This window comes from Cervus canadensis, chromosome 11, assembly GCF_019320065.1.
Source record: "Cervus canadensis isolate Bull #8, Minnesota chromosome 11, ASM1932006v1, whole genome shotgun sequence".
Classification (NCBI taxonomy): Eukaryota; Metazoa; Chordata; class Mammalia; order Artiodactyla; family Cervidae; genus Cervus; species Cervus canadensis.
The window spans coordinates 77,755,864-77,816,319 of record NC_057396.1 but is presented as its reverse complement, the minus strand read 5'-3'; the positions used below and the strand labels follow the sequence as shown (position 1 = coordinate 77,816,319).

Sequence of the window (60,456 nt, the reverse complement as noted above, 5' to 3'; positions counted from 1 at the left end):
ACGGTCAGCATGCTCCACGGTCAGCACAGGGCCCACGGTCAGCACACCCCACGGTCAGCACAGGGCCCACGGTCAGCAGTAACAGAGCGGCATGCCACCAAGAAGGGGCAGATGACGCGACAGGTGTTTCCTGGACACCTGCTGCCCTGGTCACTGCCCCCACGGCCGGGGCCTTTCGGTTCTGTCCTCCACTGCTGGGTGACATCCCCCCGCCACCTGCTGCCCAGGGGCACACGCAGTGCCCGCGGAGACGCAGCCGGGGTCCCAGCTGGCTCTGGAGGCCGGGCCCCACTCAGCACTGCCTCCTGCTGCCACACAACTCCCAGGCCCGGGGAAGCTTGACTCTGGCCAGTTCCAGCCCAGACTCTAAACCACAGAAAAACTGGGAAAGAGGGAAAGCTGTGAGGAGGAGGCTCCAGGGAGACGTCAGGAGTGAGGACCCGGGAGCCTGCCCGCGGGCACGCCACCCCCGAGCCCAAGTCCTCACCAGGGGGCATCACGCCCGGGTCCACCCCCGAGCCCAAGTCCTCACCAGGGGGCATCACGCCCGGGTCCATGCCTGACCCCGAGTCCTCACCAGGGGACATCACGCCCAGGTCCACGCCTGACCCTGAGTCCTCACCAGGGGACATCACGCCCAGGTCCACCCCTGACCCCGAGTCCTCACCAGGGGGCATCACGCCCGGGTCCACGCCTGACCCCGAGTCCTCACCAGGGGACATCACGCCCAGGTCCACGCCTGACCCCGAGTCCTCACCAGGGGACATCACGCCCAGGTCCACGTCTGACCCTGAGTCCTCACCAGGGGACATCACACCCGGGTCCACGCCTGACCCGAGTCCCACCCAGGGACATCACGCCCGGGTCCACGCCTGACCCCGAGTTCCTCACCAGGGGGCATCACGCCCGGTGCACGCCACCCCCGAGCCCAGGTCCTCACCAGGGGGCATTCACGCCCGCGGGCACGCCACCCCCGAGCCCAGGTCCTCACCAAGGGGCATCACAGCCCGCGGCACGCCACCCCGAGCCCAGGTCCTCACCAGGGGGCATCACGCCCGCGGGCACGCCACCCCCGAGCCCAGGTCCTCACCAGGGGGCATCACGCCCGCGGGCACGCCACCCCCGAGCCCAGGTCCTCACCAGGGTGACATCACGCCCGGGTCCAGCCCTGAGCCCACGTCTGACCCCGAGTCCTCACCAGGGGACATCACACCCGGGTCCACCCCTGACCCCAAGTCCTCACCAGGGGACATCACGCTCAAGTCCACGTCTGACCCTGAGTCCTCACCAGGGGACATCACGCCCGGGTCCACCCCTGACCCCGAGTCCTCTCCAGGGGACATCACACCCGGGTCCACGCCTGACCCCGAGTCCTCACCAGGGGACATCACACCCGGGCCCACGCCTGACCCCAAGTCCTCACCAGGGGGACATTCACGCCAGGTCCACCCTGACCCCGAAGTCTCCACAAGGGGGGCAAACATCATGCCCGGTCCACCCCCTGACCCCGAGTCCCTCACCAGGGAAACTCTACCCCGCCAGCCCTGACCCAATTCCTCACCAGGGGACATCATGCCTGAGTCCACGTCTGACCCCGAGTCCTCTCCCAGCGGGACATCACGCCCTGGGGGTTCCACCCCTGACCGAGTCCCTCACCAGGACATCACAACCCCAGGTCCACCTGAACGCCGAGTCCTCTCCAGGGGACATTTCACGGCCGATTCCCAGCCCCTTTGACCCCGAGTCCTCACCAGGGGACATCACCCAGGTCCACCCCTGACCCCGAGTCCTCACAAGGGCAACATCATGCCCGGGTCCACCCCTGACCCCGAGTCCTCACCAGGGCAACATCATACCCGGGTCCGAGTCCTCTCCAGGGGACATCACGCCCGATTCCAGCCCTGAAGTCCTCACCACATCAGGGTCCAGCCCTGACCCCAGTCCTCACCAGGGGACATCACGCCTGAGTCCACGTCTGACCCCGAGTCCTCACCAGGGGACATCACGCCCGTCCACCCTTGTCCTCTCCAGCGGACATCACGCCTGGGTCCACCCCTGACCCCGAGTCCTCACCAGGGGACATCACACCCGGGTCCACCTCTGACGCCGAGTCCTCTCCAGGGGACATCACGCCGATTCCAGCCCTGACCCCGAGTCCTCACCAGGGGACATCACGTCTGGGTCCACCCCTGACCCCGAGTCCTCACCAGGGGACATCACGCCTGAGTCCACGTCTGACCCCGAGTCCTCTCCAGGGGACATCACGCCCGATTCCAGCCCTGACCCCGAGTCCTCACCAGGGGACATCACGCCCGATTCCAGCCCTGACCCCAAGTCCTCACCAGGGCAACATCATGCCCGGGTCCAGCCCTGACCCCAAGTCCTCACCAGGGGACATCATGCCTGAGTCCACGTCTGACCCCGAGTCCTAAGGGGAACATCACGCCTGAGTCCCCGTCTGACCCCGAGTCCTCACCAGGGGACATCACGCCTGGGTTCATGTCTGACCCCGAGTCCTCACCAGGGGACATCATGCCGGGTCCAGCCCTGACCCCGACTCCTCACCAGGGAACATCACGCCTGAGTTCACGTCTGACCCCGAGTCCTCTCCAGGGGACATCACGCCCAGGTCCAGGCCTGACACCGAGTCCTCACCAGGGGACATCATGCCTGAGTCCACGTTTGACCCCGAGTCCTCTCCAGGGGACATCACGCCTGGATCCAGCCCTGACCCCGAGTCCTCACCAGATGACATCATGCCCGGGTCCAGCCCTGACACCGAGTCCTCACCAGGGCGACATCACACCCGGGTCCACCCCTGAAACCAAGTCCTCACCAGATGACATCATGCCCGGGTCCAGCCCTGACCCCAAGTCCTCACCAGGGCGACATCACGCCTGAGTCCACGTCTGACCCCGAGTCCTCACCAGGGGACATCACGCCCGAGTCCAGTCCTGACCCCAAGTCCTCACCAGGGGACATCACGCCTGAGTCCACGTCTGACCCCGAGTCCTCACCAGGGGACATCACGCCCGAGTCCAGTCCTGACCCCGAGTCCTCACCAGGGGACATCACGCCCGGGTCCACCCCTGACCCCGAGTCCTCACCAGGGCGACATCACCCGCGGCCCGACGTCCGGGCCCTTGGGGTCAGGTGTGGTGTGCGCTTGGCCCTGCTGAGGCTCCTTCAGGAGTCAGAGGTCTTGCCACAGCCTCCCCTCTCCCCTAAAACAAGTCTGAGTTCCTACCCCCCTTTGTGTGTCCTCTTGTCACTTCCTCTGTGCTGTCTGCGGTCAGGAGCAGCCCTCCAATGCCCCTCTGCAGCAGAGCCTGTGGAGAGAGTTGGACAGGATGAAATCACCCCCTTGTTTTCCTTGAAAGAGGGAAATACAAGGAAAGCAGGAGACAAATATGCCAGGGCTCAGACAGCAGCATGGGTGCTAGACAGGATGGCCCGCGTCAACATTCTGCCCAGGACCGCTCCGCAGCTGGGGCCTGGGTGCTCCGGCCAGCCTGCGGTCTTCCCAGGGGTGGGCACATGGAGGGGGTGAGCCCGGCTACCCTGTAGCTGTGGCTCAAATGAAGAGGTCAGAGCTGAGTCCACCAGGGAATAGGGGTTCCTACATCCAGGGAGAATCAGAGAGATGTGGAGAGACAGATACATGGATGAGAGATACATAGATGGACTGATAGATAATAGATAAATGATAGATGTATAGACAGATGATATACAGGTAGATAGATAAGAGGTAAATGATAGATTTATAGATAGCTGACATACAGGTAGAAAGACAACAGACACACAGACAGATGATGGACAGGTGGCTGACAGCGGGAGGGGCAGACAGGAAGTGAGCGATCACTAGACGTGCAGACCCAGGTAGACTGACAGAGGGACAGGGGAGCCTTGGGAAGGGCAGGGCTGTGGGGCCCGAGAGAGGTGAGCGTCGCAAACCCGGGTCCTGTCTGGACTGAGGGACACCCACCCTCCCGGGGAGGTGGGGCGGGGGGTCCCATCTGGAAGCCACACGGGAACACGGAGCAGACAGACGCCCCGGCCTAGGACCCCGTCTGTGCGTCCTGGGCTCACCGAGCCAGCCTGGGACCCACAGCGAGTCGACGGGCACAGTCTACAGATCCAGGAATCAGAATCTCACTGAATGAGAAGGAAGTGGGGGGCCGGGGGGCAACATTGGCTGCAGGGGCTCCCCCACTGCGCCAGCCTGAGGTGGGCAAGACACGTGGGACCCCGCCTTCCACTCACGGCCAGGTTGCTTCCTACAGGCTGGGGGCCCGGAGCCTCACCCCGGGGAAGAGCACCAGGACCACGGGTGACCCCCGACCTGAGATGCCCCCCGACCTGAGATACCCCCCAGACGGCAAAGACTGCGCAAGAGAGGGTGACCCCCATCGCACCCCCACCCCCGGCTCCGACGGGAACCGTGAGCCAGAGACGGCGGGCAAGGAGCCGCACATTCACCCCACGCCAGTGCCGCCCCGGCCTCCCTGGGCGCCCTGACCGCGTGCGGTCACACACGTGCAGATTCACACGGACGCTGGACCGCAGCCCCGGGGCCCGGACAGTGGGCACCCGGACCGGAGGACGGCAGTCGGCTCACCTGCAGCAGGTAGGGCATGTAGGCCTTGTCCTTGTAGAAGGAGCCGTACTCGTTCTCCACCTGCACCGCGATGATGGGGCCTCCCCTGCGGTACTGGGACGGGACGGCAGGCCGGCTGGTGAGGCCCCCGAGCCCGGTCCGGGAGCCGCTCAGTCACCGGCCCCAAACCGCAGCCCGCAGGCGTCCTCTGTCTCCTGTCTCAGGGGCGCCTCCGCGGTCCACCTGCTCGGGAGGCGGGGCTCCGCGCTGGCCCCTCCCCTCCTGCGCCCCATCCTCCCCAGCCAGACCCGCTGACTCCCATCACCATGGAAACCACCATGGCTCCACCCGCAAGCCCCCCTCCCCCCGGCCAGGATCGGCCAGGCCGCACTCTCAGCGTCTGTTTCTCCCTTGCACCCACTCCTCAGAGCTCCCCGTCGGCTGCTGAGCCATCGACGGCCCCGGACGTGCCAGCACACCGCCTTCAAGGTTGAAGGTGATCTCACCGCCGTCCACTCTGAGCCTCTGCTCCCTGAAGCCCAGCCCACCGCGGGCAGAGTGGCGGCCGCCCCGCTCCAGCCCTTGCAGCTCTGCCGGGCGACCCCCAGCCGCCCCATTGAGGGGCACAGCTCAACTCCTGAGCTGGAGCCGGGACACTGGCTCGCCCCGCCTCCTCCCCTGCCTAGAAGCCCTAGAAAAGGCGCCGCGGGGCGGGGGTCTGGAGTTCCTGCCCTCGTAGGCAGTTCTGCGAACACAAGGCGGGACTCTGGCACGCCACCCCCACACCCCGGAAACCCTAGAAAGGGCACCGCCGGGCGGGAGTCTGGAGTTCCCGCTGCGGGCTGTCAGCTCCCTTCTCCGCGGACACTAGCCGGGACGGCCGCGGTCCTGCAGCAGAGGATCACGGGACGCAGCCATCTGTCTTCACCTGGAGCGGAGCCACCCTGGGGATCAGATGGTCGAAGTACTTGTTCACGGCGTTCACAAAGCTGCGGTTGGTGGTCCTCAGCTGCGACGTGGGGTCCTGCAGTAACCAGCTGGGGTGTGGGGGGGCAGGCTCAGCAGGCAGGAGGGGGTCCCAGGTCCACCCTCACGTCCAGGGCCCCAGGAGCTTTCCGGCCCGTTCAGGAGGGGCCGCACGCCTGTGTCCTAAGGACAGGCATTGTGAGCATCTGTGAACACTCTGCTGCCTTCTTTGTCAATTTATGAAAAGCCTGTGCTGTCAGCAGAGCACAGGCTTAGGGACAGAGCTAGCTCTCCTCTGAGGCCTAGGAGCTCGACAGAGAGGAGCCAACCGCAGGAAGGAAGCAGCCCCAGGACACCTGCAGGGTGTGGGTCCAGCTCCTGAGCCAGACTGCAGACACGCCTGTCCCAGAGGGCAAAGCCTCCACTGACCAGGAGGCAGACTGTCCACCGGGGGAAGCGTGGACCCACGAGGATCCCGCCAGCTCCAGGGATAACAAAAGAGCATCACCACCTGCGTTGCTGTGACGACAATGAGACCCAAAACAGGCGCCATTGTCCTCGGACTGGACCAAAGGGTCAGCAGAGCTCCACCAAGGCCACAGCTCCAGGCCGGCCCCGCTCACCTGGGCAGGCCCCCGAGGTCCATCTCGCTGCAGATGTAGGGGCCTGGACGCAGGATCACCCACAGCCCCACCTCCTCCGCCAGCAGGATGAAGGCCCTGGGGGTCGGGGTCACCAACTCTCAGGGCTTGGAGCTCAGCGCCCCCTCCTCTCGCCGGCCCGGCCCTCCCCGGGGGGAGCTGGGGATGCTGAGGGCAGGACACCCACCCTCCCGGGATCACCGCCGAGCCCCCAGCCTGAGACATCGGCGCGGCCGCTCTGGGGCACGAGGAGAAGAAAGAGCCTCGCCCGGGGCACAGAGTCCTGACCGAGGGCCTGACCCGAGGCCCCCAGCCCAGCGGGGACCACCCTGCAGAGCTGGGCACCTGGGGAGAGGCCTCGGGCTGGGCTCAGGGGGCAGGCCCTGCCCAGGGGTGGTGGGGTCATGACAGAGGGCGTGGGGCCCGGCACAGGCTCCCCCCGCGGCCCCCTCTGCCCGGGATGCCCCGTGGATCCCCGCCCCTCAGGCCCCCGGCCCCGCCCAGCCGGGTCACAGAACCTACTCCAGGTCCAGGTTCCCAGAGAAGTCGAATGTGCCTCTCTGCGGCTCGTGGAGGTTCCACGGGACGTAGCTGTGGCAGGGAAGAGGGAAGTACAAAGAGCATGCTTTTATTTCTTTCCTCCAAACTGCCAGGTCAGTCCCAAGCCCTGAGGGAGCTCTATTGTGGAAAAAGCTGAAGTTCCCACTGGTACGTAAACCTTGTCACACACACACACAGTGGTTATTTTCAGTAGGTCCTTTCTCTGTTATCCACTTGTGTTCTAAGCTGCCAAAATCCTATGATTCTAAACTCCTTGAATTTATCCATAAATTATCCCACTCACCACCCTATCGTTTGTCATATCCATTAGAAAATTCAAAGAAAAGGTAAAAACCATAAGTGTCTATATATACCTACCAAATATTGCTAAACATTAATCAAAATAACAACAGAGGCGGGTTTCTATGAGGCTAACAGAGATAAAAGAAGGCACCACGTTTAGCCTTTGCAGGAAGCACCCTGTCAGGGCCTTCCCCTGGGGCTGAGGCTGAAGGGCCGAGACACACGTAGCATGTTTGTCACACGCTGTGTGCCCTGGGGGAGGTGCTTCCTGTGTGTCAGCAGCACAGCTTCTAGCTCTGTGCCCTCAGCTGAAGTCTCTCCTCAGCCCGACGGCTCCCGCTCCCCGGGTCTGCAGAGTGCAGGCTTTCAGGAGTGCATGTGTTGCTTTAGGGCTTCCCGAGTGGCTCAGTGGTAAAGAGTGGCCCTCAAGTACAGGAAATGCAGGCTCAGTCTCCGGGTCAGGAAGATCCCCTGGGGAAGGGAATGGCAGCCCACTCCAGTGTTCTTGCCTGGAGAAGCCCATGGACAGAGGAGCCTGGCGGGCCTCAGTCCATACGGAGAGATGGACACAGGAATCGGACACAACCAGCGACTAAAACAACAGCACCGCTGTGTTACGGCCATTCATGCTGTTCCCGGGGTTCTCAAGGCAAGAACGCTGGAGTGGGCGCCTTTCCCTTCTCCAGTGCTTTCTCAGAACTCGCCATCTTCCTTCCCCAAGACGGCGGAGCAGAAGGACGTGCGCTCATCGTCTCCTGCGAGAACTCCAAAATTACAGCTCGCTGCCAAACAGCTGTCAACAGGAGAAGGTTGGATCCCACCAAAAAAAGATACCCCACTTCCAAGGGCAAAGGAGAAGCCCCAGCAAGACGGTAGGAGGGGCAAATGTGCATTTAGAATCAAACCCCATCCCGCCAGAGACGCTCGGAAGGCTCAAACCTTCTGCGCAACAGGACCCAGAGACCCCGCAGAGACCGAGCCAGAACTGTGTTTGAGGGTCTCCTGCAGAGTTCCGGGTCAGCAGTGGCCTGCCGCAGGGGCAGGGGCTCTGGGTGCAGTAGACCTGGGTGTGCCATGGGCCCTCATGGAGGAGGTCACCATTAACCCCACCACAGAGCCGCCAGAAGCCAGAGGACTGGGAAACAGGCTCCTGGAGGCACACACAGAACCGTGTGCACCAGGACGCAGGAGAAAGGGGCAGTGAGCCCACAAGAGACTGACCCAGACTTGCCCGGGAGTGTCCAGGAGTCTCCCTCAGAGGCGTGGGTCGGCGGTGGCCTGCTGCAGGGTTGGGGATGCTCAGTATAGCAGTGCATGCGTGGAACCTTTTGAAGGAGGTCCTCATTATCCTCATTACCTCCACCATATTTGGCCTCAGGTAAAGAGCAGGGAGGGAAACAGCCCCAGCCATCAACAGAAAATTGGATTTAAGATTTGCTGAGCATGGCCCTGCCCATCAGAACAAGACCCAGTTTCCCCCTCAGTCAGTCTCCCCCATCAGGAAGCTTCCATGACCCTCTTATCCTCCTCCATCAGAGGGCAGACAGAATGAAAACCACAATCACAGAAAACTAACCAAACTGATCACATGGACCACAGCCTTGTCCAAGTCAATGAAACTGTGAGCCATGCCATGTAGGGCCACCCAAGAAAGATGGGCCATGGTGGAGAGTCCTGACAAAACATGGTCCACTGGAGAAGGGAATGGCAAACCACTTCCGTATTCTTGCCTTGAGAACGCCATGAACTGTATGAAAAGGCAAAAAGATATGACACTGAAAGATGAACTCCCCAAGTCTGGAGGTGCCCAATATGCTACTGGAGATCAGTGGAGAAATAGCTCCATGAGGAATGAAGAGATGGAGCCAAAGCAAAAACAACACCCAGTTGTGGATATGACTGGTGATGGAAGTAAAGTCCAATGCTGTAAAGAGCAATATTGCATAGGAACCTGGAATGTTAGGTCCATGATCAAAGCAAATTGAAAGTGATCAAACATAAGATGGTAAGAGTGAACATCGACATTTTAGGAATCAATGAACTAAGATGGACTGGAATGGATAAGTTTAACTCAGATAACCATTATATCTACTAGAGTGGGCAAGAATCCTTCAGAAGAAATGGAGTAGCCATCATAGTCAACAAAGAGTCTGAAATGCAGTACTTGGATGCAATCTCAAAAATGACAAAATGATCTCTGTTCATTTCCAAGGCAAGCCATTCAATATCACGGTAATCCAAGTCTATGCCCCAACCAGTAATGCTGAAGAAGCCGAAGTTGAATGGTTCTATGAAGACCTACAAGACCTTCTAGAACTAACACCCAAAAAAGATATCCTTCTCATTATAGGGGACTGGAATGCAAAGTGGGAAGTCAAGAAACACCTGGAGTAACAGGCAAATTTGGCCTTGGAGTACAAAACGAAGGTCAAAAACTAACAGTTTTGCCAAGAGAACACACTTGTCATAGCAAACACCCTCTTCCAACAACACAGAAGACTCTACACATGAACATCACCAGATGGTCAATACCAAAATCAGATTGATTATATTCTTTGCAGCCAAAGATGGAGAAGCTCTATACAGTCAGCAAATACAAGACTGGGAGCTGACTATGGCTCAGATCACGAACTCTTTTTGCCAAATTCAGACTTAAATTGAAGAAGGTAGGGAAAACCACTAGACCATTCAGGTATGACCTAAATCAAATCCTTTACGATTATAGAGTGGAAATGACAAATAGATTCAAGGGATTAGATCTAATAGACAGAGTCCCTGAAGAACTACGGATGGAGGTTCGTGACATTGTACAGGAGGCAGTGATCAAGACCATTCCCAAGAAAAAGAAATGCAAAAAGGAAAAATGGTTCTCTGAGGAGGCCTTACAAGTAGCTGTGAAAATAAGAGAAGCAAAAGGCAAAGGAGAAAAGGAAGGTTATACCCATTTGAATGCAGAGTTTGAAAGAATAGCAAGGAGAGATAAGAGAGCCTTCCTCAGTGATCAATGCAAAGAAAGAGAGGAAAACAACAAAATGGGAAAGACTAGAGATCTCTTCAAGAAAATTAGAGATACCAAGGGAATATTTCACTCAACGATGGGCACAATAAAGGACAAAAATGGTATGGACCTAACAGAAGCAGAAGATATTAAGAAGAGGTGGCAAGAATACACAGAAGAACTATACAAAGAAGATCTTCATGACACAGATAACCACGATGGTGTGATCACTCATCTAGAGCCAGGCATCCTGGAGTGCAAAGTCAAATGAGCCTTAGGAATCATCTCTATGAACAAAGCTAGTGGAGGTGATGGGATTCCAGCTGAGTTTTTTCAAATCCTAAAAGATGATGCTGTGAAAGTGCTGCACTCAATATGCCAACAAATTTGGAAAGCTCAGCAGAGGCCACGGGATTGGAGAAGGTCAGTTTTCATTCCAATCCCAAAGAAAGGCAATGCCAAAGAATCTCAAACTACCACACAATTGCATTCATCTCACACACAAGCAAAGTAATGCTCAAAATTCTCCAAGCGGGGCTTCAATATTAGGTGAACTGTGAACTTCCAGATGTTCAAGCTGGATTAAGAAAAGGCAGAGGAACCAGAGATCAAATTGCCAACATGCGTTGGATCATTGAAAAAGCAAGAGAGTTCCAGAAAAACATCTACTTCTGCTTTATTGATTATGCCAAAGTCTTTGATTGTGTGGATCACAACAAATTGTGGAAAATCCTTAGAGAGATGGAAATACCAGACCACCTGACCTGCCTCCTGAGAAATCTGTATGCAGGTCAGGAAGCAAGTTAGAACTGGACATGGAACAACAGACTGGTTCCAAATAGGAAAAGGAGTATGTCAAGGCTGTATATTGTCACCCTGCTTATTTAACTTACATGCAGAGTACATCATGAGAAATGCTGGGCTGGATAAAGCACAAGCTGGAATCAATATTGCTTGGAGAAATATCAATAACCTAAGATATGCAGATGATATCACCCTTATGGCTGAAAATGAGGAACTAACAAGCCTCTTGATGAAAGTGAAAGAGGAGAGTGAAAAAGTTGTCTTAAAATTCAACATTCAGAAAACTAAGATCATGGCATCTGGTCCCACCACCTCCTGGCAAATAGATGGTGAAACAATGGAAACACTGACAGACTTTATTTTGGGGAGCTCCAAAATCAGTGCAGATGGTGATTGCAGGCATGAAATTAAAAGACTCTTGCTCCTGGGAAGAAAAGTTGTGACCAACCTAGACAGCATATTAAAAAGCAGAGACATTATTTTGCCAACAAAGGTCCATCTAGTCAAAGCTATGGTTTTTCCAGTAGTCATGTGTGGATATGAGAGTTGGACTATAAAGAAAGCTGAGCGCCAAAGAATTGATGCTTTTGAACTGTGGTGTTGGAGAAGACTCTTGAGAGTCCCTTGGACTGCAAGGAGATCCAACCAGTTCATCCTAAAGGAAATCAGTCCTGAATATTCATTGGAAGGACTGATGCTGAAGCTGAAACTCTAATACTCTGGCCATCTGATGAGAAGAGCTGACTCATTGGAAAAGACTCTGATGCTGGGAAAGATTGAAGGTGGGAGGAGAAGGGGACGACAGAGGATGAGATGGTTGGATGGCATCACTGACTCGATGGACATGGGTTTGTGTAAACTCCGGGAGTTGGTGATGGACAGGGAGGCCTGGTGTGCTGCAGAGCCTGGGGTCACAAAGAGTCGGACATGACTGAGTGACTGAACTGAGCTCCATCATTACCCGGCTGACTTGGGTGCCCCTACATGGCATGGCTCATAGTTTCATTGAGTTAGACAAGGCTGTGGTCCATGTGATCAGTTTGGTTAGTCTTCTGTGATTGTGGTTTTCTTTCTGTTTGCCCTCTGATGGGTAAGAATAAGAAGCTTCTGGAAGCTTCCTGATGGGAGAGACTGACTGAGGGGGAAACTGGGTCTTGTTTTGATGGGCGGGGCCATGCTCAGTAAATTTTTAGTCCAATCTTCTGTTGATGGGCGAGGCTGTGTTCCTTCCCTGTTGTTTGGCCTGAGGCCGGAGCCTCATGGACACTCATGGGCAAGTCTGGCTCCATCTCCTGTGGGGTCACTGCTCCTTTCTCCTGGGTCCTGGTGGGCACAAGGCTTTGTTCGTGCCCTCTGAGAGTCTGTTTGCCTGTCCTGTGGAAATTCTGTAATCAAATCCCACTGGCCTCCAAAGTCAAATTCCCTGGGGAGTCTCAGTCCCTTCGCCAGATTCCCCAGGTTGGGAAGTCTGCTGTGGGCCCTAGAACTTTCTTAACAGTGTGAGAATTTCTTTGGTATAATTGGGCTTCCCTGGTGGCTCAGCTGGTGAAGAATCCGCCTACAATGTGGGAGACCTGGGTTCCATCCCTGGATTGGGAAGGTGCCCTGGAGAAGGGAACGGCTACCCACTCCAGTATTCTGGCCTGGAGAATTCCATGGACTGTACAGTCCATGGGGTCACAAAGAGTTGGATAGACTGAGCGACTTTCACATGCACAATTGTTCTGCAGTTTGTGAGTCATCTGCTCGGCAGCTCTATGGCGGGTGGGGCTAACGGCAAAAGAGGGGGTCCTCCACGGAGAAGGTCCTCCAAGGACTGAACTGAAGAGATGGCAGAACCGACTATATTTCAAGATCTCCTGTTGTGAGAAGGAATGAAAAATTGGTTTGCTCAAGACTAAATATGCCTGGAAAAGTTTATACCTAGACACTGAGAGAATAGAATGAAAAAGTTTTGCTAAACGATGCTTACAAGTGATTTACTTTAAAGAAAATTTCTAAAAAAAAGTTGAAACAGAAATATGGGAAAAGATATACATGAGAAAGAATTAGTCTAGCACTCTTAAATAGCAGGCAAATGGATTTTAAGGCAAAGAAAACCCCCTCACAAATAGATGTAGAGAGGCATCAAGTAGTAATAAAAGGAATGAAGCCTCAAGAAGATGTGATGATCACGGCATTGCGGGCTCTGAATACACAGCCTTGGGGAGAAGGTTACTGAACCAGAGGGGGAAAGGGTCCACCCACAGCCACAGTGGAAAGAGTTAAAATACTTCTCTACAAGAGGAAGACAACAACAGCAAAAAAAAAAAAAAATTAAAATGGTAAGAATGTAGACTTGAACAGCACAGTTGAAAGACTGAATCTCAAACACAGAGCGCGGTAGCTGACTGTGTGGAACACGCACCTAAAACCACAAACACAAGGTGAGACTGTAAAACACAAAGCGAATCTCAACAAACTCCAAAACCGACATCTCTTAGTCTGTGACCCCAAGCCAAATGCAGCTCAATTAGAGATTTAGAGAGAGAGGATTAATAAATCGACAAGTTAGTTCTTTGAAAAGACTTAAAGTTTACACAAGATTCAGGGGAAAAAAAGTCCCTAAAACTCTGGATGATGTATAACTTCCAAGAAAGAATTTTTTAAGTCCCAGTCAATCTGAAAGAAGAAAGGAAAGGAAACAAGAGTATAGAATAAAACAGGAAACATTTTAGAATAGAAAAGTGAAAGTCGTTCAGTACCGGCCAACTCTTTGGTCACCCCATGGACTGTACCATCCATAGAATTCTCCAGGCCAGAATACAGGAGTGGATAGCTGTTCCCTTCTCCATGGGATCTGCCCAACCCAGGGATTGAACCCAGGTCTCCCACATTGCAGATTCTTTACTAGCTGAGCCACAAGGGAAGCCCAAGAATACTGGAGTGGGTAGCCCATCCCTTCTCCAGGGGATCTTCCCGACCCAGGAATCGAACTGGGGTCTCCTGCATTGCAGGTGGATTCTTTACCAGCTGAGGTATGAGGAAAGCCCTTTAGAAGCATGAATTAAATAATAAATATTCAAGAGAGTTATACTGTCCCTAAAACCTTTACCACACAACCACAAAAGATAGTAGTCACAGAGTTTTACAAGTGACTTTTAAGAAACATTCAAGGTAAAAATACTTCTTTTGCAAAATATTTTCAGTGAATAGAAAAAGAAGATAAAGTCAGCTCACAAGTGTATTATAAGATTGATTTATAAACTGAGCAAGACACTCAGAAATAAAATTTTAAGTCATTTAGTTATCATCATAAAGGTACATCGCTGAAATAAAACACTAGCAAATCCAATTCAGCAATCTGCATGTGGGTGCCCACAGCTGCATGTCTCATAACCAAGTAGAATTCATCCCAGAGCCATGGATGGGATAAATATCAGGAAACTTTTCAATATAATTTACTGCTTTAACACAGTCCCCTGGTGGCTCAGATGCTAAAGAATCTGGCTGCATTGCAGGAGATCTGGGTTAGATCCCTGGGTCGGGAAAATCCCTGGAGAAGGGAATGGCTGCCCACTCCAGTATTCTTGCCTGGAGAAGCCCATGGACAGAGGAGCCTGGGGCGGGCTACAGTCCGTGGGGTTGCATCGAGTTGGACATGACTGAGCGACTAACAATACTGGTCTAACAGAAGAGTGAAGAAAAACTGTATCATCCCTTCAGTAGATGCAGAAAGACCTCAGCAGAACTCAGCAATGCTTTGTGATTGAAGTATCAGCAGACAAGATGAGCCAGTTATCAGTTTACTGCCCCCAGCCGCCAGCCCACCCTGCAGGTCAGGCTGGTGCGGAGCAGCCCTGGCCCCTCAGTGAGTGCGATGCTTAGCTCTGCCACAAGGGGGCGGCGGGGACACTCGGCTGCAAAGGGCCTCTGCTCTGGGTCCAGCTGGGACCGGTCAGTGGCATGGGGACACGCTGAGGTCCCTGCTCCATCCAAACTTCCATGCAGGATGAGTATCATCCGGAACGACCGGTGGAGGCTTAACCAGAGCGGGCAAGCAGGTGGAAATCTTTTGGAATGAATGTGACGAATACAGTCACCGATGTAGACCTTGAGTTACGTGCCCCAGGGTATCTGCTACCATGTTTCCACTTTTTCCTCCTACATATGGTAAGTCCTAGATTCTTGGGACTGCCCTCACTTTTTCTTGATGTTACCAAACAAAACCCCACAGCCTGACCATGAAAACAACAGACCGTTCGAATTGCTGGTGACATACGTATCATCAAGAAATAGAAAAATAAAGTTTAGCACTGGGGGTCCACTGGTAAAGACTCTGGGCTCCCGATGCTGGGGGCACAGCGTCAGGTCTGGCTGGGCAGTAAGATCCCACACGCCACAGAGCACGGCCAAGAAAAGACGTTTTTAATTAAATAAGTAGAAATAAAGTTGAATAGCTATTTAGGGATCCCTGACCTAAATAACTTACAATAACTCATTTGGTTAGTCCCTGTTCCAACAACTAGAAGATTTTAGCTGGAGGGTAATGATGTTTAAGAAGATAAGATAGGAAATAAATTTAGGTTACTGTCATTTTGAAGAGACAAGAAAACCAGAAAACTACACTCTGCATCATAAAATGATGAAATACCCTGCCAAGGGCACTTGGACTTGATAACAAAACCTCACAGGAAGGGGTGCGAAGTTCCAGGCAGGTAACCCCGCTGCCCAAGCCGGTTCCAGTCCTGAGGGGCCGCAGGGCCGCGGAGCCTGGGGCCTGCTTGACCCTCCAGCAGGCCCTCCACGGCCACCGACGACGCTCCCCTCCCCGGGCCCCTCTTCCCAGGGCGGGGAACACGGTGCCCGTGTCCTGGGGGAGGGGGCTCTGGGCTCTGGGCAGGGTCGCTCCACGGGAGGGCCTCCCTGCCGGCGACCCTCGCTCGGCACCTGTTCCTGGAGCTCCCGCACGGCCGTTCTGGACTTTCACTCTGGACTCACCGTCACCCCACCATCATCAGCTCCTGCTTTTCTCAGCTTCAAGACATTTCTGGAAACGGTCCCTTATGAAGGGACCGCCACTGTTCCTCTTTCAAATATGGCTTTTACTTGGGACGTGGTTTTTTTCCCACCAGCCAGGTGCCTGCAGGCAGGAACCTCTGCTCCAGCGCTTCGGAGGCAGCCTTGCTCCCCGTGGGATGTGGCAGGTCTCTGGGCAAAACTGACCCTGGAAGCCAGCTGGCAGAACCCTCAGGGTAGGGACCGTACACCCACAGTTGTCAGGACCACGTAAGGCCACGAAGATGCACAGAAATCCCATCGTCGTCAGTACACCTTAACCATGTCACCTCTCGACACACAATCAGGTTAAACATCACGCTGACTAAGCCGCGCTTGCATTTCTTTATGACACCACCACTGGGGACATACACGCGCCGGCACTACGACAGGCCTTTTTCTCATAGGCAATTGTAAGAGGCAAACTTCCCTGGGTCGGGAAGATCCCCTGGAGAAGGAAATGGCAACCCACTCCAGGATTCTTGCCTGGAGAATCCCATGGACAGAGACGCCCGATGGGCTACAGTCCATTAGGGTCGCAAGAGTCGGACACGAGTGAGCCATTGAGCAGGCACACTCATTCCTCTACGTGCTCATTTCACAGACATAAAAACTGTTGTTAAAACAACATGCATTTAGAGGGGAAGGGATAGTTAAGGACTTTGGGAAGGTCACGAACAGACTGCTGCGTTTACAATGGACAACCAACAGGGCCCTGCGGTACAGCCCAGGGGACTCTGCTGACTGTCCCGCGGATGACTGTCACAGCCTGGACGGGAGGGGAGTTCCGGGGAGAATGGACACGGGGGTAGGTATGGCCGAGTCCCTTCACCGAAACTAGCGCAACAGTGTTAATCAGCCATACCCCAGGGCAAAATGTTTTTGGTGTTTAAAAAAAAAACAAAACAAGCGTTTACCTAGAATTCTACTCTGAGCATCCGTCCTAAAGCAGCTCTCCTAAAGGGCCCGGGGCCTCCTACCGGGAAGGCTCCTGAGCGAAGCCTGGCCGCTTTCCCGCTCCCCGTGACCCCACCCGCGGACGGGCCACGGCATCCTGAGCACGCGCAGGACCGCGCACCGGAGGCTCGGCCCGCATCCGCGGCCCCGCGCCGCGCTCACGTGGTGACGGTGTTGAAGCCGCAGGCCCGCAGCTTGAGCAGCCGGTCTCTCCAGGAGGCCCGGGGCACTCGGAAGTAGTGGACGGAGCCCCCGAGGATGAGGAACTCGTGGCCCTCCAGCGTGAAGTAGGGGTTCCGCCCGGCTCGCTCCTCAGTCTGAATCCCCCGCGAGCGGTTCTTCAGCTGGCGGGGCGTCAGGTGCGACCAGTCAAACCTGTTGGGGGCCCAGAGGAAGAGGTGGGGGTGGCGAGAGCGAGGCTTTTGGGAACCCGCCCGGAGAGCAGGCGTCAGCAGCTTCCATGGCGGAAATCAGGCGCTGCTGCAGTTTCAGCCCAGAAAGGAGAAGGGCCGCCTCCCCCCTGCTCAGGCAGACCTGCGCGGGTTCGGGTGCAGCTTTCTGCGTTCGAATATAAAGTTATTTCTTTGTTTCACCGGAGGAGCAAAACCCGATGAGACAAGTGGCAGGAAAAGGACGCAGAGGACTCTTCTCCAGGAGAGACTGGGGCTGAAAGGACAAGGAAACCGCCGTGACCCGGGCAGGCGGGGGAGGCCCCGGAGGGACCCCGGAGCGGCCCCGGGCTGCCGGGCGGCGGGAGCGGGTCTCCGTGCTGAACCGGGGCCGCCGGGGCTGTCCCGCCGCCAGCCTCATTCTGCGCAGAGGGCTGCCTGCGGACCTTGCCTCCTAGAGGTCTGCGGCCACGAACAGGGCAAGAGGGGCACCGGGGAGGGGTCCCGGGGACGTGGAGGAGGGGACGGGGCCGCCCTTCTTCCCGGGGGTGCTCGCGGAGGCGGGCTCCGGCCGGGCAGAGGCCGCGCTGGGGGACTGCCGCCCCGGGCAGTCTGAGGGCCCGCGAGGCCGCCTGCCCCGGGCGAGGGCCCCAGGCTGACAGCGGACAGACGGCGGGAGGTCTCGGAGGCTCCGGGTCGAGGAGGGGGAGCGGCGGGGGGGTCTCAGGGAACCCGCGCCTGGAGGGCCCCTGGGCTGCGGGATGGGGGGCCTTCACCTGGAGCGCGGCGGGGAGCCCATCCCCGCGAGGGGAGGCGCCCAGGTCCCCCGACTCCGGGACGAGGCGGAGGGAACAGCGGGAGACGCCTCTCAGCTGCGGGAAGGAACCGGGGGGTTAGGGTCATCGCCCTGAGCTTGAGTCCCAGCAGCATCCGGGACTGCAGGGCGCGAGGAGAACCCGAGGGCGGCCGCGGGGGGCAGGCGGTCAGCGCGCCCCTTGGCTCCAGGTCCAGTGCCGCAGCCCCTCAGCAAGGAGGAGGACACCCGGCGCGGGGGCGCGGGCGTGCGCCCCTGGGGAGGCGTCCCCAGCCCCCCGCAGGAGACGGGAGAGTCAGAGAGGCACAGAGGGACGCCGGTGGACGGGGAGTGCATCCAGTGTCTGCAGCGCGGGTCACCGCGGGGGCCTCGTTGCTGGCTACCAGGGGCGCCTCGGCGTCTCCTGCGGGAGGCTGCAGGCGGACCGTCAAGCCGGGTATCAGTTCTAAGGAGACTGCCTGGTGCACAGCGGAGGTGAGGTGAGAAGTAGGTCATCGAGGAGCCGGGGATCCCAGGAGGAGCACCCGAGCTGTTCTCCTGGTCCCTACACTCCGCGAGGACATGAAGGGATTTTAGGAGAATTTCCAGGTGAAATGGGGAACTTCTGGTAATTGACTGATGAAGCAGGTGCTTCAGAGAGAGGAGGCAGACAGTCCCTGTGCTGGCGGCCCAGGCGAGCGGAGTAGACAGTGGGGACGTCTCCTGAGACCAGAAAGGCAGGTCGGGGTGGAGATTTGAACGCAGAAAGGAGCGCTGAGCCCTGTCTGGAACACCTGGATGTGATCTCCCGGAATGAAAATCTCTTTTCAGGGACTGGAAAATCAGACAGTCCTCTGGCCTTTTCTCCCTGAAGCCCTTGCTTTTCCTCTGCCACTGGAAAGAGCAGAGCTCGTGGCACCAGATCGAAATCAAGACTAGAGCTTTCAGGGAGCGTTGTGTGTGTTTGTTATTCTTGGCTTGCTCATTACAGGTACACGTCCATCCTTGAGACCCGACCTCCCTGAGAATTTTGTGCAATGTCCCTCTCTCTCTCATTCTTAGGTTGGATGCAAGGGGCTGCCTTGACTTTCTTAAACACAGAAGCGCAATGTTTCATTTCTTTGATTATACTGCTTTATCAATTTGGTTTTACAGCCACAGCACTGTAATCTTTTTTTTTTTATCAGGACTTTTAAAACTATTCTGGCATCTGTGACTTTCCATGAATTTAGAAAAAGCTTGTCTATTTCTACCAAAAGCCATGCTGACATTTTGATGGGAATTGCATTAGACCTTCCGCCTCCCTTAGGAAGATTTAGCATCTTCACTGTGTTGAGTCTTCAAATCTATGAACATGCTGTGTTTCTGTATTCACTTGGGTCTTCTCTCACTTTGGTGGGGGGACTTACTTCATAGCTCAGACATTAATGAATCCGCCTGCAATGCGAGAGACCTGGGTTCAGTCCCTGGTTGAAAAGATTCCAGTATTCTGGCCTGGAGAATTTGGTGGACTGTATAGTCCATGGGGTCAAAAAGAGTCAGACATGACTGAGCGACTTTCACTTTTTTGATCAGAATTTTGTGTTTTTTCAACGTACAGAGCCTATGCATACTTTTTAGCTGTATACTTCGGTGTTTCATTTTTGGGGAGGCTATTTTAAAATCACTTATTTACTTTTGGCGGTGCTGGGTCTTTGTTGCTGCACAGACTTTTCTCTAGTTGCAGCGCGAAGGGGCTGCTCTCCAGCTGTGGCGTACAGGCTTCTCATTGCCGTGGGTTCTCTTATTGTGGCGCACGGGCTCTGGGGTCCTCAGGCTTCAGGACTCGTGGCTCCCGGGTATAGTCGCTTCAGGGCATGTGGGATCTTCCCTGACCTGGGCCTGAACCAGTATCCCCTGCATTGGCAGGTGGATTCTTTAGCACTGAGCCCCCAGGGAAGCCCCTCTTTTGAGCTATTTTAAATGGTAATGGTATTTTCAAGTTCAGTTTCAGCAAGTTCATTGTTAGCATAGAGAAATGCAGCCGGGCTTCTTGTTTTAGATCTGGTATTCTGTGACCTTGGTATTCTCTCTCATTAATTCTACACGGTTGTTTTGAAAACCCAGTTCCACGGGACTTTCCAAAGCAGCAGTTACGTTAGGAATTCCCTGGTGGTCCAGTGGTTAGGACTCGACGCTTTCACTGCCGAGGGCCTGGGTACGATCCCTGGTCAGGAAACTAAGGTCCCACAAGACACATGGCCAGAAAATAATAATAATAAATAAATAAAAGAATCTGGGATAGAAGAAACAGAGCTGAAAATTGAGGGAAAAGGATCTTTTAAAACAGAAACAGTCATGTTATCTGCAAATACAGCTTTTTTCCTTTCCAATCTCTTTTATTAATTCTTCTTATCCCATTGTGGTAGCGGGAGTTCCCAGTACTATGTTGAATAAAAGTGGTAAGAACCATCCTTACCTGTTTCCAGGCTTCAGGTAGCAAGCAGTTGTTTACCACTACGTGTTAATAATGTTAAGTGTGTGTTGGGGGGCATACATTGTTTATCAATTTGAAGTGGTTTCCTTATAGCCTCTGTCATAGGACACTCTAACAGAGCAAGTCTGTGATACTCGTGGAAAATACAGGAGCACTTCTGCTCAGAAATAGCTGACCTTCACAGTAAGAGGGGTAAACAGGAGTAAACAGGGGTAAACCAGGAAAGTGTGGCTGAGAACCTGCCTGCCAGCGCAGGAGACACAGGTTGGCTCCCTGGTCCAGGAAGACACCACATGCTTACAACAACTAAGCCCACGCTCTGGAGCCCAGGCACCCTAGAACCCATGCTTCGCAACAAGAGAAGCCAGTGCACCACAGCTAGGGGCAGACCCTAGCTCTGCTCCCTGCAGCCAGAGAAAGGCCATGGCAGCAGCGAAGGCCCCGCACAGCCAAAACCAAAATACAAGATGATTCTTTAAAAAAAAAAAAAAAAGAGGGGTAAATAAAAACGATTAAAATGTGTCAGGTCAATGCCTTAGAGGTTTTGTTTCCAAATTTGCTCACACTGGTCAAGCTTTGCTGCCAAATAATTTTAGAAGACACTTTAGGCTTTAGTGTTTGTGGGTGCAGAGATTACGGATAAGGGATTGTACGTGTGTAAGTGTTAGCTTTGTTCCTGGAACGTTCATAGAGCTCTAGCTTCAAAAGGCCAAATGGACAGATCCTCCAATCTTGTCCGCTGAGCCAAGCAGTGGGAATAAGCAAGGACAGGCTCCACGTTCAGCAGCTAAGTAGAGAAATAAACTCAAAAGCAAGAGGAAGCAATGCCCAGCGGCCCAGGGGTCAGGAGCCCCAACAGACGAAGTGCGTGGATCACACTCCAGGGGAGGCCACTTGGAAGGGCCACAGGGAGGGCCTGGGCCTCTAACCAAGGAGTGAGCCGTGGAGAAAGGGCGGATCCCCGGGCCGGGGGTCGGACGGGGTGACGGCCCCAGTCGCAGCCTCAGGTGGGGCCCTTGGGCCGGGGTGGGGGTGGGCCGGGGCCGTGGCCTCCCTGCCGCGCTGGCCCGCAGGGGATTCCTGCACTGGTTCTCTGTATCAGACTGTAAGTCCCCGCTTTGAGTTTCCACAAGTGGAAACCTGCGTGTGCACGTCCAGCCCGTGAGTAAGTCTGCGTGTCTGGTGTGCGTTGTCCTGGGTGTGCACCCTCTGCACGTGGCTGTGCCTCGCGTGCCTTGCCGCCCAGCAGCGTGGAGGTCGGCAGCACATACCATGCGGCCCCTCGGTACAGAGGCACAGTAAGGGTTAAAGGGAACAAACTCACAAGAGGGAAGTAGCAAATTTACACAACCCCCCAAACTCTGATCACCCCGGGGCTTCAGCCAGGGGGTCAAGTGTGCACCCCGGCCCAACCTGGCAGCACCCCGTACTTACAGGGCCCCGGGTCAGAAGCAGCTCCGCGTCCACGTACGGAGGTTCCCCGTTTGAAGAAATGACCGTCTCAGGAAAAGCTCAGCCAACTCTCAGCTGAGCTGAACCGAGCAGACGCACGGAGGCCGTCCGTGCTCAGCCCTCCAAGGGGAGGTGGACGGAGCCTCCGGGCCACCCAGTCCCCCGGGTCAGGGCACTGCCAGGCCCCTGGGCTCACCCACTGTGCCAGCTCTCCCCACCTGTCCTGACATGCGCAGGGTGGTGATCCCGCCGAGAGTCAGGTGTCTGGTCTGGGACGCGTGGACATGACGAGGAGTTCTCGTGATGGGTCACCGCCTGGGACGCTGGTGGAGGCTGCCTGGGGCTGTCCGACCCAGACACACTGGAGGAGGGAGCGTTTCTCAGTCCCCATCAGCCCCCTCCCACCTTCCATCCTCTGCCTTCGTTTGCTCAACCGCCTGAGACTGATCGTCCCCCCTGGGGCTGCACCAGTCTACCTACCCGTGTGTGAGTGTGTATACGTGCGCCCGCGTGTGTGTATGCACCACCTGCCTACCTGTTTTCCAGAGCAGTGAGTTCCACAGTTACTGTACTCTCATTACAAGGCACCTCCAGGGCCAACGAGGGTGGCCGGGGACTGCCCAAGGCAGCCAGCATCCAAGGCTTTCCGGGTGTCTTGGCTCTGTCAAAGCGCCAGCCAAGGCCTTTAGCATCCAGTCCCGGGTGACAGGTAAGACGCTGGTGCCGGTCCACCGGGCTGGGTGAGTGTGCTAGTCTGCTCTTCGGCAGGAGCAGCCCGGAGGTCAGCCCGCCGTGAAGGCTGGCGCCACCGCAGTGACACCCCGGAGGGCCCGCCCACCTCCACTCGAGCTGTTTCCCCGGTGAAACAGGCACCTTTCCAGGCGCTGAGTCTCACAGGCAAGACCCCAGCCCAGTAATTTACCGCATGTCTGTGTGCTCGGTTGCTCAGTCGTGTCTGATTCTTTATGACCCCACAGACCATAGCCTGCCAGGCTCCTCTGTCCATGGGATTCTCCAGGCCAGAATACTGGAGTGGGTCGCCATTTCCTTCTTCAGGGGATCTTCCCGACCCAGGGATTGAACTCAGGGCTCCTGCATTGGCAGATGGGTTCTTTACCACTGAGCCACCAGTGAAGCCCCAGTGATGTCTTAGGCAAAGATATTAATAATCTGAGAGTGGGGAGAAGGTCCGCTGTGTGTGAAGTGATGCTGGCCTTTGCAGCCCAGGAGAGCTCATAGCAGGAGGCATCATTTTCATGTCATGATGGAACTCTTTGGAATTTCTCTCATAACACTGAAATTTGATTACAAGAGGACCTTTATCAGGATGAGAATGCTGGATCAGATAGTCATGACTTTCCTCACTATGAGGCAACCTGTATTCCACGGTATCTCAGAAAAAGGACAAAGGCTTCACACCTGAAGGCACGGGGACAATGACCAGAGTTTATGGCCAAAGAGTGCAACAGGCCCTGAAGTGGAAATGTTCATCGCTGAGTCATATCCAACTCTTTGGGACCCCAAGGACTGTAGCCTGTCATACTCCTCCGTCCATGGGATTCTCCCAGCAAGAATACTGGAGTGGGTTGCCATTTCCCTCTCCAGGGATCTTCTCGACCCAGGGATGGAACTTGGGTCTCCTGCATTGCAGGCGGGTTCTTGATCATCTGAGCCACCAGGGAAGCCCCAACAGGCTCTGAGGTGGCCGGAAACAGTAATCCTGTGAGATCGGTCTACTCTCTTCTGGATGACTTCCAAGGCTGCTGGCTGGAGGAGTCCACTGATAGTTGGCATCTGTCTAGCTAGCTACCTGATAGTGGGTTTACTGTTTTTAAATGAATTAAGCAACGGATATTTACAATTTTTTAAAAACTTCACACCTCCATGATGCTGCATGCCTATCAGAACACCCCAGATGATTCCAAGGCTGACTTGTGCCCTAGGGCCTGAGATGGTTCTTGGGTTTTGGTATTTACATCTGGCGCACTGGTGAGTAAAGTCCAAGTTACCGTGAAAGCATGGGTGGCTGTGTGTCCTGTCGGCTCTGCGGGTGACCCGCCACACGCCTAGGGTGAAGAGCCCCTGCCTTCACGGGCAGCAGCAACAGATGCTCTGCTGGCTCTGGGCACACCCGGGCCTGTTGTTGAACGTCATCCCTCCTTCCCAGAAGGTCCCGATTCCCTCTTCCTTTCCACGGGTTTCGGAACAGCATAACATGAGGAAACGCCCTGCTTTGAGCTGAGGGACCCTTTGCACACGGCCGTGACGGAATCCAGACACATCCGGCTCCTGGAGGCCGGGGCGGTCTGTCCCGGGTCCCCGGCGAGTCCGCCCCCTGCCCTCTGCTGCTCTGCGCAGAGCTGCGTCTGCTCACCCCCGGGAACAGACATGAACATGATTTCAGAGGGCGGTGCTCCGACGGTTGGGGGACAAACGGACCACCAGCCCCGTCCCCGGAACGCCACGTACTCTCAGCCCAGCTCCACCCAGGGCGCCGTGGGCGCGCTTTTGGGAGGCTTTGGGAGGCAGGGAGCCCGCTGTAACCATGTGCACACGCAAGGGCCGTCACGGGCCGGGGTTGGGGGAGACCCAGGCCTCCCCCTCCCCGAAGGACAGCAGGCCCCTGGGGTCATGCCCGCCGAGCCCTGCGGCCGGCCCCGAAGCTGATGAGCGTTCTCTTCCCGCAGGCGGGCAGCGGAAATGAGCACTAGTCCATTTCCGGTCTGCATCTGAGTCGGTAAACTTGTTTCAAAGCGGGAAGCTAAAGGTACGGCTCCTACTGATAGAAAGCGCCTGAGCTTCTCAAGTTGCAGAGGGGTCCCCCCTCCCCCCGGGATCCTCTGGCAGGGGCTGGAGCTGGCAGCCCCCTGTGAACGCGCCCTGGAGACGCCGGCACCTGCGCGGAGGCCACAGTCCCCTGCCAGGGCCCGCCTCCAGGCCTGCCCCGGAGGCCCTGAAACCAGGCCCCCTGAGATACAAGGAGGGTTCAGTCCCCGCCGGAGATACAGGGAGCGTTCAGTCCCCTTGGGGAGGTTTTCGGCACAATCCAGGTGGGAATGTTGGACGCCACTCCATTCCGCTCACTGCAGTGACCCCTCCGCGCCTAACGCTGAGAGGGACCTCAAAGGCCCAACAATCGAAGAAAGCCGCCCGCCGAACCACACGGGCAGAGGACGGCCGCTCATATGTTTTGTTCACAAGTTACCAGTTTTCCGTGTAAGGCGCTGCCCTCGGTTATCAGGGGGAAACAGCACTGATGGCCCCGAAGGCCTCTTCCTGCAGGTCCCAGGCATGGGGAGAGGTCTCGGCCAGCCGGAGCGCAGCCACTGTGCCTGGAAGGGCCCGTGACGAGGGAAGCGGGCCCGACGCCGATGGTGGTGTCCACGCCGGCTGTCACCCCGGGTGTGGGTGCTCCCGGCACCCGGCGAGCAGACGCCAAGCGTGCAGCCCGACAGCCTGGGGGGCACAGGGCGCCCACCCCACAGCCACTAGGCCGGGAGGAGGGCTGCCCGGGCTGAGGTCGTGCACGCGGGGGGCTTGGGGGGGGGGGGCGGCCTCGGTCCAGCAACGCCCAAGGACCTGGTAGGCGCACGCATTCTGGGGGTGTGGCCCAGCACCCACCCGGGCCCTCTGGGGGTCTGTGCTGCACACCCCGGGGGGCCCACGGTGGGGAGAGCAGCACGTCTGACCATCTCGCTGGGTTCTCACGCCTGCACTTCTCGAGAGCGTGGGCGATGAGGGCAGCGCCCCCGACCGCCTTGGGCGGCAGGAGGCCTGGTCCGCGCCTGGCCGCTGCCTGGACACGCGGGGTGCAGGCTGAGCGCTCGCGACCCTGACTTTCTGGTCGACTGGGGCGCAAGTGTAGCCCCCACCTGGCCTGACTGCGGCCACTCGGTCGGTGGCTCGGAACGCCTCAGCCGCCGGCCGCACAGTCCCCACGCACCTCGTGGGGACCCCCTTTGCCCAGGGCCCATCTGCACGGGAATCGGCAGGCCTTCCCTCTGCCTGCTCTTGCTGTGGCAGCAGGCTGCCCCACCCGAGTGTGGGGGTGTCACTGGTGCTCCCTGCTGTGGCTCAGAGGGGGGCGTGCACCCCAGGGGAACCAGGAGCAGGAGAGGAATCCAGGGGCGCTGGGAGTAAGGGGCCGGGGGAGGGGGGCAGGGGGAAGAGAGGGGCGCTGGGGGGGGCGGCGCAGGACCAGGCCACCTGGAGTCTTGAATCTCCAGGAAGCAAGGTTTCCATAGGAGTGTGGAAAAGCAATGATGTATGGAGACAGACTTGGGGAATTAAAGGAAAACCCTTTCTTAACACTGAAAATATAAAACATATGAACTGCCTGCCAATCCCTCACTTAGCGTTCATATTTTATTTGATTTCTCAGGAAGACACCTGTTGTTCCAGATTCACATTTGTGGGGTCAAGTCCGCCGAGCATCTCTTCACCACTGTCCTCAGGGACCAGCAGCATTTATTACAGAAGCATGACAGAGGGTTGGCTTTGGTCAGTTTGCTGTGTTTATTGTGCTCCGCTAACAGGGAAGCTGACTTATGCCAAAGGAGGAACGGGCCGGTTGGTGGGGAAGCAGACTGCAGACCAGGCAGGATCAGGCCTCACAGAGTCTCTAGAGTGGTCCCGGCCACGGGGCGGGCCTTGGGGACTGGCAGGCGCTCAGGGCTCTGAGACGGCTCAGCTCAGCCACGGCCCGGTTAACGTCAGTCTCAGTACCCTGAGGAGGAGGGGCGGCCGGTCTGACCTCAGTCTCAGTACCCTGAGGAGGAGGGGCGGCCGGTCTGACATTGCTCTCAGTACCCTGGGAAGGAGGGGGCGGGTGCTCTGACCTCAGTCTCAGTACCCTGAGGAGGAGGGGCGGCCGGTCTGACATTGCTCTCAGTACCCTGGGAAGGAGGGGGCGGGTGCTCTGACCTCAGTCTCAGTACCCTGAGGAGGAGGGGTGGCCGGTCTGACATTGCTCTCAGTACCCTGAGGAGGAGGGGCGGGCAGTCTGATCTCAGTCTCAGTACCCTGAGGAGGAGGGGCAGCCATATGACATTGCTCTCAGTACCCTGAGGAGGAAGGGCGGGTGGTCTGACCTCAGTCTCAGTACCCTGAGGAGGAGGGGCGGCCATATGACATTGCTCTCAGTACCCTGAGGAGGAGGGGCGGGTGGTCTGACCTCAGTCTCAGTACCCTGAGGAGGAGGGGCAGGCTGTCTGCCATTGCGCTCAGTACGCTGAGGAGGAGGGGCGGCCGGTCTGACATTGCTCTCAGTACCCTGAGAGGGAGGAGTGGGCGCTCTGACCTCAGTCTCAGTACCCTGAGGAGGAGGGGTTGGCGGTCTGACATTGCTCTCAGTACCCTGAGAGGGAGGAGTGGGCACTCTGACCTCAGTCTCAGTACCCTGAGGAGGAGGGGCGGCCATATGACATTGCTCTCAGTACCCTGAGGAGGAGGGGCGGGTGGTCTGAACTCAGTCTCAGTACCCTGAGGAGGAGGGGTGGGTGGTCTGACATTGCTCTCAGTACCCTGAGGAGGAGGGGCAGGCTGTCTGCCATTGCGCTCAGTACGCTGAGGAGGAGGGGCGGCCGGTCTGACATTGCTCTCAGTACCCTGAGAGGGAGGAGTGGGCGCTCTGACCTCAGTCTCAGTACCCTGAGGAGGAGGGGTTGGCGGTCTGACATTGCTCTCAGTACCCTGAGAGGGAGGAGTGGGCACTCTGACCTCAGTCTCAGTACCCTGAGGAGGAGGGACAGCCAGTCTGACCTCAGTCTCAGTACCCTGAGGAGGAGGGGCAGCCGGTCTGACATTGCTCTCAGTACCTTGGGAAGGAGGGGCGGGTGCTCTGACCTCAGTCTCAGTACCCTGAGGAGGAGGGGCAGCCAGTCTGACATTGCGCTCAGTACCCTGAGAGGGAGGAGTGGGCGCTCTGACCTCAGTCTCAGTACCCTGAGGAGGAGGGACAGGCCGTCTGCCATTGCGCTCTGTACCCTGAGAGGGAGCAGTGGGCGCTCTGACCTCAGTCTCAGTACCCTGAGGAGGAGGGACAGGCCGTCTGCCATTGCGCTCTGTACCCTGAGAGGGAGGAGTGGGCACTCTGACCTCAGTCTCAGTACCCTGAGGAGGAGGGACAGGCCGTCTGCCATTGAGTTCAGTACCCTGAGAGGGAGGAGTGGGCGCTCTGACCTCAGTCTCAGTACCCTGAGGAGGAGGGACAGGCCGTCTGCCATTGCGCTCAGTACCCTGAGAGGGAGGAGTGGGCGCTCTGACCTCAGTCTCAGTACCCTGAGGAGGAGGGACAGGCCGTCTACCATTGCGCTCAGTACCCTGAGAGGGAGGAGTGGGCGCTCTGACCTCAGTCTCAGTACCCTGAGGAGGAGGGACAGGCAGTCTGACCTCAGTCTCAGTACCCTGAGGAGGAGGGACAGGCCGTCTGCCATTGCACTCAGTGCCCTGAGGAGGAGGGGCAGCCGGTCTGACATTGCTCTCAGTACCCTGAGAGGGAGGAGTGGGCGCTCTGACCTCAGTCTCAGTACCCTGAGGAAGAGGGGCAGCCGGTCTGACATTGCTCTCAGTACCCTGGGAAGGAGGGGCGGGTGCTCTGACCTCAGTCTCAGTACCCTGAGGAGGAGGGGCGGCCATATGACATTGCTCTCAGTATCCTGAGGAGGAGGGGCGGCCGGTCTGACCTCAGTCTCAGTACCCTGAGGAGGAGGGGTGGGTGGTCTGAAATTGCTCTCAGTACCCTGAGGAGGAGGTGCGGGTGATCTAACTTCAGTCTCAGTACCCTGTGAAGGAGGGGCGGGTGGTCTGACCTCAGTCTCAGTACCCTGAGGAGGAGGGTTGGCTGGTCTGACCTCAGTCCCCATACCCTGAGGAGGGGCGGGTGGTCTGACCTCAGTCTCAGTACCCTGAGGAGGAGGGGAGGCCATATGACATTGCTCTCAGTACCCTGAGGAGGAGAGGCCGGTAGTCTGACCTTAGTCTTAGTACCCTGAGAGGGAGGGGCGTGCGGTCTGACCTCAGTCTCAGTACCCTGAGGAGGAGGGGCATGGTCTCCCTTGGCCCCACCCCACCCTGGGGCAGCTCGGGCCATCCTGGCTGGGCCGCACGTCCCCCACCCTGTGACGGCCAAGAAGGGCCCAAGGGCCACGGCAGCAGGAAACACAGCAGACGTGGCCGTGAGAACCTCGGAAAGGCTGGCAGGGGAGGTGCTGGGGCGGGTACAGTGTGATCGGGACCTGGGCAGCTTGCGCAGATGCCTCGGGAGGCGGCAAGCTGCCGGAGCCGCTTATGGGGAGGAAGCCCCTTACCCAGCTGGGAGACGTTGCTGAAGTAGATCAGCAGGGTAGACTTGAACTCCTCAAACACGATGATCTGCAGAGAGGCAGGGGTGCCCCTGAGACACACACTCAGCCGAGGCTGGGCGGGGTGGGGTGAGCACTGCCCGGGGCGGGGAGAGGTGCAGAGCGGGAGGTCACCTCGTTTAACCCGGGCTTGAGCCAGGGTCCCGGGAGGTAAAGCGTTTCCTGGGGCCCGAGGTTCCAGTAGCGTCCCAGGTTCTGTCCGTTGATGAAGACCACTCCTTTCGTCCAGCCCTGGAAGACATTGAAGCAGAGTTGCAGGACACACACACACACACACACACACACACGATGCAGGTTGCAGCCACAGCCACACTCAGACAGCAACGCAGGCCCAGCTGCGGCCCTCGAGGGGTAGTGACCTGGAGACTGTGCTGTTGCCCCCGCCCGGCCTTGGCTCCTGCTCCGGGCCCCCAGGAGGGAGGCACTAGGTTCCAACTCACCTTGCATGCGCACCCACCTCAGGGCCCCACCACGTCCCCACTGCCGCCCCCTCCCCCCAGGACACAGGGTGGCAGGCAGCTTGGGCACGTTTCTTTGGCCTCCCTCCCCACCCTGAGTCAACACCAGGCGGCCGTGGGGTGACGATGGTATCCTGGGACAGAAGCTTGGCTGGGGACACAGCCGGGAAGAACACCACTCACCCGCAGGCTCATGAAGGTGTCCTTGGGTTGACTGCCGACTCTCAGGAGGGCAAGGAAGAATGCAGGGCCCTCAGCGTGGAGAAAGCTGGGCTTCCAGATGTTGGGAAGTTTCCTAGGGAGAGTCAGTCCAGTGGACAGGTTACACCCTCCTTGACAGCATGTCAGCTGTGCCTTCGGAGGGCTGTCTCCTCCCTGCTGAGTCCAGTGTCCCCTCCAATGGCCCATTTGGGGTCCACAACACAGCAATGAGACAGCAGACCAAGGCCGGGGAGTGGGGGCAGTGACCACTCTGTCCTGGACAACTAGGAGACTTGGGGTCACTTTCTTCAGTGTTCTGGGTCTCTGCCTCTTGTGTGAACACAAACAGGTCTGGCTGGCTGGTCTCTGGTCTCCCCATCTGCGATCAGGCGCCTAGAGCCAGTGGTTGGGCACCCACCTCTGTATGAATTTATTCTGCATCTCCAGGCTGTAGATTTTAAATTTTCTCAGTGGAGAACTGTTTAGATAGATGTTCCCAGTAAGACCTGCAGAAGAGGGGGAAGAGGACACCAAGGCAGGGCAGCTGCAGAGAAGTGCCCCTGCCTGGCCCCCTGAAGGAGGATGGAGGAGGCCAGGGAGGATGGAGGAGGCCAGGGGAGGATGAGGAGGATGGAGGAGGCCAGGGGAGGATGAAGAAGGCCAGGGGAGGATGGAGGAGGTCAGGGGAGGATGGAGGAGGTCAGGGGAGGATGGGGAGGATGGAGGAGATTAGGGAGGATGGAGGAGGCCAGGGGAGGATGAGGACGACAGGGGAGGCTGGGGAGGATGAAAGGGGTCAGGGGAGGATGGAGGAGGCCAGGGGAGCGTGGAGGAGGTCAAGGGAGGATGGGGAGGATGGAGGAGCCAGGGGAGGATGGGGAGGGAGGGATGGGAGGATGGCGGAGGCAGGGAGGATGGAGGAGGTCAGGGGAGGAGGATGGAGGAGGCCAGGGGATGAAGATGGGGAGGATGAAAGAGGCCAGGGGAGGATGGGGAGGATGGAGGAGGCCAGGGGAGGATGAGGAGGCCAGGGGAGGCTGGGGAGGATGAAAGGGTCAGGGGAGGATGGAGGAGGCCAGGGGAGCGTGGAGGAGGTCAAGGGAGGATGGGGAGGATGGAGGAGGCCAGGGGAGGATGGGGAGGATGAAAGGGGTCAGGGGAGGATGGAGGAGGCAGGGGAGCGTGGAGGAGGTCAAGGGAAGATGAGGAGGATGGAGGAGGCCAGGGGAGGATGGGGAGGATGAAAGGGGTCAGGGGAGGATGGGGAGGATGGAGGAGGCCAGGGGAGGATGAGGAGGCCAGGGGAGGCTGGGGAGGATGAAAGGGGTCAGGGGAGGATGGAGGAGGCCAGGGGAGCGTGGAGGAGGTCAAGGGAGGAGGAGGAGGATGGAGGAGGCCAGGGGAGGATGGGGAGGATGAAAGGGGTCAGGGGAGGATGGAGGAGGCAGGGGAGGGTGGAGGAGGTCAAGGGAGGATGAGGAGGATGGAGGAGGTCAGGAAGGATGGGGAGGATGGAGGAGGTCAGGGGAGGACGAAGGAGGATGGGGAGATTGGAGGAGGCCAGGGGAGGAGGAGGATGGGGAGGCTGAAGGAGGCCAGGACACAGGCCTGGGCTCCAGGGAGGGACAATCAGCGCTCCCAGGGCAGCACTTGGCCCACTTTGTTCTCCAAGGGTGTTTCTGCAGCCTCCTCCTGGAAGAGGCAGGGCACTCTGTGCGCTCAGTGCTAGGAAAGCACCTTTGGGGGAGCCTGGAGCAGGACATGACCCTCCTCCCCTTGAAGCCCACTCTGTCATGCTCCCGGGCGGGCCTCTCACTGACCAGGAGCCCCCGAAACTTCCAAACCGTGATCCCGGTCACGGCTGCCCGGGCTGGGGAAGCACCCCAGGAGTGCCCTGGCGCCTCCTCTGCCGGGGCCCACCTTTCCTCTCCTGGTTCATGCTGGTCCCGGAGGCAAGCCGTCCTTGGTTCTCCACCAGGATCCTCAGCGTCAGGAAGTCCTTGTAATGCTGCCCAACACACACCAGCTGGTGGGGGGGGGCACTCAGGCCTCTTCTGGAGACCACTGGGGACCCCCCAAGACTGGGACGATCTCGGAAACTGGGGGCTGTCAGAGGGTGGGGCTTGGCACCCCAGACCTCAGCTCTGGGCCAGGCAAACCCTGAAGCTCCTCCTCCACCCTCCTCCCATACTGGGCCTGCCGAGAAATGAAGAGTCATTGAACAGTCTACTGGAGACTCTTCTGAGGCTGGTGATCAACGCAGAGATTTCTGAGCAGCAAACACCCAGGGTGGGACAGTCCTGCCCGTCCCCCAAGGAGCGCACGGCTCAGCCCTGCGGGGCCTCTTCGAGGAAGCCCAGGGCCCCGGGGGGGCTGGAACCACGGGGTATGTACGTCATTGTGAAGAATCAGCCTTTGATGCGTGTCATCCAGGACTCCTATATACTTGTCATCTAGAAACACCTGCCAAAGAGAGCGGGCAAGACTGTGGGGTGCAGATATGGCAGGAGGGGGCGAGGTGCCAGGGTCCCAGGGGAGGACTACGTCTGCTTCCGGGAAGGCGACCAGCTGACGCCGGTCCACAGAGAGGGGACACTGAAGGCAGCTTGGCCCAGGGGCATGAGGAGAGCCCGGAGCCCCTGCGGGGGACCCACGGGGACCAGGGCAGAGACGCCATGACTGCGTCCCCACCCCAACCACTGCCCACCGTGCTGTGTCCGCCCCCGACGCCCCGCAAGGCTGCTCGAGCCCTGCGGGACACAGAAGGGCCCACAAAGGGCATGGCAGAGGGTCTGAGTTAGGTCGAAACTTCCCGAAAGGAACTGACTCGGAGACTGTACAAATCAAAATCCACGAGGATCCAAAAAGTCAGTAGTATGCAGAACAAAGGATTCACATTTTACGCTTACTAGGGTCCCAAGACAAGCGCTACAGGCTCGACAGTCCCTGCTCGAGTGACCACCGCTGAGTGACTAAAGGTCTCCCCGCAGCAGCGGTGGCCGAGGTGCACACACAGTCCCAGCCTGAAGACTCGCGCAGGGCTGAGGACACAGCCGCCCTGCGCTCGCAAGCGGGAGGGGCTGTTCCCAGACCCAGGACCGCCATGGGAGAGTGGCTGGGAGGGCCGGGGAGTGGGGGCAGTCAGGACGGGACTCGCCCTCGGGAAGGAACTCGGGGGCCCCACGAGGTGGGGACAGTGAGCCCTCTGAGGCGGGAAGGTCGGGAACGGGGTCTGATGGCCATGCCGCAGAATTCTAAGACCACGCGCGACAGCCTGGGTTTGCAAAGAGCAGCCAAGTGATGCGGCTCCACCAGGGACCCAGCAGACAAGGCGAGGGGGAGGCCCGGGTGGGGTGGCCACAGCTTGGGTGCGGGGCTGCGGCTGCGGTTCCTCTAAGAAGCTCACGATGGGTTTGGACATGATGAGTCTGGAAAGCCACAGGAGCATACACCCGAGTGAAGACACGCATTCAGCAAACAGTAGGGAATGAGGGTCTACAGCTAAGATGTCACGATGAGTGCAGGGGGACACAGAGGCTGGGATGACGGGACCATAAGGGGCAGGAGGAGCCTGGAACAGCCCCTGCGCAGGGCGGGCAGGAGGCGCCCCAGCGCCCAGAGCCCCTGTTTTCTGGTCAAGGTCACTGCACCTCTCTTTGGCTTCCTCACTGGTAACAGGTATCTTAGATGGGTGTTTCAAGAACTAAACGCGCAGATCCGACCGCTACGCGCCAAGGAAACGTCTGGGGTCTCTGTCTGAGGCCCACGGGGGCGTCCAGGCCCCTCCCGGTTCTCCTCCATGAGTGGCATCAAGGGCACTCAGGCTTCGGTGGGCACCCCCCACCCCAGGACACCCAGTAGCTTATGCCTGTGAGAGCAGTGGCTTACATACGAACACCAAGCAAGTCACCGAAGGGACCAGAGGTGAGACACAAGGGCGGCTTTCCACTGGTCAGGAAGAGGCCGGCCTGCTGTTCAGATGTTCAGCCACATGGGCAGGGTCTCGCCAGCAGAGAAGGGCACCCTCTGCCCGCCCCCGCCCCTTACCTGGCCCCGATCCTTCACATGGCCATCCGAGTTTAGGACGCCTCCTCCGGTGATGACGGTCTCATAAAGTATGTACCCAGTAGACTGGCCGTTCCCTTGGTTCACGGACAGCTGTTCCATGGAGAGCGGCCCCATGGACCTCACGGGCTGCTGCAGAGATGGGAGTGGAAACCAGGCTGGGGGTGGCCTCATCACAGGCCAGGAAGCTCAGGGGGCACGGGGCCAAGTGAGCCCCTGCGATGACGAGTCTGCGGCAGCCGCTTGGTGCTCCACTCTGTGGTGACCGAGAGGGGCGGGGGGGGGGGGGGTCCCTGAGGGAGGGGACAGATGCATTGGGCTCCCGCGTGGCTCAGAGGTAAAGAACCTGCTGGCAGTGCAGCAGACTCAGAGGTTCCATCTCTGGGTCAGCAAGATTCCCCGGAGGAGGAAATGGCAACCCACTCCACTACTCTTGCCTGGAAAATCCCATGGACAGAGGAGCCTGACTGGCGGCAGTCCACGGGGGTTGCAAAGAGTCGGACACGACTGAGCGACTTAGCAACAATCTAGGTCTCCTAATCTGAACTGTAGGAGTAGAAGGGACTGAAACTTCGAAGACTGCTCTCTGTGCCCTGTGTTCATTCCCTCCCCCACCGAGTCCTGAGCTCACGTCCATGCGCAGGGCACTCACGTCATCCTGGTGAATCAGGGTGTCCCACAGGGATATGAAGTGACCTGCGGCCAGGGGAGCGTATGTGTCCTTAGGCTTGCAGTCTCGCTGCTGGAAGCTGGGAACCTCTGCAAACCACAAGCAGGAGGCTGGCTCCTTCCCCAGCCCCGTCCAAGGCTGCAGCGCTCTCTGCTGCCCCCGGCCAGCCTGCCCAGCACCATGAAGGGTCCACAGGGGCAGGGACCGAGGGGAGGGAGTCCTCCTGCACCCAGAGGCCTGGCCCGTGCGCCCTGCTGTCCCGGAAATGGAGGCGGCCAGCACCTCGGCCTCCCCCGGGCCAGCTGTCTCAGCCCTGCTGCTCAGAATCTCCTGAAAGCCAGCGGGGGAACACGCGTGCTCAGATTCTGCCCCCTCTCCCCCCTTCCACCCAGATATGCGCATCTCATGGCTCTGGGGAGGGCCTGGCCCCTCTAGTTCCCACCGACGGCGCGGCTGGGGGTCCGTGTCTCGTGCAGCCTGACTCCCCAGACCCCTGAGGATAAAACGTGCTGGGGCGAGCTGGACTCACCCAAGGACCACATCTGCACCTCTCCCCCCCCGCCCCCAACAGCCCAGAGCCCTCTGGGGGGCAGGGAGGGTACCTGCATCAGAGTGAAAAAGCTTTTGGAATACGAGATACTGGGGTGTATAGTCTCCATCCTCTGTCAGCAGCGCCCCATAGTCTGAGAATAGAAACAAATCTGTCACCTTCCCTAAAAGGTCCAGCCTCCGGAGGGACGTCAGCCCTTGCTGCTGAGTCTAAGGGCCCTTCACACAGCCGCTCTGGGAGGGAGACCTTGAGGCAGGAAGGTGCCCAATGCCGGCTCCCCACGACCCCCCGGGAGGGACAGATGGCAGCCTCAGGGGGTCAGAAGCCCAGGCTGGAGCCCAGCGCAGGGACCCGGAGGTTTCCAACCAGACCCCTTCCCCTCTCTCACCCTCGCTGCCTGCTTGGTCTCTGAGCAGAGTCGCAGACTGGGGGAGACCTAGTCATCAACACCCAACACCCGGGATAGGGGCATCAAGGGAATGGGTTTCACAGTGAGCCCGGGAGAACAAAGGCTTGTGGAGTGAATCTGAGTCAGTTGAGCTAAGATGGATGTACCTAGAGCCTGTTATAGAGAGTGAAGTAAGTCAGAAGGACAAAAATAGATATTATATGTTAACGCACACATATGGAACCTAGAGAAATGGTACGAATGAGCCTAGCCACAGGAGGATCAGAGGTGCAGACGCAGAGAACGGCTGTGCGGGCATCCAGGCGGGAAGGGAGGCTGGGCGGGCTGAGAGCCGTGTCTCCACAGACACAGGACCGTGGGTGGGACCGTGGCTCGTGGGAAGGTGCATCTCGCACTGGGAGCTCAGGCAGCACTGAGTGCCCACCTGGAGGGTGGATACCTGGGGCTGATTCACTGCTGGATGGCGGAAACCAACACAGCACTGAAAAGCAATCATCTGCCAATGAAAGCTAAGGTTTTTACAAAGGCTGCACAGTGGATGGACAGAGCTAAGCTCCCAGCTTCTCTGCTTGCAAAGTCCCGGACCAGAGACCGCAGAGGCGGGGCAGCTGCAGGCAGACCCGCGGGACCCACTGGTACTTGCCGTAGCTGGTGACCATAGGGAGGCGATGGCCGCGGAACGCGGCCCCGCCCATGAAGCCGAAGTTGGTGCCGCCGTGGAACATGTAGAAGTTGAGGGAGAACCTGAGCTGCAGCATCTCCCGGGCTTCATGCATCAGCACTGCAGGGGGCGGGGAGAGGGGAGCAGAGCCTCCGTGACTCCAGGACCGCACGTGCGGGGTGGGGAGGGGCAGGGGAGAGGGCGGGGGGCAGGCAAGAGGGAGAGGAGCCTCGGGGATGTCAGGGCTGTTAGGGGTGGGGGACGGGGGCCGGGGGAGGGGGGAGGGGAGTGGAGCCTCCAGTGACTTCAGGACTGCACGTGGGGGGCGGGGGAGGGGGAGGGGAGTGGGAGGGGGCAGCAGAGGAGCCCGGGTGACTTCAGGACTGCACGTGGGGGGCGGGGGCGGGGGAGGGGAGTGGGAGGGGGCAGCAGAGGAGCCCGGGTGACTTCAGGACTGCACGTGGGGGGCGGGGGAGGGGGAGGGGAGGAGGGGCACAGCACAGCACAGACACAGCACACAGGATCTGCCCGCCCCTTCGACCTCAGGGATTCCAATCAGCCGGCAGGAGGCAGGCCAGCGCCCTTGGAGTCCCGCCGACACCCGCCCTCGGAGATGAACAGGGGCGACATGCGACTCACTGTGCAGGTCCAGAGTGTTCCTAGAAGTGCCCCATCCATCCAGAGACCTGGCGGTGTACACCATCATCATGACCGGGCCGGGGCCCTGCGGAAGCAGAGCATCCACGCATTCGAGCCGGCTGGTCACCCGGCCCGCCTCACTGCGGGCATCCTCATGGCCCCTCGCTGCTCTCACGGCGCACGCCCCACCTGGCCTGCCTCTCGTGGTCTCACTGTTCCAGCTTTGGAGAGATCAATGGCCGTGGCCACCTTAAGTTTCCAGAACAGCAGAATCTCTTCATCCCCTGACCCAACCCCAGGAGAGGTCTCATAGGGAAGCACCTGACCCAGAGAACGCAGTGAAGATGTCAAGAACCAACTGCCAACAATGCAAGCCCAGTGAGAATCCCACACAATCCCCGGCTCCTGCTCTGCCCTTGGCCAGCCAGAGCCATCCTGAGGCCCGAGGTCGGAGGCCCTCCTCCGTCCCAGGCCTTCAGGACCTATGACCTCCACATTCAGGCTCACACAGTCCACAGTTAAAAGTCAACGCTGCTCCTTCGAGTTCTGAAAGTTAATGCAGCCTTGGAATGTCTGCTCTCAGCGCAGGGACCCCAGCCCCCAGCCCCCTGTAGCATTCACATTCCTGCCTAAGCTGATAAACGCTTCAAAGAAAGACAAAAAGAATTAAACTAACAAAACCACTGCCAACTTTGTGCACCACAAAATCACGTGACCTTTTCATTCATTTCTGCCTGGCATCCTGTAATTTAACATTTTAAAAATATTCTACTGAATTCCAGAGATAATGTGCTCACTCCTTTAAGACTGACTCAAGCTTCCCAGGTGGTGCTAGGGGAAAAGAACCCGCCTGCCAAAACTGGAGACACAAAAGTCATGGTTCGATCCCTGGGTCAAGAGGATCCCCTGGAGGAGGGCATGGCAACCCGCTCCAGGGTTCTTGCCTGGAGAATCCCACGGACAGAGGAGCCTGGGGGGCCACAGAGTTGGACACGACTGAGCACACGCACACAAACTAAAACTGTGCATCTTAAGTCCCTGCAGCTTCCTTCCTCGCAGCCCCACAGGACCCCACAATGTCGGGAAGGATCTGTGACATGAGGGCTCCAGCCATCACCTCATCCTCAGGCGGCCACTGCCCCCTGCGGACACCCTGCATTTTCACATGATGGCAAATTCATCACCAGACAGTATATTCCATTTCTGGAGAATTCAGATTGTGAGAAAGTACAACCCATACATGCAGCCAATAAACGTTTTGTTATTCCTTTAACCCGCTGAAATTAATTCTGTTCCCTAGTACCAGAAAGAATTTCCCCTGCTCCGAGAAAATGCTCCAAAATTTTGTGAGATTCACTCCCAATTCCTTCTTTCACTTTTTTTTTTTTTTTGGTGGAAACATCTATATTATATTCTTTCAACAAACTTCAATTAAGCAATTGTGATGTTTGCCACAAGCATCAGTTATGCATCCGAGACCTCGTTTACCCTGTCGGTAAGTCTGTGCTCTTTCTCCAGCTCCTCCCGGTTCCCCTGGCGACCCGCGGCCTCCGGCAGCCACTATGCGGCTGTCGTGGGAGTCTGCTGCGTTCTTCCGGGGACTGCACATCCAAGTGGCGCCACGGGCATTATTCGGCTCTCACTATCTGGCTTATCTGTCGGGCTCAGTGCTGTCCAGGCTCATCCATGTGGTCACAAATGACAGATTTCCTCCTTTTTAAAAGCTGAATGTTTTCCACTAGATACACGTATCGTATTCTCTTCATCCGTTCATCCGTCCTTACCCACCGGGGCTGCTTCCACGCCGTGGCTGCCATGAGGCGTGGTGCTGTGAAGAGGCAGCACACACAGCTCTTCAGGACGATAACACCTACGATAACACCTCCCTAAACACCTACAGAGGACAGCGCTGCATCAGAGGTGCCTCTATTTCCCCACGAACCTCCATACGGACTTCCACAGTGGCTTGGAAGAGTTGCTTCTTTGCTACGGTCTAGCAGGTCTTATGGGCACAATCCCCGTGACCCTTCAGAGCTGGGTGTTTGCGAGCCCACTGTTCGGGTAGGAGTCCAGGAGTTAGGCAGCAGGGGTGGCAAAGGCTGAGCTGGGGGTTGCCTCTGGTGGCATGGCGCTGTGTCGGGGTGGAGTTCCTTGCAAGAGTGCATCTCAGCCTCTCCAAACCACTCTGACGTATGTTCTCATCCTTCTGCCCTGACCCTCTCCTTACCAGAGGAGTTCAGATGGCAATGGTATAAAACAGGGAACGAGCACGGGATCTGGAGGCAGAAGGGCTGGATTTGAACCTGGATTATTCTGTTACATGATTGACCACAGATGATCTCAAAGCAGAAATTTTACCTTTCTGAATCATGGTTTCCTCATAGGCAAGATAAGGATAGGACCAATAGCTTCTTACATGGTAATGTAAGAAACAAACATTAAAAATGGGGGGGGGTATGTAAACTGAAAGTTGTACATATAAATATTATCATAGAATGTTTTCTTAGCTTGTGTTACAAGCTTTCTCCATATTGGACTTGTTTACCACCTGTCTCTTACCACTAAAATACAAGTTCCAAAAGTGGTGATTTTGTAGGGTTCCTTCCCTGCTTTATCCACAATGCCTTGACAAATAAATACCTAACTGGCACATTTGCTGTCCTTGTTTAGTTGCTAAGTCATGTCCAACTCTTTTGTGACTCCATGGACTATAATCTCATCAGGATTCTCCAGGCAAGAAACTGGAGTGGGCGGCCATTTCCTTCTCCAGGGGATCTTCCTGACCTAGGGATCAAACCCAAAACTTCTCCTAGGCACGTAGATTCTTTACCACTGAGCCACCTGGGAAGCCCAGCTGGCACACAGAAAGAAAGAAAGTGAAGTCCCTCAGTTGTGTCTGACTCTTTGCAATGCCATGGACTATAGCCCACCAGGCTCCTCTGTCCATGGGATTTTCCAGCAAGAGTACTGGAGTGGGTTGCCATTTCCTTCTCCAGGGGATCTTCCTGACCCAGAGATCGAACCCAGATCTGCATTGTAGGCAGACACTTTAGCATCTGAGTCACCAGGGAAGTCACAACCACCAGGGAAGAACTGGTACATAGCAAGTGCTAAAAACATTTACTGGCTGATTTATTCAATGAATAAATAAACTCAGCTTTAGGACTTTATTAATTATAGTTAGGATATCATTTTTACCCCCCCTCCCCACTTACTATCCCGTATTCTTCCTCCACCATAACCATCACCACCATCACCATCACCACCATAACCATCACCACCATAACCACCACCACCACCATCACCACCATCACCATAACCATCACCACCATCACCATAACCATCATCACCATGACCATCATCACCACCACCACCACCACCACCATCACCACCATCACCACCATCACCACCATAACCATCACCATCACCACCATCACCACCATCACCACCATCTCCACCATCACCACCATCACCACCATCACCACCATCACCATCACCATCACCACCATCATCACCACCATAACCATCACCATCACCACCATCACCATCATCACCACCATCACCACCATCACCACCACCATCACCACCATCACCACCACCACCACCATCACCACCACCATCACCATCATCATCACCATAACCATCACCATCACCACCATAACCACCATCACCACCATCACCACCACCACCACCATCACCACCATCACCATCATATTCTATCTGAGTGTCTGCTCTGCCCCAAGAGTTAGATTCCCTCTCCACATTTTCTCAGGATGCACTGACTCCAGTCCTTGCAAATCTCTGCACTACTTTTACCATTTCCCTTGTACCAGGGACCAACAGCCCTTGGTGTTGGTCCAGTTGTTAAGTCGCTGGATACTCAGCACTTTGTATCTTTGCATTCTTCTCTAAATCTTAGTTCTGTCTTAGGTTGAAGGAGGGCAGAATCAGGGAGAGAACTACTTTTCTAGAATTCTAGGCATTGTCTTGTCTTGATGGAAATTAGTAGAGTCTTCCCTTCCTTCTAATACTGCAGAGTTCTGACAGGTGCAGAGTGAAGCATCCAGTCACTGATCTCTTTTGGTGGTAGAGATTTATGCACCCTCTGATTCCTTCTAATGCTTCTATTGGAACCAGCACTTCCTACTGAGTTCTGTTTATTTTTGTTTCTTGTCTTTCTCATTGAACCACAGGTAAATATGAATGAGGCTATTCATTCAAAGGGTAAAAACTTTTGCAAACTGACTTTAGGTCCATTTTGGTTTGCAAATCTCAATAAAGGTAGAATATTACCCATATTATCAGGCAGATTGCTATGGCAAAAAGTGACATCTGGTTAGCAAACTGCACCTGGAGTGGAGAACAGTGACTGATGTATAAACTCCTAGTGGGTGTCACGGCTTCCTGTGTGCAGGGTATCCTGAAACCTGAGGCTCTGTTGGCAGAGCCAGAAGCTCAAGCTGTGGAGCCATGACCTGGGGCCCCAGCTGGTTCCTAGCTTTGCTCCGGAACTGTGATGGGGGGGAGTGGGGAGAGAGCATAGCGCCTGGACTGTGGGGGGAGCGTAGCCCCTGGACATTGGGGAGAGAGAGCGTAGCCCCTGGACGGTGGGGAGAGAAAGTGTAGCCCCTGGACTGTGGAGAGAGAGTGTAGCCCCTGGACTGTGGGGAGAGAGTGCCGCCCCTGGGCTGTGGGGGGAGTGTATCCCCTGGGCTGTGGGGGGAGCGGAGCCCCTGGGCTGTGGGGAGAGAGCGGAGCCCCTGGACTGTGGGGGGAGCGGAGCCCCTGGACTGTGGGGAGAGAGAGTGGAGCCCCTGGACATGGAGGGAGCATAGCCCCTGGACTGTGAGGGAGCGGAGCCCCTGGGCTGTGGGGAGAGAGCATAGCCCCTGGACTGTGGAGAGAGAGCGTAGCCCCTGGACGGTGGGGAGAGAAAGTGTAGCCCCTGGACCTGTGGGGAGAGAGTGCCGCCCTGGGCTGTGGGGGAGTGTATCCCCTGGACTGTGGGGGGAGCGGAGCCCTGGGCTGTGGGGAGAGAGCGTAGCCCCTGGACTGTGGGGGGAGCGGAGCCCCTGGACTGTGGGGAGAGAGAGTGGAGCCCCTGGACATGGAGGGAGCATAGCCCCTGGACTGTGGGGAGAGAGAGCGTAGCCCTGGACTGTGGGGGGAGCGGAGCCCCTGGACTGTGGGGGGAGCGGAGCCCCTGGACTGTGGGGAGAGAGAGTGGAGCCCCTGGACATGGAGGGAGCATAGCCCCTGGACTGTGGGGAGAGAGAGCGGAGCCCCTGGACTGTGGGGGGAGCGGAGCCCCTGGACTGTGGGGAGAGAGAGTGGAGCCCCTGGACATGGAGGGAGCATAGCCCCTGGACTGTGGGGAGAGAGAGCGGAGCCCCTGGACTGTGGGGGGAGCGGAGCCCCTGGACTGTGGGGAGAGAGAGTGGAGCCCCTGGACATGGAGGGAGCATAGCCCCTGGACTGTGGAGGGAGCGGAGCCCCTGGGCTGTGGGGAGAGAGCATAGCCCCTGGACTGTGGAGAGAGAGCGTAGCCCCTGGACGGTGGGGAGAGAAAGTGTAGCCCCTGGACTGTGGGGAGAGAGTGCCGCCCCTGGGCTGTGGGGGGAGTGTATCCCCTGGACTGTGGGGGGAGCGGAGCCCCTGGGCTGTGGGGAGAGAGCGTAGCCCCTGGACTGTGGGGGGAGCGGAGCCCCTGGACTGTGGGGAGAGAGAGTGGAGCCCCTGGACATGGAGGGAGCATAGCCCCTGGACTGTGGGGAGAGAGAGCGTAGCCCCTGGACTGTGGGGGGAGCGGAGCCCCTGGACTGTGGAGGGAGCGGAGCCCCTGGACTGTGGGGAGAGAGAGCGTAGCCCCTGGACTCTGGGGAGAGCGGAGCTCCTGGACATGGAAGGAGCATAGCCCCTAGACTGTGGAGGGAGCAGAGCCCCTGGACTGTGGGGGGAGCGGAGCCCCTGGACGTGGGGGGAGCGGAGCCCCCGCCCTCGGTGAGGACTCTCAGCGCTGCCGTGAGCCTGCGGCGCCATCCTGAGCCCTCCTCCGGGCTGGGGGCCAGGCCCTGTGGGCACTGTGATGCAATTGCACCTGAAACCACCTACAGCAGGCGTTTCCAGCGTGTAACAGATCCAAGTTTTAACTGAACGAATCACAGCTGAGAAGTTCCTGAACCTCTGAGCCCAAAAGTCCTCACATGAGAGGAAGGAGAACACCCCGCGCCTCTGACACGTCCTCACCTGAACGGAGGAGAGGTGTTCGTACGTGTCCTTCTTTATGCTCTTCATGTGGAGGGTGGCGAACACTGGGGGGAACGGGAGGCGAGACGGGGTTACCAGTGGGCGGGGCGCCGCCTCTGCCGGCAGACACGCCCGCGACGCCCGCAGACACGCCCCGCCCCGTCCGCAGACACCGCCCGCGGGGCCCGCAGCCTGTGCGGGTGAAGACGGGCCGCGTGTGTCCACAGGGGCTCGACCAGCACCGCTCAGACCCACTGCGCCCGTCTGCTCAGCCTTCACCGAGTGACCCAGAGAACAAGCAGGGCGGAGAGAGTGCCCCCGTGTGCTGGTGGATAAAGAGCCAGCCGAGGAAGCCGAGCCCGGGGCTGCAGACCTCCCGGGCCCAGCGCGGGACACTCTGTCTCTCCCACCGTGCCGGGAAGAGCGGGCGGAGGGCGAGGCCCGGGCCAGGTAGGCTAGGGAATCCCGAAGCACCGCTCTCCAGCTCGTTCGCGTGACTCCTCCTCCGTCCTGTGTGTCCACCCGTGAGTCCCCCTGGAATTCTCCTGCACGTTTCCTCGTGGCTTTTATGCCCCGGACTCAGCCCCACGCGCTCCGGGGGCGGGTCTAGGGCAGGACTTTCTCTGGGACCCTGCTCTCTCCCGGGGGTTCGGGCCTGGCCCGGGGCAGTGGCAGAGACGCCTCCGCTGTGGCCCGGGGCCAGAGGCCAGCAGGGTGATGCGGGGCCACCAGGGGTGCCCTGGTCCCTCACGTCAGGGCCGCGTGCGCCTGGACACGGCCCGGCCCGGGAAACGGAGCCTCAGCGGACCCTCAGACTCAGCCGTGCGTACCGGTTGGTGTGTGTCCCTTCAGGAGTCCCTGGCCCGTGTCCGCAGTCAGGAGCATCGTCTTGATCCCTCTGCTCAGCAGTGCCTGTGGGACAGTTGGGAAGGTGAACGGCGGTCCACGGCCCTGGCGGGGGGTGCGTCCCCAGGAGAAGGCGAGGGTCGAGGCACCGGAATGAGGGGGCGGGAAGGAGGCCTCACCAGGCGCAGTTGCTGGTAAGTTGTTCAATGAGAACAGCCAAAAGGGACTTAAATGCAACCATCAGCAATGACCTGTAATGGACACCAACCACATTCCAAAGACGAGAATTCTCATAATGGATTAAGGAAAACAAATTCTAATTATATACAGAGTATGTACCTGAAGTAGGTGGATACAAAAAAATCAAAGATGAAAAGGTGGAAAAGCCCGTGTATTATACAAACACCAACCAAAAAAGATCTGTGATATCCACAGAAGGAAAAATTACTGTGACTCACTCTGTGCTGACATCAGAGTCATGCAGGTGTCCCAGGCCCCTGTCTGGGGGAAAAGTGTGGAAACACTAGCTGCACTTCTGTCACTTTATCCATGTGCGGGGAGCAGCGCAACAGTAGTGTGTGACTTTGTCTTTTTGCTGCAACTGAGGCGTCCTCTGATTTCTCGTTGGTTTTCAAAAACTAAAACGCTGGACTGTTCGGAAGTCAACACTACAAACCCTTTAGAATAAATAACTTTTCTCTGTCCTATGTTTTCAAATAAAAGACACAGGGAAGCCCCAAACTGGACACAGCATTGATTTTTGAACTTCGAGGGCACCGATTTACAGAGTACACAGAGGAAGACTTTAACACTTGAAAAGTTCTTCATCCATTGCTAACAAATACTGCATCCCAAATGGTACCTTGCAAGCTCTAGCTGCTCAGAATGTTTGCTCCATGAATCAGCAAAGTGAGAAAAGTATGTAAAGATGGAGGAGAATGAAAGGGCACTTACATTTTTAATATACGGCATGTATCCTTTATCCAGATTATAGGAACCATATTCGTTCTCCATCTGCACGGCAATAATGGATCCCTCTTCGTGGAACTGGGGGTCAAGGAGATGAGAGTTTGAGGATGAGTCAGCCGGTGGGGAAAGGCTGGACTTACTTTTTTCAATTTGCTACTGCACACGCACGTTTAGAGTGCCATAGAAAATAACTTGCTCCTAAACTCAGCCCTGGGGACACGACAGTGGGGGCAGTTTCTGTCACTAAGTCAGCAGCTGCCTCGTGGGGTCAAAGCCTCCAGCACCTTGCCTTCCTCAGTGCCCCCAGGGAGCAGCGCCCGCTGACTCCCCTAATCCAACACATTAAGCGGAGGCTTAGACCTCCGCCCAGCCTTCCTCTGGGGCACCAGGGAAACGGGGGCGTGGCCCTCTCCTACGTGGGCGCATGTCATCCCCCCGGGGGACCCACTCTGCTTATGTCCCTGCACCCCCATCTTCACTTGCCCCGTCACCGCCACAGGGACCCCGTCCTCCCCTCCTGCGCAGTCCCCCTTCATGGACAAACGGTGCAGCCGCTCTGCACGCCCCGCGACAGCCCACCGCTCGTGACTCTGTCCTCACTGTGGTCTCATGGCCGCCCTTCCCATTCCACCTTGACCTTCTCTCTGCTAAACGGATGCAATCCCTTTTCATCCTGGTCTGATTTCTCTCCACCGACAGTCTCTCCTCCTCCGGGAAGCCCTCCCTTCTGCAGCATCCCTCCTGGGTCTTGCACTCACCAGTCACCCCTCAGCCTCCTTCTTGAGCTCCTCTAGCCCTGCTGCCTCCTCCCCAGTCCCAGGATCGATCGTGTGGGATCGCTTCCCATCTGCCCTCTCAGTTAACGCCCTCACGCAAATATCTCCTCCTTCCCCTTCCCTGCCGACTCCCTTCTGTGATGTTAACATGCTCGGTCAGCCCTGCCTTGACAGCTCTTGCCAGACCCGCGGTCGTGTTTTCTCTCTGAATCTTGCACTTGCCGTGTCCTAGTCAGTTTCACTACACTCAGCTCTGCCCTTTTCAACCTACTCTTGGAGACACGTGACCGCGGGAAGGTCTCCTCCTCCTCCACGCAGGACTAAGGAGAAGAGCATTGCTCCCTCAGAATTAAACGACACACAACAATGAAAGGAAGAAGCCAGATAGCTCCCAGGACCATGTGCCAGTGGGTGGAAGTGTCTACACACCAATACCTGTGCTTCTTGTGAGCCGGGAGGACCTGGGCGGGGAGAGCTGAAATGGGATAGGACTCGGGAAGCAGAGCATAACCAGCTGCACTAGAGCTGAGTGGGCAGAAAAGAGCCTAAAAGAGTTCTCCAAACCTGTATGCTTCCCAGGGGGCTCAGTGGTAAAGAGTCTGCCTGCCAATGCAAGAGATATGGATTTGATCCCTGGGTCGGGAAGATCCCCTGCAGTAGGAAATGACAACCCACCCTAATGTTCTTGCCTGGAAGATCCCATGAACAGAGGCGCCTGGCGGGCTATGATCCACAGGATTGAAAAAGAGTTGGGCATGACTTAGTGGCGGAGCAGCACACATAGGAACATGCCATGATACTGGGAGTTACCTGGTAGCTTATTGGTTAGGATTCTAGGTTTTCACTGCTGCAGCCCAGGTTCTACCCCCACTTGGGGACCCAAGACCCCACAAGCTGTGCGGCACAGCAAAAAATTAGTAAGTACTTTTTAGGTGGCTTCCCTGGTGGCTCAAAGAATAAGACCCCCAGCTTTTGCGGCTCCAGGTTTTCTGCTCACCAGGCAACCTTCTGATTACTGATTTTGTCTTGCAGGCACTCCAAGATGGGGAATGTCCTGGTTTGGGGTGCAGAGGGTGTGCCAATTCGCGCCAGAACTTTCTCTGATGATGAAAATGTTCTGTGTTCTCACTGTCCAATGTGGTAGCAACCATCCACAGGTGGCTATCTAGCACTTGAACTGTGTCCAGTATGAATAAAGAACTAAATTCTTTATTTAGTTTTAATAGATTTTAAGTGAAATAGCCACCGGCGGCCAAGGTTACCACCCTGGCCAGCACAGCTCCAGGGCCACAAAGGACGTCCCTGCATCTCCGGTCCCCAGGTGCACACGGACCGGCCCTTCAGCCACCGTCACCTCGTCTGATGACCCCAGGGCATGCTCAAAGTCAGGAGCCAGCTCTGCCCCAAGTAGATCCACACCACCTGAAGCCTTGCCTGGCCATTTCCAGGCCTGTCGCTAACCCTACAGTAGCATCCCTTTCCAGTGATTGCTGTGAAGATAAGGTATGCTCCACAAACACCAACTGCCTAATAAAAAGCTTGACGCGCGTGTGCCAAGTCACTCTTGGCGCAGACCCCACGGACTGTAGCCCGCCAGGCTCCTCTGTCCATAGGATTCTCCAGGCAAAAAGACTGGAGTGGGTTGCCGTTTCCTCCTCCAGGGATCAAATCCAAGTCTCCTATGGCTCCTGCATTGCATGGGGATTCTTTACCACTCAGCCACCAGGGAAGCCCAATAGAAAGCTTGATACCTAATAGATACCTTTTGTTCCTTCCCTCTGTTCATTTGTTACCTACTTACACAGTCCTTCATGTATTTTCCAAGCCTTGCAGCAATATGGCGGCATATTATTTCTACTCAAACAATGAATGTGTGTGACACCATGGTTTTATTGCAGGGGGAGAGATATTTAAAAAAAAAAAACAAATTGCAGTTTCTACAAAATCACTGACCTAAGGTCATCTGTATCACCTATCACTTGTGAAAGACTGGCACGTAGCCATCTTTAGCAGGAAAGTTAAGACATTCTGATGATTGTCATTAAATTCCCATTTATGGGGTTGGAGAGCAAACAGATAATGCAGAAGACATAAAAATATACAGAGTGCAGTTCCCAGCATCCTGCCAGGAAACGGCACCCCTGTAAGACAGTAGATGAGGAACAGAAATAAAAGCAGAAAAAAGCATATTTCTTAAATAAGGAACTGGAATTCGCTGCTATACATGCTTCCTGCTTATGAGTGAAAGAAAGTAGGCTGAGCCCTGCCCAGGAAGGCAATTCAGGCAAGTCTTTCCCTTGGTCACAAAGATGGGGAATCAGGCTTTACCTGGAATCCTCTAATCCTGGGAATCAGGTCATCAAAATAGTGATTCACTGCTGTTGTGAAACCCTTGTAAGTTGTTCTCAGCTTCATATGAGAATCCTTGAGTAACCAGCTAGGATGGAAAAGGCAAGACTCAGCCTTGAGGTGGGAGACAGCAAACAAATGTTCACGTGCCTGAGGCTGGAAAATGTGAACAGCCCAGATTCACGTGGCCAAACTGGAACAGTACACTGAGATGCTAACCCATCTTTAAGAAAAAGTAGTCTGTGTTCGGTCACACAGAGCTCAACACCTCAACCGCCACCTCTTCCCCCCAAATACAACTGAGGCTTGTTTGACATGAAAGTGATCAGGGCAGGGCTGCCAAGCTGCAGCCCACAGGCCAAGTCAGAGCTGCTGACTGTTCTGTGAATAAAGTTTTATTGGCACGTGGCCCACCCTTTGCTTCGATGTCATCACAGCTGTCTTCCTGCAGCAGCAGCAGAGACGAACCTTGCAACAGACACTGTCTGTGCCCCTGAAAGCTGAAAATATTGATCATCTGGCCTTTTTCAAAAACAGCTCGCCAATCCTTAGTCTGGTATGAGATTTTTATTAAAATGTTTCAGAACTTTTTAAAAAATATTTTTAATGGAATATTATTTGGTCATTTAAAAATGAGGAATTGGTTCATGGTAAAGCATGTACAGACTTGGAAAACATTATGCCAAGGGAGGGACTTCCCTGGCAGCCCAGTGGCGAGGGCTCTGTGCTGGGCTCAGTCTCTAAAATCCCATACACTGTGTGGCACGGCAGGAAAAAAAATTATGCCAAGAGAAAGAAGCCAGGCACACAGCATCACATAAGATACAATTCCATTTATATGAAGTATACAGACTAGGCAAATCCACAGAAACTGAAAGGAATGTAACGGTTGCCAGGGGCTGGGGTAAGCAGGATGGGGGTGCCTGGGCAAGGGTTTTCTCTTTGAGTAGCAAAAAACATTCAGGAAGGAGATGGTGGTGATGGTTGTTCAACATTTTAACGCACTTGATGCCACAAAACTGCATGGTTTTAAATGGTAAATTTCATATTATGTACATTTTACTACCATTTAAAAATGATAAGAAAAAACACCCTCTTTGAAAAGAGATAATCAATCCAATTTTGTGCTATTATTAGTATCATCACAAAAGTTAGAACTTATAAAGATACTGATTACATGATATTGATTAGCCAGTAACTTTCATTAAGGAAAAGAAGGATTCTACCTCTGCGCTACAAGGATGAGATGGAGATTTATAAAAAAACAAACAAACACTGGACCATTCCTGGTATTTTAAAGTGCATCTTCTAGGTCATGAAACGGGGAACTGGCGGGAGGCATGGACTAAAAGTGCACCCAGGAAACCAAGTGAAGCTCTCTGCTCCGACTTGCTCGGGAACTGGCTTGGGGCACCAGCACGGCTCACCTGGGCAAGCCTCCGAGGTCCAAGTCGCTCCCGATGTAGGGGCCAACACACAGGATGACCCACAGGTCCACCTCTGACGCCAAGGATATGAAAGCCCTGAGGAGGGGGGGCAACAGCAGCAGTCTCACCAAGAGCGGAGCCTGGAACCGCCGCCGTGTGTCTCCCCGAGGCCTCTTCTCCTGCGGTTAGGACAGGTGGAACCAACTCCCAGCCTGCTCACAGAAGTCCCTGGCGGAGACAGGACCCAGGGACCGGGCCTCCTTCCACACAAAGGCCTCAGTCCAGACGCCCCGAGGCCAGGACTCGGACGACTCGCAGGAATCCCGGCCAGACACCGGCTGCCCCCTGGACCAGCGCTGAGCCCCCTGTCCCCACGAGGGCACCACCCAGGATGCGCCCTCACGAACCACGCTGGCTCCTTCCTCATCTCCCACTTTCAGTCTGCCCCTAATCAGGTTTATTCCTTGCAGTTAATATTTCTGAATGTGAAATTCCTCTTAATTTTCACCACTACCACCCTGGGTAAGGAACTCGCGTCCACCTGAGTTATTCCAACGGCTTCCTCCCTCCGTCCTTCCCTTCCCTCTTCCGATGCCTCTCCAGGCACTGTCGGCAGAACATAATCATTGACGACAAACACAGGAGTAATGTGTACCGAGTATCAGCATCAGCACTCAATACACTCAGTTCTGCAAGTGTATTATTTTCTTTGTCAATTCTATGACATGGGTGTCAATGTCACCTCCATTTTACAGATAAGAAAACAGACACTTAAGGAGTCAGAAGTCACATTCTTGGGAAACTGGAAGAGTTAAAAGACAATCAGCCTCCAGAAAAGAAATCTTAACTATGTTATTCTGCTCTTAAAAATACCACCAGCATGCAAACATGAACTTCCTGAATTTCCCGAATTAAAATTCTCCCAGTGACTTACTTCATAGCCCCCTTCCAAACAGATTTCAAATTTTGCAACATAGCACCCAAAACGGGCCAAGATAAGCTTATCTCTCCGGCTCTGTTTTCTGATGTTTCCTCTACTCAGAACCAGCAGGAGAGTCAGATGGCGTTACTGCCGTTTCAGGAAAATATGAAGTTAGTCACAGGACCTGCAGCTCTCCTCCCTGGCACTTGCTCACCCACGCATCCTGCCGCCTGCATTTAACCAGGCTGATCCCAAGCCACCAGGACAGAAGCAGAAGCAAGTGATCCTGCTGCCAGAAACCCCCCTCCGCCTGCTTCCCGCTGCGGGCGCGGTGCAGTGCGGGCGCGGGGCGGGGCAGTGCGGGAGCGGTGGGGCGGGCGGGCGCGGGGCGGTGCGGGGCGGGGCAGTGCGGGCGCGCGGCGGGCTGGCGCGGGGCGGTGCAGTGCGGGCGAGGGGCAGTGCAGGCGCGCTGCGGGCTGGCGCGGGGCGGTGCGGGGCGGGGCGGTGCGGGCGCGGGGCGGGGCAGCGCGGGCGCGGTGCAGGGCGGGCGCTGCGGGCGGGCGGGCGCGGGGCGGGGCGGGCGCGGGGCGGGGCGGTGCGGGCGCGGTGCAGGGCGCGCTGCGGGCGGGCGGGCGCGGGCGTGGGGGCGCGGGGCGGTGCAGTGCGGGCGCGCTCGGGCGGGCGGGCGCGTGCGGGGCGTGCAGGGCGGCGGCAGCGCGGTGTAGGCGGGCGAGGGGCAGTGCCGGCACGCTGCGGGCGGGCGCGGGGCGGTTCAGGGCTGGCGGGCGCGGTGCAGTGCGGGCGAGGGGCAGTGCCGGCACGCTGCGGGCGGGCGCGGTGCGGGGCGGTGCAGGGCGGGCGGGCGCGGTGTAGTGCGGGCGAGGGGCAGTGCCGGCACGCTGCGGGCGGGCGCGGGGCGGTTCAGGGCTGGCGGGCGCGGTGCAGTGCGGGCGAGGGGCAGTGCGGGCGCGCGGCGGGCGGGCGCGGGGCGGGGCAGTGCGGGCGCGGGGCAGTGCGGGCGCGGGGCAGTGCGGGCGCACGGCGGGCGGGCGCACGGCGGGCGGGCGCGGTGCGATGCGGGCAGGTGCAGCGGCTTGAAAGCTAGGTGCTGGCGACGCTTAAGCTACGAGAGAGGGAAATACCCTGAAGCCCTGGGTTCTCTCTGGGAAGAGCAGTGCACACTCACTGTGAATATCTATTTTAAACCTTCCTTAATGAAAACAGATCTTTATTGACAGACGATGTCGGGGTTCCCTCACAGCAGCAGGAATGTCAGTGTAACTCATGTCAGCTCCTCCCACACCTCTGACGGCCCCGACTGTGGCCTTGCTGGACCTTCTGCCTGAAGTCCCGCCCGACCCCTCTAACAAACTCCTGCTCCGGGTCCTAAAGTACTGGAGCTATCCCTCTGCGGTTACCCGCCCTGGGCTGTTCCCCTAGTTTGGGTTATGAGTCCTCAGCTGCTATTTGCCTCCCTCTATAGACAGCCTTATTTCACAGCACAGCACATAGTCTGTGTATCTCCAGCATCAAAGACAGCTATGAACTACAGCGGATGGAAGATGCATGGTTATGAACAATTACTCTTACTGTATCATGTCTCAAAACTCCTACAAACTATAGTTCAGAAATTTCCTCTTATAAGTGAAACAGGGGGGTCCCCGCGATAGATTAGAGCCGCAGGGACGCTCTCTGAGCCACACGTGGGTGAAACGCACAGGGGACACTGAGGTCTGGGCTCCACCACTGACAACAGCCTCCCTGGGCAAGGGGCGGCTGTCTGGGGAATGGAATTATCAGAGCTTCCAGGGGGTTCTCAAGGGGAAAGCAAGGTGACTGTTGCTTCATCTGACCCTACAGAGTCAAACCCCCATCTCTGAGCCAGAGAAACAGCAACTTAAACAGGAAACATACATCAAATCCAGGTTTCCACTATAGTGAAACTGGCCTCTTCTTGGTTCATGAAGGTTCCAAGGAACATGCCTGAAACAGAAAAAAGAGAAATGTAAAAACTTTATATTTTACAATTATAAATTATATAATATTAGGTTATACAATATTATTTAAGTGAACACAAAGTGAAATCCAGCAACCAATAGTATAGCATTCACAATACCCAGTATATCCATTTAAAGTTTACTAGGTATGCCAAACTCACTCTCCAAAACAAACAGAGAAATCCAGAGGAAAAAAAAAAGAAATCCAGAAAAATATAACACATAAGCCAGAAAAAAAAACTGAGCAACAGAAATAAACCCAGAAATGGCATATAAGTTGAAAGTGGCCAAAAAAAAAATATTAAAAAGGAATAACAAACATATACCTTTAATAAGGTATACTTTATTAAACAAACATATACCTTTAATAACACATATCTTTAATAAGTAACTAAAAGCATGACCATAATGAAGAAAATGGAAGATATAAAAAAGATCCCAAAGGAACTTCTAGATTTTAAAAAATATAATATCTGAAACCGAAAATACTCTAGATGCAATTAAGAGCAGGAAATGAAAAATATACCACTGATATTAACAACAGAATAGAAATAGGAATAGAATCCCAGGATGTTTTAAGACAGAGCAAAAGAAATTACCTAAACTGGAAAGCAGGAAAAAAAAAACACTAAAAATTAAAATGAACAAAGCATCAGTAATGTGTGGGATCTTATCAAGAAGTCCAAGTCCCAGGGGAAAGGGGAGGTAAAATTACTAGAAGAAATAGGAAGTTTTACCAAATTTTGGTAAATTGATGAAAACTATAAACCTACAGGGAGAAGGCAATGGCACCTCACTCCAGTACTCTCGCCTGGAAAATCCCATGGACGGAGGAGCCTGGTATGCTGCAGTCCATGGGGTCTCGATGAGTCGGACACGACTGAGCGACTTCACTTTCACTTTTCACTTTCATGCATTAGAAAAGAAAATGGCAACCCACTCCAGTGTTCTTGCCTGGAGAATCCCAGGGACAGTGGAGCCTGGTGGGCTGCCATCTAGGGGTTGCACAGAGTCAGATACAACTGAAGCAACTTAGCAGCAGCAGCAGTAGCAGCATAAACCTACAGACCCAAGAATTTCCATGAACCACAAGTAGGGGGGAAAAAATCTATACCATAGTGCATCAGAAGCAAATAGCTGAAAAGCAATGACATCGAAAAAGTCTTAAAAGCAACCAGAGAGAGGAAAACAAGAAATTACACAAATTTTTTTTTAAAAATATAAGAAGTACAGAAGACTTGCCATCAGATAATGTGTAAATCAGAAGACAGCAAAGAGACATATTTAAGGTACTGAAAAGAAAGCCCCAAGCAACAACAACAAAAATCAGCCTAAAATTCTATACCCAGTGAAATTATCCCTCAAAGCTTAAGATGAAAGAGAAATATTTTTCTAAGAAACGAAATCTAAGATAATTCATGATCAACTGACTTCGGGAAGTCTCTCAGCAGAAGGAAATGATACCTGGTAGAAATAGTCATCTGCACAAAGGAATGAAGAGTATCAAAAAAGGTAAATATATGGGTAAATAAAAAAGATATCTTTGTCACTTTAAATTTATCTCAAATATAATTAGATGTTCAAACCAGGGGAAAATGTATCATGAATTTCATAGTTTATAAAAATGAGATGCGTGACACAGCACAGCAGAAAGAAGGTGAGATGTAGAGATGTGATGGTAAGACTCTGTCGCGCTAGCGTGTTACTTTTAGAAAAGAGAACAAGTTAGAATCTAAGAATTTAGATAAAGAACTTTATATAAGACCTTAGGGAACAAATCCAAGATCCTGAAAAAAAAATGATTCAATATCCCACTTTTAACAATGGACACATCATCCAGACAGAAAATCAACAAGGAAAACTGGACCCAAACTACACGTTAGACCAGAAGAACACGTGTTGGTGTGGTTTTCGATGGAATTACACACAGCGATGGGAATGAACAAGCTAAAATATGGCAGATCATGGAGGAATCTCACAAACATGATCTTGAGCAGAAGATCAGACACAAGAGTAAAGACTGTATGATTCCAGGTGCATAAAGTTCAAAAGAGGTCAAAGTGATGTACATGTTGGAAACACAAGCTCTGCCACTCCTCTGCTGGGTGGTCTTGACTGTAGGCAACAGGAGAGCTTCTGAGACGAAGGCACATGGCCAGGCTACAGGAGCACGTTCATGTGACTAAGCTCATGGAAGTCAATGCTTATATAATGGACACATGCCAAACTTCAATAAAATGTGACTATGAAAATGAATACAAGACAGCGATGAAGCCAGGCTTCAACAGTACGTGAACCATGAACTTCCAGATGTTCAAGCTGGATTTAGAAATGGCAGAGGAATCAGAGATCAAATTGCCAACATCTGCTGGATCATCAAAAAAACAAGAGTGTTCCAGAGAAACATCTACTTCTGCTTTAATGACTCCGACAAAGCCTTTGACTGTGTGGATCACAACAAACTGTGGAAAATTCTTCCAGGAGGAGGCAGGAGGAGAAGGGGACGACAGAGGATGAAATAGTTGGATGGCATCACAGACTCGATGGACATGAGTTTGAGCAAGCTCTGGGAGTTGGTGTTGGACAGGGAGGCCTGGCATGCTGCAGTCCACAGGGTCGAAAAGAGTCAGACACGACTGAGCAACTGAACTGAATATTACCAGTGAGGGTGTACTAGGTAACTTGGACCAAACATTCCACACCCTGTGCCCCGCCCCCCACCCCGACAACACCTGACTGCTGAGCTTGGAGTCAGGTCTCACCTCCCCCTCTCCCAACACCTGCCATCTCTCGGGCTGGAATCCTCACCATTCTAGCTCTGGGGCTCCAGCTTGCCAACTGCAGATCCTGGGATTTCTCATTGCTGAATGAGCCAGTTCCTTATCTCACACACACACACACACACACACACACCCGCTGGCCCTGCTTCTCTGAGAAGGCCCCTGACACATCTGAGAAGGCTCCTGACACACACACACACACACACACACACACACCCGCTGGCCCTGCTTCTCTGAGAAGGCTCCTGACACACACACACACACACACACACACACACACCCCCGCTGGCCCTGCTTCTCTGAGAAGGCCCCTGACACAGCTGACCACATTCATCCAGAGCGGATGGCCAGGGCTGAAGCCAGCTGCCGGAGCCAGGGTTAGTAGCAACACTTAATCTGTCAGTGACGGCTCGCCGGAGGCTCCGTGTCAATGCGCTTGAGAGTCAAAACCTGCAGAAGCCCCAGGGTTCTCACTGTGAAGGACTAAGACAAATCCCTCTCGCTTCCCTCGGGGTTAGGGGAGAGTGGGCGTTTTAAAGCATGTCCAGGCTTTTCTCTCTTGACAAATACCCGCCCTCAGCCGAGAGTACCATTGCCAGAGCTGCAGGGGACGTTCCCCAGATGACCACGGGGAGAAAGAGAAGCGCGCAGAGCCGGCCTTGCACAGTCAGCTCGGCGCAGAGACCCACCGAGGCTGATGGCACTCAGCCTCCGCCCTCCCTCGCAGCGCGTCTACAGGCTCCCATAGACAGAAGGGGTTTCAGCCAGAGGTGCTCTAGGACTCAGGCCCTGCTTAGGGGGAATCTCCAGGAAAAACCAAAGGCGGTGGGGAGACAGCAGCAAGGAGGCGAGGGGAGAAGTTCTTCTGAAACCAGTTACAGCAGCAAGCCCGCAGGCCAGACACCTCACACACAGGCCTGTTGCTCCAGATTCTCTCGCCCATGCCAGCATGCCCAGCTTTCGAGAGAAAGCCGTAAGACAGGCAAAAACAAAGACACCGCTGAGGAGGCAAAGCAGATGAGAACCAGGCTTTGACGTGGGAGATTCGGTGGAATTACTAGACCGGGAATGTAAAACAACTCTGCCTCAGGTGCTAAACGAGGAAGTGGACAGCGGGCAAGGGGGGCGACATGAGCAGAGACGGAAACGCTAAGAATAAAAAGGGAGCACTAGAGCACTAGGCGCTAGCGCCTGGATGGCTCAGCCGTCACAGAGCCACGGGGAGAAGGCGTCAGCTCGAGGCAGGGCAGGCCCACCCTCCAAACTGAACTGCACAGAGGAGCGAACAGAAGGAAGGAGGACAGCATCCGAGTCCTGCGGGACAGCACGGATGTGACAAGCACCAGAGGAGATTCAAGGGAGAAGGGAAAGAAGAAACAGTCCAAGAAATAACGTCCTAACAACTTCCCAAGTGAAGGGCAGCTGTCAAACCACAGATCCAGGAAGCTCCGCGAACACAAAACAGGATAAACATGTTCAGAAACCTGTATGAAAGGATATCATAAACCAAAAGTGCTGATGGTACGAGAAGGAGTGGGTCCCAGGGTGCAACTGAAAATGGGCTGGACCCAAACCCCGCCTCTGTGTCCTCAAAGCATCGTGGCGACCCTCTGCCCTGGGGCAGAGCACTTGTGAATGTACAGTGACATTATCCCGTGACTGAAGACCTATTCAAGACTGAAAGAAAGAAGAGTGTGGCCCCTGGGAGTGAAGGCTGGCTTCCCGCCCACAGGCTCCCTGCTCTGCCCAGCTATGCACCTGCTAAAATGCCCCAAGTCTGTGCCAGCCCCACCCCAAGTTAGCCCCCGCTGCTGGTCCTGCCTCAGACACAACGCCCAAGCCAGAGCCTGCACCTGCTCTTCCTAGACCCCTCAGGGTTCTCAGGCTGGACCCCCACCGTACAGAAGACCCCCCAACGCCGCTTGCTGAGACAGGCAGCACCCTGCTCTGTGCTCACACCCTCCCGAGTCAGCAGATCTGACTGTCAGACTCTGGGTTTCTTCCTGCAGTACTTTGGCCGATGACTGGTTGCCAGTGTCTGTCGCACAGAGTGGAGAAAGTCAGAGAGAGAAAAATCAATATGGTCTATTAGCACATATATATGGAATCTAGAAGACTGAAACTGTGGGGCAGGGACAGACGATGAGAAGGGACTTGTGGGCGTGGGGTTGCGTGGGGGCAAGGAGAGTGTGGGACGGACAGAGAGACTGGGGTGGACATATTACAGTGAAGAAAGTGAAAGCATCAGCCGCTCAGTCATGTCCGACTCTTTTCGACCCCATGGACTGTAGCCTGCCAGGCTCCTCTGTCCATGGCATTCTCTGGATGAGAATACTGGTGTGGGTTGCCATGCCCTTCTCCAGGAGATCTTCCTGACCCAGGGATGGAACCCAGGTCTCCCACATTGCAGGTAGATACTTTACCATCCAAGCCACAAGAGAAACCCTGATATATACATGACTATGTGTCAAACAGACAGCTAGTGGAAGGCGGCTGTCGAGCAGAGGCAGCTCAGCTCGGGGCTCTGTGATGACCGAGAGGGGCGGGGTGGGGTGGGAGGGAGGCGAGAGAGGGAGGGGTGTGTGTACACAGAGCTGATTCATGCTGTTGTGCCGCTGAAACTGACACAACGTCCTAAAGCAAACATACGCTAATCAAAAAGGGGGAGGGAAGGAGACGGATGAACCGGGAGTTTAGGGTGAGTAGATGCAAACTGTCACATTTAGAATAGATGAAAATAAGGTCCTACTCTATAGCACAGGGCGCCCCTGGTAGCTCAGTTGGTAAAGAATCTGCCTGCAATGCAGGAGACCCCTGTTTGATTCCTGGGTCGGGAAGATCCCCTGGAGAAGGGATAGGCTACCCGCTCCAGTATACCCGCTCCAAGAATACTCCAGTATTCTTGGGCTTCCCCAGTGGCTCAGCTGGTAAAGATGGGAAGATTCCCTGGAGAAGGGAAAGGCTACCCGCTCCACTATTCTGGCCTGGAGAATCCCATGGACAGTCCCTGGGGTCACAAAGGGTCGGACACAACTGAGCGACTTTCAGTATAGCACAGGGAACTTTACCCAATCTCCTAGGATAAACCATAATGAAAATGATTTTAAAATTTATGTGTGTGTGTAACTGAGTCATTTTGCTGTAGAGTAGCCGTTAGCACAACTTTGGTGGCTCAGACGGTAAAGAATCTGCCCGCAATGTGGGAGTCCTGGGCTGAATCCCTGGGTGGGGAAGATCCCCTGGAGAAGGGAATGGCAACCCACTCCAGTATTCTTGCCAGGAGAATCCCATGGACAGAGGAGACTGGTGGGCTACAGTCCATGGGGTCGCAAAGAGTCGGACATGACTGAGTGACTAACACTTTCCACAAAAACTTTTGTAAATCAACCATGCTTCAATTTTTTAAATGCATATATATATATGCATTTATATATATATACATATATATATACGTAAAGAGTGAATCTTTTCTGCAAAATGCATGCACTGTGCTGCTGCTTTATTCTGAGATAATGTTCTGCTTTGAGTGACTCAGAGCATCTTATAGTTTATGAAACAATGGTGATAATTTTTATATTTTTAAACAAGGATACTAAAACAGACAAAATCTGGCAGTCTTATTTCAACCACAAACGTTTTAAGATTTTTACTAGTTCATGACATGTTTTCTGAAGTCTCACCGATTTCAGCAGTATATTATTTTCAGGTGTACCACATAGTGAATCCCTGTTTTTACAGAATGTAACAGTTCATGAAGTTTCAATGTCTGAATCACTGCTATACAAAAGCAGCAGCACAGTGAGGAGACAAAGAAGGAAGATGATGTGATGTGTGAAAGGTTTTATGACAGTTTTGGGGAAAATGCTTTAAAACCTCATTCCCCATCATTTGCCAAATTAAATTCCAAATATTTAAAATACAGGGTTTTTGGTGTTTTTTCTTTCTAACCTTACACTTTAAAAATCAAGTCACTGAACAGGACACACATAGAACTATCCAAACAATAATGGATGGGCACTTTCTAAGCTTAGAAGGTGGAAAAGAAATCCACCATGTTTGCTCTTTCTTTCTTTGCTTCAGTGAACAGAATGAGGATAATCACAGGATTCTCCAGGCTTGATTCTCAGTGAGACAGGGCTTTCCCTGGCACTCATCACTGGGCCGACTCTGACCACAGGGCAGCTCTCCAAGGAGGACTGGGGCCCGCTGCCTAGACCCCAGGACCGAGGGGAGGCTGGGCTGCAGCCATCTGGGACAGGAGACCGCGGTGTGCGGGCTGGAGCAAGCCTGCTGAGACAGACGGCCCCAGGAGCAGGCTCCACTCAACGGCGGGGCCCGGGGAGCCCGAGACACCGAGCAGAGGCTGGTGCAAGGGCCGCGGCAGCCTGTACTCACGTGGTGACGGTGTTGAAGCCGCAGGCCTTCAGCTTCAGGAGGCTGTCCTTCCAGTAGTCCCGGGGCACGCGGAAGTAGTGGATGGTGCCCGACAGGATGAGGAAAGGCGTGTTCCCCAGTGTGAAGTCGGAGCCCCTCACCTGCAGACCCACAAGCCTCTCACTGATGTGCGAGGGCCTCAGGAGAGCCTGGACCACGCTGCAGGGACACCGGAGGTGTGTGACGTCCCACAGCGGCGGGCCTGGAGCGAGGGTCTCTCCTCCAGGGCCCTGCCCTCAGACCTACCTCTCTGGGAGGCCTTCTTGCAACATGGACGTTACCAGGAACCTGGAAGTCAGGCTCAGGAGGCCTGCCAGCCTCACCAAGAACAAGAAGGCCTGCATGCTAGACAGACGGGACAGACAGAGGTCAGGGCCCCGGGCCGGGAAGGAGCGGCTGCCGGGAGAGGCCAGGCCTTGGAGGACGGGTCAGGGGTGGGCAGGCCTGCACAGCTACCCCTCGATTCCAGACACGCCGAGGCCAGGCCTCCTGCTGGGAGGGAGGTGGGCTGCAGAGCCAGGCTCCTGTTGAACCATGAGGTCTTCAGACACCCCTGACTTTTTAGAGAAGACCAAGCCTCCCTCAAGGAAGCTTTATAAACAAAATCATCTCGGGTAATTTGCCAGAGACATTTTCCGGCTGAGTGACTCTCAGGGGTCAGTGTCCAGCAGACAACACGGCTGGCCGCACCTCCAGACGGTCATCTCCGCCCACCACCCCCAACCCCTCCCCCACACCGCGTG

At 55.8% G+C, this 60,456-nt stretch overlaps 2 protein-coding genes across 3 annotated transcripts in view; both read right to left on the bottom strand.

Moving 5' to 3' along the window:
- Positions 1-18,965, bottom strand: part of LOC122450106 (beta-galactosidase-1-like protein 3) — a 31,246-nt gene extending 12,281 nt beyond the window's left edge. For both annotated transcript variants that reach the window (XM_043482265.1, XM_043482266.1), the window contains exons 1-8: positions 18,009-18,965; positions 17,378-17,509; positions 17,006-17,218; positions 6,727-6,795; positions 6,187-6,282; positions 5,526-5,634; positions 4,619-4,711; positions 3,248-3,329 (exon numbers count right to left, since the gene is read on the bottom strand). In XM_043482265.1, the coding sequence (XP_043338200.1) occupies positions 3,248-3,329; positions 4,619-4,711; positions 5,526-5,634; positions 6,187-6,282; positions 6,727-6,795; positions 17,006-17,218; positions 17,378-17,509; positions 18,009-18,031 (817 nt within the window). In that variant the 5' untranslated portion in view covers positions 18,032-18,965. The remainder of the gene's footprint in view (positions 1-3,247; positions 3,330-4,618; positions 4,712-5,525; positions 5,635-6,186; positions 6,283-6,726; positions 6,796-17,005; positions 17,219-17,377; positions 17,510-18,008) is intronic.
- A 7,488-nt stretch (positions 18,966-26,453) lies between these two features.
- Positions 26,454-59,985, bottom strand: LOC122449399 (beta-galactosidase-1-like protein 2). The gene is made up of 20 exons (XM_043480902.1): positions 59,960-59,985; positions 59,675-59,872; positions 52,417-52,485; positions 49,581-49,676; positions 48,133-48,241; positions 45,014-45,106; positions 44,044-44,125; positions 43,214-43,278; positions 36,968-37,052; positions 36,311-36,448; positions 35,311-35,391; positions 34,691-34,797; positions 34,021-34,170; positions 32,368-32,436; positions 31,894-31,981; positions 30,392-30,479; positions 29,956-30,067; positions 29,429-29,545; positions 29,261-29,324; positions 26,454-26,679 (listed from the first exon to the last, which is right to left on the bottom strand). The coding sequence occupies exons 1-20, from the start codon at positions 59,983-59,985 to the stop codon at positions 26,672-26,674; spliced, it is 1,845 nt and encodes a 614-aa protein (XP_043336837.1). The 3' UTR covers positions 26,454-26,671.
- Positions 59,986-60,456: the final 471 nt, after the last annotated feature.

What these genes read in the sequence shown, in the direction of transcription:
- LOC122449399 (XM_043480902.1), bottom strand. Translation starts at nt 59,985, where the DNA reads ATGTTGCAAGAAGGCCTCCCAGAGAG. An exon ending in AGTGGAAACCTGGATTTGAT is followed by an intron (nt 49,677 to 52,416) that starts GTATGTTTCCTG and finishes CCCCCTCCTCAG; the next exon opens with GGCTTTCATATCCTTGGCGT. An exon ending in TCAAGCCCGGGTTAAACGAG is followed by an intron (nt 29,325 to 29,428) that starts GTGACCTCCCGC and finishes GCCTCTCTGCAG; the next exon opens with ATCATCGTGTTTGAGGAGTT.